Source organism: Rhipicephalus microplus, chromosome 10 (genome assembly GCF_043290135.1).
Source record: "Rhipicephalus microplus isolate Deutch F79 chromosome 10, USDA_Rmic, whole genome shotgun sequence".
Lineage (NCBI taxonomy): Eukaryota > Metazoa > Arthropoda > Arachnida > Ixodida > Ixodidae > Rhipicephalus > Rhipicephalus microplus.
The window spans coordinates 100,150,224-100,222,093 of record NC_134709.1 but is presented as its reverse complement, the minus strand read 5'-3'; the positions used below and the strand labels follow the sequence as shown (position 1 = coordinate 100,222,093).

The 71,870-nt window shown below is 46.3% G+C and overlaps 1 protein-coding gene across 1 annotated transcript; it reads left to right on the top strand.

Annotated features, from left to right (window-relative positions):
- Nucleotides 1-14,142: 14,142 nt before the first annotated feature.
- LOC142774343 (sodium-dependent glucose transporter 1A-like) lies at nt 14,143-43,175 on the top strand. The gene is made up of 6 exons (XM_075874733.1): nt 14,143-14,313; nt 16,483-16,639; nt 22,308-22,483; nt 37,864-37,990; nt 38,474-38,632; nt 42,223-43,175. The coding sequence occupies exons 1-6, from the start codon at nt 14,143-14,145 to the stop codon at nt 43,173-43,175; spliced, it is 1,743 nt and encodes a 580-aa protein (XP_075730848.1).
- Nucleotides 43,176-71,870: the final 28,695 nt, after the last annotated feature.

The following is a 71,870-nucleotide window of genomic DNA, read 5'->3' as shown; positions in this document are numbered from 1 at the left end:
TAATAAGGTTGGTATTCGTGCTTCAAGGTATAACACTGCATTTGCAGTATACTTTGGAAGTCCTAAGCAGAGCCGTAAAGCCTCTCTTTCCAACAGAACGAGCGGCCGAAGTTTGTAGGCTGGCGCACCAGAAAAAAGAATGCAGCCAAAAACTCCAACACAGGTCGGACATACATTTTATATATAATCAAAAGTGCCTTTCTTCTCATACCTGATCTGCAATTGCTCAACCTCCGCAATACCCCCATCGCGCGTACTGCTTTTGTCGCGATGTATTCAATGTGAGGGCGCCAATTTAGATGCTCATTATACATAACTCCAAGATATTTCAATGATTGTACTTGTGGGATATCTTGAAGCTTGTAATTAATAGATATGTGCACGGGATCTTTGATTGGAAAAACAAGAATAGCACATTTACCGGTATTGAGGTTCAACATCAATCCATCCAACCAATGTTCTATTTTATTAAGATATGTTTGCAAGATAGTGTAGAGACAGTGGAAGTCATGTGCCATAGCAAAGAAAGCAATGTCATCGGCATAAACATAGGTTTTCACTTCTGGATGAACGGGGATGGTACTAAGCAATAAGTTGAATAAAACCGGGGAAAGTACTGACCCCTGAGGTACACCTCGGGTTTGCTTGTGCTTACAGGAAGAGAAACCGCCTTGATAACAATAGAATTCTCTTCTACTTAAAAATTCCGTCACCCATGCTACTATATAAGGTGGAAGTCCATGACTCCATAACTGATTAGTCAAGATAGAATACTCTACACTATCATATGCTTTACATATGTCTAACGTTACTAAAGCCGCAAAGTGCTTTTTGTGACGGGCAATATGAATACGACTTTCCAGATCTACATGTGCATGCCATATGGAATATCCAGATCTAAAGCCAATTTGGGAAGAACTCAACAGTTGTTTCTCGTTAATAAACCTAATTATACGACCATGAAGTACCCTTTCAATAAGTTTTACTACATTAGATGTTAAGGCTATCGGTCGTATGTTGTCTAAATTATAGCCTGCCCCCTGTTTCTTAAGCAATGGCATAATTTTCGCAATCTTCCATTCAGAAGGGATCCATGCTCTTCTAAGGGAATAATTGACGAGACCTAACAGATCATTCGGATATTCCCTGTGAAGTATTTTTAGCATTGTATTTGTTATTCCATCGGGGCCTGGTGCTGCATTTGGCAATCTTTCCATAGCCTGATTTAATTCGGAAGTCGATATTTCTGTGTAGTCATAGATGGTTGTTGTGTAAGCCGAATTAGGAAGATGCGTTGAGAACCTGTTTTCTAATTCTTTAGCCAACTGATTCAATGATTCCTGTAGTTCCTGTGAGGTGTAAACTACTGAGTCAACGTTTCCTGGTATAGGGGTCTTCTTCCTACCACGAAGGAAGTTGAATAAAGCACGTTTGTTATTTGATTTAGACAGGTACTCGAAATGTTCTTGGTCATATTGCTCTTTCGCTCGCGATACAGTGCGTTTAAATGTTGCCGCAATGAACTGATAATCCTTCCAATTTTTTGGACTCTGATTACATATAAGTCTTTTCCATGCGGCTTTTCTTCTTCTATAATCTCGTGTGCACTCATCATTCCACCATCTACTAGGTTGGGCACTTTTGGATGACGAAGAAGCAATTACAAATTCTGAAGTGTTCTTGGAGATTTTTAAAGCAGAACAGAGATTTCTGCCGAGGTCTTCATTTTGACCACTGGACACTGCCCTAATGTTGGAACGCAAGCAGTCTTTAAATTTTTTGTAATTGATCAATGTTTTCTTTGTCCTTTCAATAGATTTCACAGCACATGAGATTTCAAAGTATATAGGAAGATGGTCACTGTTTGAAGAGAAATCAATTGTTTTCCAAGACTTTATTGAAACACTTGGGCTGCAAAACGTGAGATCTAATACCGATCGTGTCCGTCCGCGAATAAAAGTAGGCTGTCTATCATTTAGGCAGGTAAGATTTTTATTAATCATCTAATCCCACAGAAGAGTACCAGAATGGTCTGTTCGAAATCCCCATGAAACATGATGTGAGTTGAAATCACCAGTCAGAAGGAAATCATTCTTGCAATTAGATAAGGCAGTATCTAATTGTTGAGTATTATGCAAACCCGTTGGAAAATATGCGTTTATAAGTGAAAAAGGGTGGTGCCCGGGCAGACAGAGGTCTATTGCCAAAATTTCACAGTCTGTGGACATAAGCTGAAAAGCTATGCTCGCTGTGCGGCAAAATTTATTCGAGACTAGTATAATTAGACCACCTCCTAGTGATGGACGGTCTAACCGAAATGCTCTAAAATTGTTTAAATGATAATTCTTAACAGGGTTAAGCCAGGTTTCTTGTAATAAGATTATATCCGGATATAACTGATTAATTAAGCAAAGTAAATCAGTAGAAGCAGCAATCAAAGACCTACAATTCCACTGTACTGCTTTCAAGGTATCTATGTTGACGAGCGAAACACTTCAGCAACGGCGGCTTCTAAAATACTCTCCTTAAAAAGTGCACTGGCATTTTCGCTGCCCTTTTTGGGTTTTGTGTTTGGGCAAGGAGATTTTAATGAAGATCCAGTGCGCTTCTGACGCCTGAAATCTTGGCATACGTCCATTTCATTCTGATCCTCCACGTGGGTCGACGTAGAAGGTACGGGCGAAATTGGGGTTTTCTCCTCGCGGGATTGTCGCTGTGGGGCTAAATTCGGTATAACTTCCACTGCACAAGGTGCCGACTTGGCCATCGGTACTGCTATCGCAGAAGCCAGCTGTGTCATCTGTGAGCAAAACACTTGAGAGATGCACTCACTCACGCTCGTAACTATGTGTTCCAGCGCTTTCGACATCGCCTTTTCTACTGCAGCCTCAATAAGATTAAGAATCTTCGTCTCACTTAGTTGTTCGTGCCTCGACGCGACTCCGGCATATCCAAAGGCTCTATCCTTCACAACTGTTATTGCTTCTCGCCGCGAGCAACGACGTCTGTCCATGATTTCTAGAAGTTGCGTTTCATTAGACCTTGCGGTGGAGTTCAGATAATCGGCCGCGTGATTTCCTGCACAGAGGCAGCACTTTTCGATTTCGGCGATGCACTCCTTCGATGGGTGGGTATCGCCACAGATGCGGCAACGTGAATTTGATTTACAGCCCCCTGCACTGTGACCAAAACGCCAACAGTTTTGACATTGGAGAGGACGAGAAGCGAGACGTTCGACTCTGAAAATGAGCGGCCATATTTTCAACTCGGATGGACAGGAAGTGCCGGCAAAGGTAGCAATAACCGACTCAGTGGGGACTTTCTCACCGTTAACTAATTGGTTGCATCGGTACACAGCTATGACCCCAGCATCAGACAGCTTTTCCAGAGTCTCAGCGGGCGTTAATGTAGAGTCGACTCCTCGTACAATTCCCTTAGTGCACGCTAAATGAGGCGGGATAAATGCACTTACCGGGACCGAAGCAAATGTCTTGCATTTTAGGATGTCAGAAACGCACGAAGGATCTGACGATCTGCATACCAAACCACCTCTTCCGAACTGACGAACATCACTTATCAGCTGAAAGTGCGGCGTCATGGCCTGCAACCCCACCTGGATCACCTTCGGGTTGTTGAGCCTAATAAATCCACCACTCGAGGGCACCAGCGCAACAGGGATGCTTCCAACACCACTGCGGAAAAAATATTCCAATGGCAATTCATCATTAGGCAAGGAGGCTGACCAAGGGCTATGCCCTTGGCCAGGAGATGAATTAGACATTAGCACTAATTCGATTGCTTAAAGAAGTAATATGCCACGTCAGCTAGTTTCAACAGGTCAAATTCACCCAAAACTCAGCCAAACCACCGTCCGAAAGAGTCCGAAGGGACGAGCCCGGTTCAGAACGAAGCCCGGTTCAGCGGAAGATCAGCGGTGATGGCGTCCGAACAGCTTCGTTCTCGTCGCGTGATACCCTCGTGATACCAGTCGCTGCTTCCCTCAGTTGCTTGCCCTCAGACCAGGACGCAAAAACCATCTTCTTTCTTCACTTCCAAGGGATTCCACATACAGTTGATGGCTCATACCCATTACCTGTGACAATATATATATATATATATATATATATATATATATATATATATATATATATATATATATATATATATATATATATATATATATATATATATATATGTGTGTGTGTGTGTGTGTGTGTGTGTGTGTGTGTGTGTGTGTGACGTATGAAGGTAGCGATGGTTGGTAGAAGCCGAGAAGGAAGAAGTGCAGAGTAGAATAAACATAGGGTATGAGCCAGGCCACGTCACCCAGTCATCGTAGCGTCACACAAGTCGACAGGATGAAGACCTCGCAACCACTTCATCACCCGGCCATCATCATCGAAGACCTCAGCGAGACGCAGTGACCGAACGCGGACCACCAAGACCACCAAGCATCATGACAGCAGCATCAGACGACCTTCCCATCCCCAAGTACTCCGGAGCAGCGGACGATGGACCTGTACAGGACTGGTTCGACCTGTTCGAGTTCCACGCTACCGCTGCATCTTGGTCGGAACGGGAGATGGTTACGAACTTCAGCGACTACGTCACCGGTGAGGCATTTAAGTTTTACGTCACCCACATATTCGACAACGACGAGTCTTGGCAAAAGATAAAAGAAGGAATGATCATCTGGTTTCAAGACTATAATGACGATTCGATTAGCACACGCACTCTCAGTGCATTCAAACTCAGTCATCGCAGTCATAAGCAGCCTTCACGCACTCGAGTACAGAGCATGAATTTACAATTCCCGTCAGGTGAAGTTAGCCACATGCTCACGGAAAGACCACGTGGTCGTGTTCCCAACCTTCCACCTGGTTCCTCATCCGCGGATATATCACCAATGCTCAACTCACCGCTGCATAAAAGAATTGAATCCGCTATTAATGACCGAGATGTATTCAATACTTCATGCCGCATGCGTACTTTGCAAACTGACTTGGCATTCAGCTCAGCAGTGCCACAAAGACAGAAGCATTCACAATCAGCATCTTGTGAAGGAAAGTCTTCTGCAGAAGCGTCTAGTGTTAATCAATTACAAGATCGAAGTGACGTGAATCCAGTATACAACCTCGCTGCCAACAATGAAAACAAAAGCAAAGGTGCGACTTCTGATGACACAAGTAATCTTCAGGCAACCACCAACAATGAACGATTTATGAATACAGAAGATTCAAGTGCACGAAATCCCGCACATTGTTTTATGCCAGAAACATCTGCATTGGTTCACGTCGTAGAAGCCTGCGAAGTACTTGCTAAGAATCCTGACACAGCACGATCAATGTCACACCACAAGCAAGTCGACGAAACCAAGAAACTACAACGTCCACGTATACTTCAACATTGTCAACGACGAAAGGAAACCTCATCGAAACCACTTTTAAGGCTCAAAGAACATTGCAAAAAGGCCCATCGTGGTGGATACATTCTCCACCAAAGATCAAGAATGTGCCTTCCATCAAACCATCTGCGACATCGCCATAGAAAAATTTCCAAAAGCCACAAAAGCACCCCTAGTACTCGGCAGAAACACAGGCAGCGCCCAATCAACCTCGATCAACGCACACGCCAGCTGCCTGACCGACCTGTGCCACGACGAAGAATTCCATGCCTACGATATTCGAACTGCCCATTCTGCAAGGTGTTCGAACCTCGTTTGTTCTTCACAAGAATGCCGGCTGCGATTTCCACTATCTCCACGTCCAAAGCATTCTTGTGTTATCCAGGACGCAACCATCAGCCTCGCCCACCAGAACTCCTGCGTTAACCGGACTGCTGCACTCTTTCCTGAAGTTTTGCGAGTTTACGGAACACCACGGGGCCATGAAACCAATTGTGCATTTTGACATTTGTGACTTCTCAACCTCTCCTTGTGTACTTTTCCTTGTTCGTAATCCATGCCTTCTTTCGGGGGGAGGGGGAATCATGTGACGTATGAAGGTAGCGATGGTTGGTAGAAGCCGAGAAGGAAGAAGTGCAGAGTAGAATAAACATGGGGTATGAGCCAGGCCACGTCACCCAGTCATCGTAGCGTCACACACACACACACACACACACACACACACACACACACACACACACACACACACACACACACACACACACACACACACACACACACACACACACACACACACACACACACACACACACACACACACACACACACACACACACACACATATATATATATATATATATATATATATATATATATATATATATATATATATATATATTTATATATATATATATATATATATATATATATATATATATATATATATATATATATATATATGAAGGTATGGGATTTGGCACAACGGGTGCGTTGTCAACAAGGATAAATATATTTATTTCCCAACAGTTTCGGGAGGGGTCCTCCCTTCATCAGGGGATGAGTTATACTGACATGAATTTCCAAACTTCGTTGCTGCCGCGTCCCTCTCGCCTTGAAACATGTTTGCGAGAGTGAGAGGAAACTGAGAAAAAAGGGGGAGAGAAAAAAGAAAAAGAAAGAAAAGAAAGAAAGTAAAAAAGAGGAAGAACCACTGTCAACACTGAGAACGAAACCAACTGTCCGTGTACGTCCACATACGTTTCTTATCACGTGCTGTTCAGTTCTCGACGTGTGTCGGGCCACCCAAGAATGTCGCCGCGGTGCCGGGAGGGTCCGTGAAGGCGTGCGTAAAGAAAGGGTTTCCCCGTAATGGGTCGGTCGGCATGCGGCGTGCGTAAAGGAAGGGTCTCCCGTTAATGGGTCAGTCGGCTCTTTTTACCTTTAATCATCGTCCGTTTCCCATCAATGGTCATCAAGTGGTAGGCGAACGAAAACACTTTGTATATGCATGTGGAAAAAGGAAGAAAAGAAAAAATGAATGAAGAAAAAACGAAAACAAGAATGGACAGTGTACACGTACGAGTCAGTCAGAAAAAAGCATGGTCTCCAGCTATCAATCTTTGTCACCAATTTCCTCCTGGCTTACTTCTCGGAGGCAGTTGAGTTTACCGGGGTCCTCGTTGATGCCGGCTAGTAATGTTAGAAATTTGAAAATAAAATATGCCTCACGCTGTTCGCGCTCGCGTCTGTTTGAGAAACCGGACTGCAAAAGAGTTACGCTGATATTTTCAAAACTGCGGTTTGGCAGGCGCAGATGTCTAGATAAAGGTAGCTTCGGCAGTGAAGTGGCGTGGTACCGGTGATTATTGAACCGCAGCCGAAATGGCGTGTCTGTTTAACCGATATATTTTTGTCCACAGATGTTGCAATGTAGCATGTATATTACGTTACTGGAGTCACAATTAAGGCTTTCAGTTATGCAGACTTTGAAATCCGAGAAGTTCGCTTTGGATTCACGTGTTGTGACCATCTGTGGGCATACCTTGCATCGAGCTTTTCCGCAGGAATGGCACCCTGATTGAAATTTGGGGGTGGTTGTTTTTGCTCTGACAAGAATGTCCTTCAGATTTTTATCCCGGCGGTACACCACGTGAGGTGGCTTCGCGAGGCCACCTCACGTGGTGTACCGTGTACCGTGGTGTACCGCGCCGTATATATATATATATATATATATATATATATATATATATATATATATATATATATATATATATATATATATATATACATAGCAGAAAGAAATGACGCAGACAGTTTAAATTAAGACTAAAGCAAAGAACGTCTTGGCAACATGGTAAAAACATAAATGTTCCCGAGCGACAGAATACAGAGTTGTGCTTAAGGTATAGAATAGAAGGGAAGGACAGTGCAGTGTGAGCTTTAAAAGCGCGAGAACGTTTTTTCGCCTGTGTTCTCGTCGGCCTGTTTTCTTTTTCGCCGCCACTTCGCACTTGCGTGCGCGCAGCCCTTTTATAGGCCAGACATGGCGACTCATTGAAGGGCTCGAGACTTCTCGAAGCTGCCCCGCACTCGTGCGCTGGTGACTGAGAGGCGGTACAAGTGCGAGTTGTCATGGGAGCTGAGTCAGCTCCTCCCAATAAGGTGAAGACAGCCGAAACGCACGGGGATGGTACATGACGCCAGATCCCAAGCGAGGCATGCGGAACTGGCGGCTGCCACCACAGCCTGAGCAGCAACCACTGCACAGCCTGAGCAGCAACCACTGCAAGCTTCATCTCTGGCAATTACCATAGTGTGAATCAATCGCCACCCGCGGGCGCGAAAGATGAGACAGGTGCCTCACCGTCACTTTTGAGGGAACCACTGTACCAGTGGAGGTGTTCCTTCTCAAGCTGTGCAGGCCGGTGCCTCGGTCCCTGGAGTGTGACCGTTGTGGCCGCTTCAGCCATGCCACGAACACCTGTTCGTGAGACGAATGCTGCCTCCGTTGCAGTGGCAGTCACCCGAAAGTTGCGTGCTCTGCGGAGCACCCTCACTATATCAACTAAAGCAGCACCCATTCAGTCAGCGAGCCGCGCTGTCCTTCCTGGCGGATTCAGCGCACGGCCGCCGTCATAATCGCCTCTTTGGATGGCCCCGTGACGCGCCACCCGGTGCTGGAGAAAGCCAGCACCACTGTCAACAACGTCGACAAGCGGTGCAGCGCAGTGGTCGTGAAGGGTCGCTGCTTTCGCGATGCTGTCGCTGGTTGTGACCTATGGACATCGGCAACCACCCCTCGTCCTGCTACGAGTGCGCCTCCTGCATTTTCGAGCACAACCCCATTACCCCCTCCTCTGGATATGCCAGCCGTGGCGATTGCGTGGCGATTGGACGTGGCGATTGCCGCACCTGCGGTGACAGTTCGTGCAGTGATTGTGCTCCCGCCGGTTGACTCTCCGGTGCGTGGATTGTGTGCCGCGGCTCTCGCTGCGCATGAAGCCATCGTCCCGGTGAGTTAGACGGCTGGATTACCACATCTAAAATATCTGGACCCCCTTCCCCCCAATGAGCTCATCTGAACTCACTTTTTTTTTTAGTACCTGAGCCACGCGCCCAGCTGAGTGCTTCACGCACTCCCCTCATAAAATGCACCACTTCAGCTCATCATGCTTCTTCTTAGGCGAAAAAATTTTCCCCGGCCTTCTCGGCGGCTTTTCCTGACGGTTGCGTGTTTTCGCGGTGGTTCGGGCGCGTGCTTGGAGAGGCGGAGCGATTGTGCCCTATTTTTTTATCTTGCAATTTCCTTACCTGTCTCTTTTATTCCCCGCACGCCACTCTCTGTCGACCTGTTGAGGTGACATCGTAAAGATAGACAGTTACGGGTGGCACTTTTATTTTCCATTTTATAATTCCTTATGAAGATAGAGAGAGAGAGAGAGAGAGAGAGAGGACAGCGAAACAACTTGTGCTAACAATAAAAAAATATGATGCTGAAAACTGATTGAATAAAAGGGAAAGAGACGTAGGCCAAGATAGCCTCTGTTATATTAATGTTTGTTCCCTTAGGTTCAGCATCGGCAATAGCGGTGACACGGCGGTTATCTGCAACTGTCAATGCATGTAAGTCAAGCTTGCATTGATGAGGTCGTTGAAATCACTTGTGTGTGAAAGCAACGGCACGCAAAACAATATGATTCTTGCATTCTTTTGGCTCGATTTGATATGTGAGGTTTAACGTCCCAAAACCACCGTACTGGCACGTTCCTTTCCTCAAGTTTTGTTATCACCCCATTACACTACGTTCAGCGCAAACAACCCCTACGACGTTCGAAAAGCTTCGAGGCCATAGCAGATCGTTTTGTTAAGATTACGCCCACTTCGGGAACATTACAGATTATTCTGGAACCTACGGCACACCCCGCCGCGGTGGTCTAGTGGCTAAGGTACTCGGCTGCTGATCCGCAGGTCGCGGGTTCGAATCCCGGCTGCGGCGGCTGCATTTCCGATGGAGGCGAAACTGCTGTAGGCCCGTGTGCTCAGATTTGGGTGCACGTTAAAGAACCCCAGGTGGTCGAAATTTCCGGAGCCCTCCACTACGGCGTCTCTCATAATCATATAGTGGTTTCGGGACGTTAAACCCCACATATCAATCAATCGAACCTACGGCGCCGCTAGCGATAACGCTAGAACATTCGATGGCAAGTGTATAAATGACGACGCGCTTCTCCGCTTGTCAGTTGACCGACGGCTGACGTTCTGCTCGCCACTATCAGTGCCAGAGTCTTGCTGTAATCTGACTTTTGTTTTACGTGGCCACAAGTTAGGCCTGAATAAACGGTTTATTATCCAACCATCCAGGCTCCTGCCTTCAGCCACGTCACGACCCTGTGACAATACGGTTATGAGAGACGTCGTAGTGGAGGGCTTTGGAAATTTCGACCGCCTTGGATTTTTTAACGTGTACCTTAATTTGAGCACATGGCCTACAGCATTTTCGCCTCCATCGGAAATGCAGCCACTGAAGCCGGGACTACATCCCTCGATCTGCGGGTCAGCAGCCGAGTACCTTAGCAACCACACTATGCACCGTGGTGGCTGGTGGGGCACTCTTCAGGCTTCGTAACGAAACACAACGCAACTGAAACTTGGATTACGACACAATGCAACTGAAACTTACGACACCACAGTGACATCCCAACTTGAGCGAAGGACGCCGCACGCAACAGAGTATGCGGCACAGGAGAGTGGCTGAGAGCACTTAACTGAAAAAAAACACACACCAAGAAAACAAAAGTTCGGCTGTGTGCAGGCGCTTGTATGTCGAGACGAACTTACAGTAATGTAACTGCCTTTAGCCTTACGCTGGTGGCTTAGTGGCTGCACCATTGGTTTCAGAAGTGCAGCTCAATCAACGTTTATTGTTTCACAAGGTCCGAGCTGAGTCCGAGTCTTTATTCTGCACATGCATGCAGAAAGACATGGCTAAGCAGAAGAGAGACAGAAAAACGAGCCACTCACTCGTGGCTTCGCAATGCTCCCACCCCCTCCCCTACACATCGGTATTGCGGTATGCACAAAACAAACGCAAGCTTATGGCATTGCAAGAAAAACTCCAAAAAATACTGGAAAAGTACGGTGCATACTAAAATTGGGAAAGCTACAAATACAGCATATTTCAGAATTGTGCAATGCAAGACACACACACACACACACACACACACACACACACACACACACACACACACACACACACACACACACACACACACACACACACACACACACACACACACACACACACACACACACACACACACACACACACACACACACACACACACAATAATGGTAACGCTGGTGCCTTGATAATTCTTCGATATATCAGAAATACGTAGATACTGACACAAGTCTTGCGAGATGTATCGCGATACAAGTACAAGATACTCAAAGAATATCTAACGTATACATACTATCTAAGGTACTCGTATCTGGGATACTGCCCAGCCCTGCCTAGTGTTGGTGGTCGCTGAGGCGAATGGAGGGAATGGTTGGTCAATTATAAACGCTATTTCTGATGCAGTTCGTTCTAGCCTCTATGGTCTGGCAACCTTGACTATCGAGCCGAACGTCGTTAGTGTGGAAATCCCTCTGACCCGCAGCCTACTAAGCAGGACTTAATGTTCGCGAGTTTTGAGAAGACGCCTGTGGTAACACAGCAGATGTGTCTGGCCGGAGAGAAATTTAGGCCGCCTGACGAAACCGCAAAGCAGGGCGGGTATCTCGGAGCCGGTATAGCTGACCAGTGTTGTCATTTCTCACAAATCGTTTGTGGCATTCTCAGATGCATCGGGGATGTAGTTTCTGGCGCTGTGAAAAACTTTCACTTCTGCCATTTAGTGTATGTTTTGAGAAAGCACTCATTGAAGAAATTGTGGCTAAGAGACGGCGTCAAGATTTTTAAGCGATTCACAATATCTTCATGTGATCAATTAGTGCCATACATTGGGAATAAACAGAGATACCTGCAAAATGCTAGACATGGTGACACGCTGTCGCAAGGCAGGAAACAATAATTGTAAAAGATGGCTGCTAGGAACATGAAGTATTGAATCGTCAGTCGATGGTATCATTGAAAAGACAGACATTTGCACCCAAGCTGCTCAACAACTAGTGCTTTATCAGATACACATGTGGTATTCATGATATATACACGTTTACGCAGATGGCTCAAGCATCGCAACCTCTTCAACATCAGCATTTATTCCACAGCTCAACATTCACATATCATTTAAATCATGTCGCGCGATGACATCTACAACAGCTGAGCTCTTCGCTATTCTGTATGCTATCAAGTTTATAAACTCGGCAGCAGACGGGAGAAAATGGATACTTTTCAGCAATTCAGAGGCCACATTATTATCACTCTCCAGTACAAACACGACTTTAATTAGTGATGATATCACATACGAAACACTTAAAAAGCTCACCAAAGCAAGCCAGCCGCAACCTTCTTCTAAATTATCTGGCAAGTTGATTTCTCTCAGACGACTGACTAGTACACCATGTTCGGCACTATTATACGCTTTTGTAATGTCCAGGGCAACTGGAGCTGCATACTGCCATTGACATCGCCCCAGATGAGTGCGACTCTCTGTGTCAATATGCGCTTGCTTTATGGAACATCCCTGCCTGAATACAATTTGACATGGGTGAAAAATCATTTCTCGGTCTACAAATTTATCTTCTATTACCTTACCAAAATTGGAGGTTAGTGTAATCGGCCTGATATTGTCGAAAACGTAGCCTTCACTTGGTTTTTTAAGAACAGGTATGATTTTCGCGATTTTCCATTCAGGTGGAATCCAAGCTTCTCTTTTCGAATAATTTATTACATTACATCCTCTCGTGGCTCATTTAATAAAATTTTCAACATTGCTGAAGTGACTTCATCCGGGCCTACAGCCACCGTCGGAAGTTTCCTTATAACCTCTCATACTTCCTCCATCGATATTTCGCTAAAACTGTCACCTGATCGTGAGATTGCTGAAGGGGGATAAACATTAGCCAATGTTTGTTTGTTTGCTTGTTTGTCTGTCCCTTCTATCCTGGCGCAAACCAACATGGAGGATCGGCCATGAAACGAATGGTGCCTTGCTATTTAAAAGGAAACGTTCATAATTTCGGAATGTTAAGTTTTTAATGAATATGCTTGATTTTGATAATTGTTTTAACGATGAACTTAGCACTCAATTTTTCTCGTCTTCTGAAGGAAATCGCAAACGGCTTCGCAAACTTCCTATGGCTGAAACCCAGCATGGTAGTCCCAAAGAAAAGAAGAACCGGAAGGGATAAATTTAATCACAACCTTCGAAGCGGTTCGTCTAGAAGCCTTTTCCTCTGATCGGTGAATAATCTGCACGTCAGAAAGAAATGCTCAAGAGATTCACACTCATTGCAATGGAGGAATAGAGGTGACTGTACAAGACCAGACCTTTGTAGGTAAAAATTTAGTGGGGGTACTCAGCATTGTATTTTGATAAGTGCGATCTCGGTCCTTCTGGAGGAACACCATCGATTCTTCCAACAACAATTGAGGTGAGGGAACGCATAAACTGACAACGTAGACTTAGACTTCTTTCTTCTCCGCCATCGTACGCAGCTTCAAAGTGACCAATTCCCCTGCTGGGTCTGAGCCTAGTATGAGCCGAAAAGTAAAGATTCTGAGTAGAGGTAGAGATCAGATGCCAAGGAAGCTGCTAGTATCATACCATATCAAGAAGAGATGGCGTACGTGCGTCGGTGACACATCGGCGAGGCTTTTGGAATCAGAAACTGCATATCTAGATAATTTTTTGTGCGAAGTGAAATCGTGTTCGATTATGCATTTACTTGCGCGCGCATGCTTACGTCTTTCAGAACATATTTGCTGGCCAAGCATCAAATTAAGATGAATGTTGCTCCCGTCCTTACTCCTTGCTCTTGCGAATGTCTTGCTCTTGCGCTCGAAATTTTCCCGCCAGCTGTGCATCATGTCGCCCGATTTCACGTTTTGTTAAGCCATGTTCTTCTACGCTATAAAACAAAACAAGTTGTTAGTCGGCAGAATTCCCTCTTGTGTTTGCACGTTTTATCTCTTTGACATCCGGAATCATATAATCATATTTTATAAATAAAAAAAATCACTTGCTAGTAATCGTCCTTGCAGCGATACAGTTGCGCCACCATGAATAGCCATCATGGCAGTGGGTATGAGCCACACTCTGCCACAGTGTGAACACAGCGGGTCTGGTGCAGCGGGGGCCTCCGCCATGGCCGAGCCCCGCGATCAAGAAGCAGATAACGAAGAGCGGCCCAAGATCACCCACGAGCCGGAGGCCGAGGTCAAGGCCACCCAGACCACGCCGCGCGTAAGTCACACGAGCACGAATAGGCAACAACGCTGAAGAAAATGCAGGGCCACACTCTTATGCGAATGTTCGGCATTTCTACCGTTGCACTCTTGAAATGGGAACTTGTCGGCCAGTTGGTTGAACGCATCGTATAGGGGCAACAGAGTGAAATACCGGGGCAGTAAAGGAATGAAATACAACCAAACGGAGCGCATGAGGGCCGTGACTTACAGTGAGGGGGAATGAATGCGTTCTGACATTCGTCGAAATTTCTTAATGCTATAACTTGTCGGGTGATACTAAAGTACTTACACACTTTCACATCGACCACGAGTTGCCGAAGTCTGCCGTTCTAAACTATACAATAGAGACCCCCGAAGAAATTCCCAGTTGTGACCTTGGTAGCGCTGTTCTATGTGTGGTTGGCGGGTGCCGTTATGCACGCCTAGTTTGTCTTAAGGTGGCGTACGCATCGAGTCACACTACACGGTCGTATGTGTGCCTTTACTGTTTACACTGTTTACTGTACGGTTTGTTACATTCTGTTCTTTCACGATATGTTTAGAACATGGCCTCCGGAATGCGTTGGCTAATCTCGGAGGCCATGAACAAAATCAGGGCCACCTTCACAATTCCTGTTGGAGCTATGGGATTTACCTTTATAGCATGGATGATGCACATAAGTTCACGTGAACGATAAAACAATGGTATTGAGGCAGACGACGGCCCTGTGAAGCAAGATCTCATATTTGAACTTGTGCCAGTTGTATTGTGTATCTAACAAATATATATCATTCATAAAACATGGATACAATATTGAGAGCTAACAGATAGGAAATCCAAGGAAAGCATAGCACATGTCGCCCGGAGCAGTCATAATATAAGAGTGAGGAAATCAAGGCAGACGAAAAGACGATTTGCCGCTGGCAGTGATCGAACCCCAGACCTTTGGATGACACGTTCGACGCTCTACCAATCGAGCTTCAACAATGGCTATCCCCCGTCGGAAAATGACTGGCACCATAGATCGATTGGTAAGAGCATTGGACGCGCTAAAGGTGTGCTGACGTGGTTTGAAGACACCGGAAAAGGGACGTTTTTTGTTTCTTTTCTTCGATATGGAATGTTAACGTGCCCGAAATTGTGAAGCCCACTAAAATGTACGAAATATTTGCTTTGATGTTAAGGTTTCCGTCGCTGAGCATCGGCAAGTTAGCCCCATCGCAATAAACATTATCCGGACGAGTCGACACAGTTTCACTTAGTTTGCCTATTTTACGTCCTGCATGCAGTCTATATAACAGAAATCATAGTAGGTTTCACTGACAATGCACTCAGCGTCGTTTACTTGTACCATGAGCAGATGACAGTTCTAGTGCTAGTACGTCGAGAATTTCTGTCTTCCCGTGACGGCACACTGTCATAACACGTCACGGATAAAACGCCCCCTCGATATAGAAACGGAAAAATTCTTTTTAATGTAGCGCTATGCTAAAATATGTGCGTTGCATTTTCACTCCCCACAATACTTTTTTGAGGGTTCTAGAAACTCGTTCACGTGTTTAGAGCCACAATTCCAAATTGTTTAAAATGTGTCAGTACTCCTTTAAGTAGAAACGAGACCGCAAAACTGAGGTTAATAAAGGAATACTGGCACGAACTTTAAACATTTTCGGATTTTCGCTCCGAACAAAACGACGGGTGTCAAGAACACTAAAGAGTGTGTCACTTGAGAATGCATTGAATACACTTTTGATACCACTACCTTAAAACATCAAGTTCAGTGGCGTGAGGATAGCTTCTCAGTGATATCCTTCAACCCCCCGCCTTCTTCTGTTTCCCAGCCACGGCAGAGAAAACACAAACGAAGTCAAGGGGCCACCGACACTAATTTGATGTCACCCGTAAACTTTTTTACGTGCTGCAGGGAACAAGATATACGTACAAATAACAACACGAGACTACACAAGCGCGAATCTTTCTTCGTCGATTGAGTTTCCTCATAGCGCGCAGGCAGTGTGCGCTATGTACAACCATCTGACCCCTATACCTTGGATCTTATCGGTGTTCCTTGCACCGCGCATTAGAGCAAAATGCTGCACTTCAATCAGCTGCTACCTGATTAGGGTGGTCGAATTCTTCCGAATTCTTCGTGGCACATTGTTGCATGGTAGTGCATGTCTACAGGTGAGCACTACATCCAGCGCCGCCGAGGAGGAGTCGCCGCCCGCTGAGCAGAGGGCGTCATTCGCACCGCTGCCCCCGACGGCGGCCGTGGCAGTGGTGCCGCGGCGTTCTCCACCGCGGACGCCGACGTTGACGACGCCCCCTGGCCTGACGAAAGGTGCGTGCGTCTGGTGAATGGAGGCAAGCGGAATATTGTACAGCGTGAACCTCGATGCATTCGCCTATGCTCCGTTTCGTGCATCAGATGAAAGGCTACGGAAGCTAACGCTACTTCTTGCGTTAGATTCACTCGCAGCGTGGCGAAATCTTTTTAAATGCGAAGCGTTTCTTAGCGAACATCTCTGGTTTTGAGCGTATCTATCTATCTATCTATCTATCTATCTATCTATCTATCTATCTATCTATCTATCTATCTATCTATCTATCTATCTATCTATCTATCTATCTATCTATCTATCTATCTATCTATCTATCTATCTATCTATCTATCTATCTATCTATCTATCTGTCTGTCTGTCTGTCTGTCTGTCTGTCTGTCTGTCTGTCTGTCTGTCTGTCTGTCTGTCTGTCTGTCTGTCTGTCTGTCTGTCTGTCTGTCTGTCTGTCTGTCTGTCTGTCTGTCTGTCTGTCTGTCTGTCTGTCTGTCTGTCTGTCTGTCTGTCTGTCTGTCTGTCTGTCTGTCTGTCTGTCTGTCTGTCTGTCTGTCTGTCTGTCTGTCTATCTATCTATCTATCTATCTATCTATCTATCTATCTATCTATCTATCTATCTATCTATCTACCTACCTACCTACCTACCTACCTACCTACCTACCTACCTACCTACCTACCTACCTACCTACCTACCTACCTACCTACCTACCTACCTACCTACCTACCTACCTACCTACCTACCTACCTACCTACCTACCCCCCTACCTACCTACCTACCTACTTACCTATCTATCTATCTATCTATCTATCTATCTATCTATCTATCTATCTATCTATCTATCTATCTATCTATCTATCTATCTATCTATCTATCTGTCTATCTATCTATCTATCTATCTATCTATCTATCTATCTATCTATCTATCTATCTATCTATCTATCTATCTATCTATCTATCTATCTATCTATCTATCTGTCTGTCTGTCTGTCTGTCTGTCTGTCTGTCTGTCTGTCTGTCTGTCTGTCTGTCTGTCTGTCTGTCTGTCTGTCTGTCTGCCTACGACTTTTAGCTCTCCTAGCCATTTTAATAATGGTATCAATACCAAAATTGGTATGGCATAACATGACTACATGACGAGCATAACTGACCAATCACAACATGAAAATCATGATATGTATGTCATGAATGTCTTAATTTACATTTAATGGTGTTGCTGCTCTTGCGATGATGATTTCGTTCCCATGACATATTGCAAATTTGGTATGGTTTGACGTGACTGCATGGCGAACACAAGCTACAGACCCTAACATGAAAATCATGACATGCGTGTCGTGTAACAACATGACTACGTGCCACATTCATGCGCTCGTGGCCGTTTCGCTATCTTCGCATCTACCGAATTTAGTATTACGGGACGTGAATGGATGACGAAGGTTTGTGACTGATGCAAACATGATAATCATGAATCTATGCGTGTGATGTAACAACACGACTACATGCTACGCTCATGATGCGCTCGCGGCTGTTTCGCTAGCTTCACTTATACCAAATTTGGTATTAGGAGACGTGAACGGATGGCGAAGGTATGTGACTAGTGCAAACATGATAATCACCAGGTGTGTGTCACGTAACAACATGGCTGCATGCCACGCTCATGATGCACTCACGGTTGTTTCGCTAGCTTCACATATACCAAGTTTAGTATTACGGGACGTGAATGGATGACGAAGGTATGTGACTGGTTCAAACATGATAATCATGATATGCGTACATGCAACAACATGACATGCTAAGCTCATGATGCGCTCGCGGCCATTTCGCTACCTCTACATATACCAAATTCGGTATAACGTGAACAGACGACAAAGGTAAATGACACGTCCACGTATGACAATCATGGCATGCGGTTCACGTAAAATTTGACTACATGATACGCTCATAGCACGTTCGCGGTCGTTTCGCTAGCTCCACTCATACAAATTTGGTATCAGGTGAAGTGAATAGGAGAAAAAGAAAAAAATGACACGTCCAAACAAGATAATCGTGGCGCGGAAGTCATGTCCGGCATATTTTATCTCCGCCTCGTAACGTTGTACTGATTTTAAAGTGACAGATCAACCTTTCTCATTCGTGTCGCATATAGTCGATTCCTACTGTACGGGGGATCTGGCAATTTTTGATGCTGTATTGTGTTTTTCTTTTTGTTTGCTATGATAATGAATGTGTATTCTTTGTGCCTGCGATATAAGCAAACACCATTATTTGTGCGGTTGTCAATAGGTATTTCCAGGATCGCTGAGCGTATTTGTTTTTCGAAGCATGGCCTGCGGGATTAGATCCGGCAGCTCGCAGCCGGAGGCCCTCACGGAGGCCTCGTTTACAATGACAAAATGCAACCGCGAGACGCGCTGCGTTCTAAATTTCACTGCTACATTTTTTTGCATAACTGCCAGAGTATGGCACGAAACGGAACATAGTGTATTATCGACTTAGTCGGAGCACGATCAGTTACTAGAAAAAATAGCAAGTCATGACGTCATGGAGCTCTTGACCTCTTTGTCGCACCAAAGCCCCCAGCACAGAAAGAAAGTAGACGAAATGTACAATATCAGGACAACTAAACAAGCTTGATAACCCTATCGTGGCGTATGATTGGGCTTAGGTGTGTGACAGCGATGCAGAGAACGCTTACAGGCTTTCCAGGAAAACCTCCTTGCTTTCAGGTGCGTCAGGCGGGCGGCTGCATTTTTATATAATTTAAGGGCTAGCGTGATAAGAGTCTATGAGCGGCCTCCAAGATGTGCATTCAAAAGCGGTTTATTGAGGGAAGCATTTGTTGCATTCAAAGGCATTTTGTCTTTCGCATTTGGGTCGAATTTTGTGAAAGCTTCGTCACGTCAAAATGATGTTGCGGATGAAAGACTGGACACGAGGGGGTTTGTGGCGCTCGCGGAACTTGAGCCAATCAGGGGAGACCGACATGAATGATCCACTAGATGGACGCATTGAGAATCATGCCCTTGTACGTGCATCGACCAAGTTTTGTCGAAGTGTAACTCTCGGGCAGCTATAGGCCTTGTTAGTGCGACATAATTAGAGATGACCGCATTCGACGACACAGTCACTTTGAGTGACGTCTCAATTGCCCAACTACTGAAGCGACTGCTCGTCCGCTTTTCCTCAGCCAGCCAATCAGTGCGTACTGAGAGTGATATCATTGTCGTGCTTCCACTCCACTCACGTTTTCGGAAAATTGCGTCAGTATGCAGCATACGGTAAGGTGGTTCTTCTTCACTACATGCCCGGTTTCAGCTCTCTATAACTGGTAACGAAGGAAGTCTCAGCTTCCCTAACGTCATCGGCCACTTGTTGCCTGTCTCCTTTTTAGTGGATCCGTGGCGTTCTCATGATGGACCGTGGCTACATGACACGCCATGACGACAGGAAATTCCGACCAGCCCCTAAGCTGCTTTGCACCTATAGAATTGCTGCACCGGAAGATCTCTCAGCCATAGAGTTTCCTAAAATTAACTAGAGGGCACTCTGGCGCTGCGATCGTTCAGCGACCATGGGAATGATGGGCAGTACACACATTTGCCTAGTCTTTGTACTTGCGGCTCCATTTATTGCTGGGTTTCGGTTTTGTTTTGAAAGAAAGATTCAACCATTTTGAACATCGTGAGCTGATTTGGAAAGTAAGTCTAAAAAAATAAAATTGTGAAGCGCAACCGCTGAACATTTGCTAATACTTGTTTGTAAGAAAACAGCTCCAAGCCACACGAACACACACGGAGCCAAAAGCAGGCCAGAAGTACGAATATTAGTCAAATGTGTGTACTACCCATCATTCCCATGCTCGCTGAAGCATCGTGCGTTGCAGCTCCCACAGACATTAGTGCCAGAGTTCCCTCTAGTAAGTATTGTAGAAAACTCTATGCTCTCAGCAGAAACTGTGGAGCTAGTCCATACTTTGTATAAAAAAATAGCTTTGTCGCGTAATGCCAGATTGAAGTGCTTTTGACCTGCTGAAGTGCAATGACGAAATAACAGATCGTTGTTAAAAATAATGCATCTGCATGAGAACGCGGTCTCTCGTAAACGAGACTCGAGTTTCAAAGAGGCACGATGTGCAGAGTCTGTCTTCTAGCAGTTCGTATATGTTGGAATAAAGAGATGTGGAGGACATCATAATTGAAATCAAGAAGACGAAATAGAAATGGGCAGGTTACGTGCCGCAGTGACAGCATAACCACTCGTCACTAAGGAAAGCTGAATGAATTCCAAGACACGGCGAATGCGTGAGACGGAGACAGAAAGATAGCTGTGCAAATGAGATCAGAAAGATTGCGGGTACAACAGGGCAGCAGCAAGCACGGGATCTGGTTGATTGGCTGAACATGGGAGATGCCCTTACTCTGCAGTTGGCGTATAGTCAAGCTGATGCTTATGTGAATATATTGTTTTATCGTGCCTGTGGTAAGGTGGATTTGCCATCCACTCTCGGGGCATTAATATTCACTATTAGCTGTTTACAACTCGATAAACAATTACCAGGGTAAATGAGTTTGAACTTGCAGAGCTGGCCTAGCGGTCATGGAGCTCGTCTGCTGACCGGCAGGTCGCGGTATCGAATGCCAGCAGCATTTTAGATAGTGGCGAATGTACTTGAGGCCCATGCGCTTGGATTTAGGCGCACGTGAAAGAAGCGGAGGTGGTGGAAATTTTCGCGAACCTCAAATCACGTCGTCGGTTTGGGACATTAAACTATAACAATTACCAAGCTTGAAACCATGCACAAGCAAGCAATATGGTTGATTTCCCCATGACATGACTACATTTTCCCTCCACCTTCACTAAATGGAAAAAAATCCAGAATTCCAAAACGGACATGGTTGATTTATGCTGACGTAGATGTGAACCCCGCGCATTTACGTTCAAAAACGCCACTATCAACACATGCGCAAGAAGTATTAAGCATCCGACAACGTCCCCTTCCGAAATACGCTCTCGTACTGTCACCTGCCTGCAATGTTTGTAAACATGATCCGACCCCCCCCCCCCCCCCCCCCGGCCAGATCGTGCCACCACGCTATACGGTGTCAGAGTGGTTGGGAGTGCTCCGAGTCAGAGTTTGACGTGCCTAATATGAATTAATGGGCCAGTTGGTAAGCCATGATATTTTAATGAAGCAGCGTACAAAAAGATGCACACACAGAGAAAGGACGCAAACAGTGCTTGTTTTTGCGTCTTTTCTCTGTATTTGCGTATTTTTTGTGCGCTGCTTCATAAAAAGAGTTTGACGCTCCGAAAGAACCAACCGAAGGTAGTCCAAGCGCTCGAATTCTATTGATCGAACACGTGGCCACTTTTCAGAACGCTCCAGAGCGCTTGTAAGCTCCCAAACGAATACGATTGGGGGAATACGATTGGGGATACGTCTGTGTGTTGTCTTCGCGTTCCCGTCTCACTGGTTTCATAATGTCCCTCTAGCCGTTAGCTCAAACCCAGTCTCTGAAATAGCTTGTCTAATGGCCTAAATGAATTTTGTGATGCTTTTGAAATATATTGTACGATTTTTATTTGATCTATATTAACTGATGCTTGTGCTATGTCTCGTCTCTTAAGACAGCAGTGTTTGTAAAAAAAAATAATAATAAAATGTCTAATCGCAGCTATTGCCGCTACGACACAGTCACTGCCTCGGAAGTCGGCCACCATTGCCGACTTCACGATTCCGGCGTCGGAGCTCCACCGCAAGGGGACGCTCGAGTATACGCCGCCGCCCAGGGAGGAAAGGCTGGTCAAGACCGTGCACACATTCTGCATACATCTCAGCTTCTTCGGAATGGCACGCTATCTTGTATCTTTTTGCATTAGCCGTCCAAGTGCTGTCCACGGTGCTTTATAGATCTGTTGGCAAGTAGCTTTCTACAACAGAAAAATTTTTCCCACCCTTCGAGTTATGGCAGCTGCATCGAGAGACATCGCTGCGTGTTCCTGATTGTAAAAGTGGCAGACATCAGCGGACGGCTCTTGTTGTGCCCCTCATCGCTTACACCGCGTTGAGACGACAGACAGCACGAAATCGCTCCCTGGAGCTACTTGAAGGGTTGTTCTCAGCGTAAAAGAATAGTTGAGTGCAATACAAGTGTATATAGATGTATCCAACTGTAGACTGCGCCCACTGCCAGCGACCGCTCTTTCGCCATGGCGTCCGCAGACAACTGAGCCGTCGTCTCCTATACTAAGTCCCAGCCATGGCCAATCTTTGTTTCAGTGCGAAGCTTTGAAAACCTAAAAATATGTTAATTTCACGTGCAGCTGACCAGGCCATACTATCATACGCCTGAATGCAGAATCTTTTACGGCATGCTGCTTGTTGCGTCACGTCTTGCGCGTGCACAGACTTTCAGGCTGCTGGCGTGCTTCTAGGATTGTTACAAAACAAGCGCTCGACCAAATGTGCAAATTATTCACCAGCTTGTTTGTGAATGCGTGCACAAGGATTGATTCACACAACACAGATATATGATCGCGAATTGGGTGCCATGGCCCCTTTATAAACAAGCGTTTCGTAGAGTTACGCAATATGGGATCCAAAACAGTTACTGATAGCCTTAATTCACATAACGTTTAGATTTGTTGCTATCGTATTCGTTGCTTCGCTCCTGCGGTGAAACCAATTTTATTTTGCACGTTTCAGACGTTTGGTGGGCTAACTGACTCAAGATCGACAACTGGTGTAAGATCGACAACATAGTGTTTAAAGAAATATGTATTCGATTCGGTTAAAAATCCTTCAAATGAAATGTGTCAATTATATAGAAAGAAAATGCATCACACTACAGAAAAAAGAAGCAACAACGCTAAGCGTTGAGCGTCGAGTATTCAACTCAATATGCACTTTATCAGAGTGAGAAAGGAACTAGCTAAATCTTGAACATTACACATGAATAACAAGCTTCTTTAATTTCGTTCACGTGGGGTTCTTCAACGAGCACCGAAATCTGAGCACACGTGCCTACAGCATTTCCGCCTCAATTGGAAATGCAGCCACCGCTGCGGGGATTCGATCTCGCGACCTGCGGGTCAGCAGCCGAGTACCTCAGCCACTAGACCACCGCGGCGGGGCAACATCAGGTCAAATCGCCGATAAGAAGTGTACGGGGGTCCCAAATATCACGCATAACGATTTCCAGAAAGAGGAACGCTGTTTCGTGGAGCTCACCTGGCGCATATTGTTCCTAGGATACTGTAGTAGGCACTACTATTTTTTTGCGTGAATGAGCGCAACCCTATTACTCCTAACTTTTTTTCTAGATCGACAAGCAGTCACATAATTATTTAAGTGTCAATGATCCACATGTATGCACCTTAAAATGGCATCTCACTACGCTTTTTTCAGCAACGTGCTCATTGCACGCTCGCATTTGTTTTGGCTAATTAAAAAAATGGCAGCATATCCACGGAGTGAATGATGGAGAGTGGGGCGAAGCATTCGTCGGTCCATTTGTTCTTGCTTCCGTCCGTCCATGCGTCCATCCGCCCGTCCGTGCGTGCGTATGTTCGTGCGTCCGTCCCTACGTTCGTCCATGCATCCGCCCCTGCGTCCGTTCATGCGTCCATCCATGCATCTGTCTGTGTGTCCGTTCGTCCATCTATTCAACCCTCTAAGAACCAACATCTCGCATCTTTTCATCATATATTCCCTATACAGAAGCACCGCCATCCAGCGGAAATTCCAAGGACTAAACGAGAGGTGGCACACGCACAGTTTCTTACGGCTTGCGCTTCGGGTCTACTTCCCACCTTTAACCACCTCGAGTTCATGGTATATACTAGTTCACTGTATTCATGGCACTTCGGCCCAACGCTCGCTAAAACTCTCTAAAACTAAGGAGGCTACACCCAGCGAGTATGACGTAGCAACCCTTTCTTGTCAGATAGTGCTCACTGTACATGCCAATGGCTGCTAATCACCCGCATTCAGGTTCCCCGGGGCTGCGGCCGAGAAGTCGCCGACCCCTGGCGCTCCTGGGAGGATAACGTCGAGGCCAGTATGCACCCCGCCAAAAGAACATTGTTTCGCGTTTGCCGTTCCTGAAGGCGTGGTCTCCGTCGATGAGATCATCGAGTGTCTCGAAGAGTCGACCGGTAGCGAAGGGGTGTTGTTCCTGCAACACCTCGGCGCTTTGAAGTTCTTGGTAGCAAGGCGGACGCACACCCGTCGCGCTCCGCTGCGAATGCCAATTCTGACTGGTCAACGGCCTTGAATCTTCCTGAGCTGCACGGACCCTCTTCCACAAACTTCACCTGAACATTTCGACACCTGGTTCACCAAGGTGGGCTGGTTTTTCATCATTTTAGAGGCCTTTTCTTTGCACCAGCGAGCTAAGCCTAGGCGAGGTTAGGCGAGCCTCCCTGCCTACGGCGCTCGCACGCCAGCTGCGAGATGCCGCAGCAGATTGCCATGGAAGGGGACGACGTCACCCCTGAGGAATTACAAGGAAACGGATGGTTTTCCGTTCTAAAAAGACGGCAAGGATCGCGCGCGAAGTCGCATGCAGCCCGCCAGTCTGGAACGCAACGAAGCGCGACAGCGACGCCTAACGCTACTCTACGACGCGTCGCAGCTGCGAGCCGACTGCCGGCGATGCCACGTAGTCACAATCGAGTCATCGTGCGACCGGGAGGCGGCCTCAACGTGCAAACCTGCAGCCCGCACAGGATTCTCGCCGCACTAACCATGGCAGCTCAGCTAGCGCCGTCGGTAATGGAGGAGGACATTATTTGTCCCAACTCGATGCAAAACATTTTTGTCGTCAGTACGCCTAGTGCTACTAATGCAGCAGCGTACAGTCGAGTAACCGAGATAATTCTCACCGACCAGAGACACTCGGTCACGGCCTACCTCTCACCTGCCGGTATCACGAGCCGAGGAGTGATTCGCGGCGTCTACACTGACTTTGACGACGCCGCACTCAACCGCATGCTAATCCAACCGCGCAACTCAAGCCTACTGGGAGCGCGTCGCATCAAGAACACTGGAACTGTGATTCTGATCTTCAACGGGCTCAAAGTGCCCAACTACGTCTACTGCGGCCAGTTCATCTACCGCTGCACGTTGTACAAGCGCCAAATGGACCCCTGCCATACTTGCGGCCAAGTGGGCCATCGCCAAGACGTGTGCCCCACTCCTTCAACTAAGGTATGCGACCACTGCGGTCACTTACCAACGGACAACCCACACGTGTGCAACCAACCAGTGTGTGCCTTATGCGGCGAAGCACACCGCACGGGCGACCGCGAATGCCGACATCGCTACCAGCTGCCTTACCTGGTGCGCCGTCGTCGTCAGCGCCGTCGCCTACGAAAGCAAGCCCAGCAGCAAACACCCACCCCAGCACCCAGCCCGGTTCCTGCCAAGACCACCGAACCGCAAGGACCTCATCTAGGCCCACGTAATCCTACTCCCACTGACCAGCCTACCTGGGCCGACAAGGTGGCATGCAAAGGTGAGGCCCACGCAGCGCAGCGTCAGGGACACTCGCCACAGCAACCTGACCCAGAACTAGCACAGTTGAAACGCATGTATGCGGAGCAGGCTAAAGAAATCGAATCGCTTAAAGAAGAGCTAGCAAAACAACAGGCGCCCGAATCACGCGAGGGTAGCATTATCAGCGGCCCCGTCTCGATACGCGGCGCTAAGAAACGGGCAGGCCCGACGCTCCAGGCCGAAGAGCAATCTGAATTTGACTGGTTTACAGCCAATATATACGTGATACTAGAGCAGTACCGCGCAGAGACCACGGCCGAGTATAGCGCTTTCAACGCTAAACTAGAGAGCATGCAGAAACAACTTATCGAGTTGGCTGCATGGCCAGCACAAATGGACGCGAGGACTAAGGTGTTGGAGGAGGACCTGGCACGCAGTAAGCGCGCTGGGCTAATACCTAGACCTTAAATTGGCGTCGTCACAATCATTCACAATTTGGCAATGGAACGCGAGTACCCTCCGTACGCGGAGAGGAACGTTACAACAATTCATTGGCTCTATGACCCAACGACCGGCCGTCATTCTCCTGCAGGAAACGCGTATCGACCGATTCGCTCTTCGCGGATACAGAGTCGAGGCCGTCTGTGGGAACAAAGCTCGAGGAATTGCCGCCTGTGTGGCTAAGCCTTATGCTTACACGACACATGCAGTACGCCCAGACCTCAAAATAGAGCATCAGATGATAGAGATCATCCCCAACGCTCACATTAGGCAATCGGCATTCATCCTTAACGTGTACAGTTAACCTTCAGATAGCACAGAAACATTCACCACACTACTAACTAAAGCGACGCAGATAGCACGCAACCATCCCCTCATCATCGCGGGGGACTTCAACGCCCCCCATGTAGAATGGGGTTACAATCGCACAACACAGAAAGGACGCCACTTACAAACACACATCACTTAACACAATCTCATGTTACTTAACGACATCTCTACCCCCACACACATAGGTAACTCAGTGTCACGGGACTCAACCCCTGACCTGACCCTAGTACGCAACGTTTCGAATCCCACATGGGTTAATCTGCAAGCTAACCTCGGTAGCGATCACTTTATCTGTAGCACAACAGTCAATATAGACAGCCTCGAGCCCAGAGACTTTAAAGTAGTAGACTGGAACTTCTTTAGGCAAACATGCAAACAAGACACCAACCATTACTCTTCACTCTTTGAACTCTTTGCGAGACTACAGCGGGACGTAAAACAAGCTACCAAAAAATTTCTACAACACGCAACATAGACCACATGGACAGCCAGCTCGCACATCTCCTGGAGGCTCACAAAAGTCTTCAAGAAAGATGGAGAATGCATAAACTCCATCGTAGGCTACGAAAAAGAATTGCACTGCTCAACCGACAAATCGAAGAGTACAGTCACACACTAGCACGCAATCAGTGGAATGAGGTGTGTAATTCGCTTGACGCACGCATGAGAAAGGGTCTAAAATGGGACCTTCTCAGGCATCTGCTCGGCGACAAGCCCACCAAGTCAGAGCAACGACTAACTCTAGATAGACTGTTACACAAAGCGCGAGGACAGCAACTTACCGACGCGCAGATTTAAGATGCTACAGCAGCCCGGTATCTATGCACAGAACCTACCTCACATGAAGACAATCCACCTTACGCGGGGGCCACAGACGACCCATTTGAGCAGGCTATAACTAGCGCTGAAATACGCGCGGTAATAGCAGAGCTCAATACTAAGTCAGCCCCGGGTCCTGACGGAGTCACCAACAAGCTACTCCGCAACCTGGCTGACCATGACATTGAATCACTAGCCACCGACATGAATGAGCTCTGGGAGCAAGGGAGCGTCCCGCCAGAATGGAGGGCCGCGACCGTCATACTCATTCCCAAGCCGAACAAACCCCTGGAACTCGACTCTCTACGACCCAGCTACCTCACATCTTGTGTGGGTAAGGTCATGGAGCACGTCATTCTCCGTCGAGTCACAAAATATTCAGAGCGAAAGCACCTCTTCCCATTCAATCAAGTAGGGTTCAGGCCGGCTTGGCCACGCAGGACGTACTTCTCATGCTGCAGGAGACGTTACTTAGAGTAAGAAGCAAAGACCTCAGAGCAATTCTAGCTCTTGACTTAGAGAAAGCTTTTGATACCATAAGCCACGCTCATATACTACACGAGATCCAGGAGGCAGGCTTAGGCCGCCGCTTCTACGAATACGTCCGCTCTTTCCTAAGAGCCAGAACGGCCACACTTAAAGTTGGGGATCTCAAGTCACACACCTACAACCTAGGCCCGCGTGGCACCTCGCAAGGGTCGGTGCTCTCACCGTTTCTTTTCAATTTAGCCCTCAGATAACTTTCGCAAAAGCTGAGACACATCGAAGGCGTAGAACACGCGCTCTACGCCGACGATATTACTATTTGGCGTACTGGAGGGAGCGATGGACAAATCGAAGCGAGCCTTCAGGAAGCAGTCACTGCAGTACAAACATTTTTAAAGCCCACGGGCCTCAAAGTATCGGCATCTAAGTCCGAGTTGCTGCTTCTGCAACCACAGTACGGCCGCACCAAAGCCGAACCTACCATACACCTCTCCACAATGGATGGTTCGGTTATCCCGATAGTGTCGTCGGTTTGAATTCTGGGCGTTACCCTACAGGAGAATGGCAAAAACGACTTAACCATCACACATCCCACCAAAAAAGCTGAGGCAGTCATGCACCTCGCCCGACGCGTCGCTAATAGACACGCAGGACTCACAGAAGAAAGCTTACTACGCATCTTTCATGCGTTCTTAATGTGCCACGTTCACTACGTTGCCTGCGCTCACCCGTGGAGCAAAGGCGATGAAACTAAAGTAGACAACCTCATCCGAAAATGCACAAAACGAGTACTTGGTCTACCCATGTCCACAAGCACGCAGCGCCTGCTATCCCTTGGGGTACATAACACGTTCCAAGAAATCATCGGAGCACAAAGAATGTCCCAACTCATACGCCTGTCTTCGACAGCTGCGGGTCAGGAACTCCTCTCACACATAGGTCTTCCTATCCCAACTCAAGTCAACGAACCAGAACCATTACCGCAACACATTCACGCTAAAATCACAGTGCTACCCTTCCCCAGGAACATGCACCCGGTGCACAATCAGGCTCGAAGAGGGGCACGAGCTTAATCCTTACTAAAAGCGGCCAACCTACACGCGACAGACGTGGTTTTCGTAGACGCCGCTAAATACGTGGACAAACCCTACTTTGCAGCTGTGGCGGTCGCCCCAGACGGAAAAGCTCTTAATGCTCTTACCGTAAAAACACAGAAAGCCTGCGAGGCTGAACAAGTGGCCATTGCCCTTGCTCTAGCACTCCCTCAGCGCGACACAGTATTTACCGAATCTAAACCCGCTGCACTGGCATACCGCCGCGGTACACTTTGCCAGGTGGCAATAAGAGTTCTAGCATCTGTTCAGATAACTGTAGACAAGTATATCCACTGGTTCCCTGGTCATGAAGGGATCAACGTTCAACCAGGGGTCCCCAATGGTAATTAGCTGGCCCATAACCTCGCACGTGATCTTACGTGCCGCGGGGGGTCGCGGTCCGGCTCACTGGCCGGGGACACCAACACGCACCGGGAGCCACTCCTATCATATCATGAAATTTGCTCGCACTATAAGTTATTTAGAAAGGAATTCCCCTCACCTCACTCAGCACTAAATAAAGCACAACAATTAACGCTTCGACTGCTACAAACGCACAGTTACCCCAGCCCCTATATCTGCAGCAAATACCTACCAGATATAAGGCCAGAATGCCCCAAATGCCGAAATTCAAGGTGCGATTTAAGTCACATGCTGTGACAGTGTCCCGTGCTGAACGCTAGCTTCGGGTCCCCTGCCACCGAGGACGACTGGTTCAACCACCTCAGGAGCCGCGACAGGGCCCTTCAACACCAGGCCGTCCAGAAGGCCCAAAAGGTGACTGGCGAGCTCCGACTCCCAGTCCCCACATGGGCGGAGCCACCGGGCTGGCCCCCGTAAGGGGTGCCCAGTCCCCTTCAGGACCTTTATTAAAGGTAATTCTCTCTCTCTGTCTCTTGGTAGCAACGAGGACAGCGGAACAAGCCACCAAGCTCATGTTGAATGAAGGTTTTGTCCTTCAGAAGAAAAAAGTTCAAGGGGAAGTCGTCGGCCCACCAAGTGTGCTCGTGAGTGTGTACAGGTTTCCGCCGTACGTACCCGATGACGCGGTCGTCTCTGCTTTGCAGCCTTTCGGCAAAGTACGTAGTATAACATATGTTACTCTGCAACGAGGTCAGTCTACATTTACAGGTACACGAGTGGTGAAAATGGAAATGGCAAAGCCGGCACTAAACTTCATTTCAATCCATGGACACCGCGTTATGTTAGAGTACCGTGGCATGCGTCGCGTCTGTGCGCGTTGCTACAACGAATGCCACAAGGCCATGGTCTGTGCAACACCTTTTTGTCATAGATGCAGCGCGTACGGGCACGCTGTGGAAGAGTGCACTGAAGCCTGCAGAACGTGTGGAGGTGATTACCCGACCAAAGAATGTTTCAAGCGCAGATTATACGCAGACGCAGCTCAGAAGACGCCGTCACCAAGTGTCCAAGACTTCCCAACAATTGAAGAATCCTCTTCAAGCTCCTCAAGTGTGGCCAAGCATTCTAGAACCTATGAAGTACTGCGTCCTGAAAAGAAAACAACACGAGTCAAGCCACCAGACCACTGGGATGAAGAGAGCCTGCCCGATGATTTCGTAGACGCGAAGTTGGAAGTCGCTACTCGCGTCAAGCCGGCCAGTACGCTAGACGGGGCAACTTCAGATGAAGAGCCCGCTCGGACGCAACATGAACACCCAAATGGGAGTTCCACGGAAACGTCCAGTTATTTTTCTTCACTAGTAGGCGGCATCGAAACTCGACATAACTTCAGCGCATCAATGGCGTCCGAGAAGCGCCAAACGCCGGACGACCAGGTACCCGTTACAAGAGGCATCGCAGAAAGCACTACTTTGATTTCGTCTGCCAAGACAGCGACAGACACCAGTGACAGCACACCAAACGCTAACCTTGGAATGTCGACGACCTTGAAGAACATGAACGCTACGCCTTCGACATCGATGAAGCAGCTAAGAAGCCGACCACCAACGTGGAGCAAACCGGCGGACACCGAGGTTTCTACCAAACCCCCACGATCTGCAGACGCATAGAGTCCTTAGAGTTCACAACGCTGATCCAAGCCAGGCAGTGGGAGCAGCGGCAGCGACTTTGCTAAACAGGGAACACTTAAGGAACCCCGCATGGGATCACCACCACGGCAAACGTCACCAACTGTAAGCGACGACGATATGTACATTTAGAATTTGGCTCTCCTCTCTTACCTTTTCTTTCCTTTAAGCAACTTCCCCGCCTTTATTTCAACAATGGCATCACTTTCTTTTACGTCGTTCAATGTTCGCGGTTTACGAAATCGCGGTGAAGCAGCAGGCAGTACTTGACCTCGCGCGGGCGCATCGCATAGACAAGCTATTTTTGCAGGAGACAAACTTTCGTACTAAGCTTGACGTTGCAGAGTTTCAGGAAAGGTTTCATGTAGAGGCCTTCTTCTCAGTCACAGATGCGCGTGCACGTGGCACAGAAGTTGTTTTCATGAACGCAACGCTAAGGAGGGGTACTCACTGTCTTGTTGACACCGAAGGCCGCATCATAACAGTATATGTGGCACTTAACTGCAAACGAGTAAGATTTGTCAACGTATATGCGCCCGTAACGGGGTCAGAAAGGAACTGGTTCTATAAAGGTGTCAGATTTTTTTGATCAAGCCGATATCATATGTGCTTGTTGGAGATTTCAACTGCGTGCTCGTTACTACACGACACGTCAGGGGTCCCGGCCAAGGCGCCAACAATTATTACGCCAGAGAACTACAGCAATCAGTTCAAGATCTCACGCTGTCAGATGAGTGGTTAACTCTACATAGAGTCGGGTTCGTCGCTACCCGCGCTTGTGGCATTCACCAAAGCCGAATCGAAGGAGTCTATGTGCCCGAAGACTTTTTAGCGAACCTATAAGCATGTGAGGTGGTCCAGCTTGCGCCAAGCCAGCAGAAACTCGGCGATCACGCTCCGTTATATACTCTTCACGTTTAACGTTACTCACAACAACGAAAATCCACAAACCATGGAGGATGGACCCAACTATTCTTCATGATGACGAAAGCATTTCCGTACTTTTAACTGAGCTGGTGGCCTCACTGGCAGAAGTTGGTTGCATAGGTCCGACTGCATGGGACCACTTAAAATCTCGCGGGAGCCTCATAGCTCAACAGGCAGGAAAAGCGCGCCACGCTCGCCTCACGGCCAAGATGAATGAGATTCTCCGTCACATTCAAATTATTGAAAGAGGTGGGTCAACTACTTTCACTATGCTCGAATACATTGAAGCACAAATATTAAACATCAAAATCTTCTAAAGCAGAGGTCCCAGGCTACAAGGCTCGCAAGAGAAATGCACTTATCAACAGATGAAATTGAAAACTTGACATATGCACAAAGAAACCGAGATCTTCGATGCCAGCCCCGCTACATCGATGAGGTGCTGAAAGAGGATGGTACCATTGTTAACGACCCAGACGAAGTTCAAAAAGTTTTTTCGAGACTACTTTGCGAAACTGTTTACAGCAGACCATGACGCACAGGACGACGAGTTTACTGCTAAACTCTCAGCCTTTTGCGAAGGTTTGCCATCGCTAGGCTCAGAAGACGGTTTAGTATTATATGCAGAAACTGATAAAGCAGTAGTATGGTACGCCCTAAAATCAATGAATACGTCCACATCACCAGGCCCAGACGGAATACTCACGGGATTTTATCTGTGTTTCTTTGGTATCTTGGGAGATGCGATCATCGATATCGTGAATATTTTGTTGCGCAATGGCCATAAACCACAGTCCTTCAGCGAAAGAAGGGTGATTATATTAGTGATAGAGGGTATGGAGCCGTCAGACCCTAAATCGTGGAGGCCCATTACCCTTCTAAACACAGACTATAAGTTAGTACTGACGCTGCTATCATGTCGTATGCGGCCTTTCTTGAAAGAGATTGTGTCCCCTTTGCAGTCATCTGCAGTACCAGGACGTTCCGTCTTCGTACCTCTTACAATCATCAGAGACCTTTTCTAATATGCTAAAGAAAAACAAATCACAGGAGTATATCTCTTGATCAATCCTTGATCTAAATCTCTTGATCAGACCAAAGCATTTCATAGAGTTGAACATGGGTATCTTTTCGCTATTTTGCGCATATTTGGACTCCCAGAGCAGTATGTGCGACTGGTAGAAATACTTTATCAGGACCTGTCAAGCTGTCTTTATTTCAACAATGAAGTGATTAGGAGCTTTGCAATTCAAAAAGGGGTGAGACAAGGCTGTCCGTTGTCTCCGGTATTATTGATTTTGTCTCCAGAGCCTATGATTAGAAAGGTTGCAAACTGCGAGCGCAGAGTGGGTTTCCCCATGCCAGGCAAGGAAACCTTCTAAATTGTCGCATACGCCAATGATATTTCGGTATTTTTTCGTAACTTGCCCAGCTATAGTACATTCCTTGATATTTTTGCTGAGTATTCCTATCTTTCTGGTGCTCTTTTAAACACCACAAAATGTAAGGCATTGCACTTTGGAGGCCTCAGAGAACTATTGCCAGGAGACTTAGAATACTTCAAGCCGTTAAGGTGTTGGGCGTTTACTTTGAGGAAGGAGATGTATAAAAAAGACCTGGGATGACGTGCTTAGGAGATCAAACGATGTCATCGCAGCAGCCACTCATTTTAACCTGTCACTAATGGCTAAAGCAACAGTCATCATGACACTGGCATGCACTTTTGCGTTTTACATAGCACACACCACCCTTCTACCTCGCCGTGTTACAGGACGCCTCGCCTCTATGGCGGGGACCTTCCTCTGGGGAGGAAAACCAGCAAAGGTACAGAGGAAATTTTTACAGCTTCCCACAAACCGTGGAGGCTTGAGCCTCCCAGATATATCAACGTTCACGAGAGCACTGGCTGCAAAAACAACGCAGAAGCTGTTAAATGACAGCAACTACCCCGGGTACAGGCTCATGATGTACTGGAGCAGTACACTAAAAAGGTACTTTCACGGTCAATCCGTACATCGGACCACGAGCAGAAATTCCGCTTACGTTTTACAGAGCTGCCAGTGGCTTTAAAGGAACAGTGAAATCAATAGGTTCATGCAGTCTGGAAGATGTTTCATCGCAAGAAATAAGCGGAATGGTGACAAATAGCACACTGAGCAAAGAGGAAGAAACAGCATCCTGCACGAGAAAATGGAAACGATGGCGTTGCAATCCCGTACCTAACCAGGTGCCCGAATTTTACTGGTTGAGAAGATGGAGGGCATTGCCTACGCGTGACCGGTGAGCACATTGGGGAGTCGTTCCAAATGACCGCTGCCCAAGCTGCGGCAAAAGAGAGACAGCCCAACATGCTCTGTTTCAGTGTTCGGTGACGAGGGGCATCTGGCACATGGTACAACGCCTCTTTGGCTTTCGCACGGCGCGCATGGGAACAGAACGTGGAACTGTTTGCAAGACTGGTCTTTACAGTAACCTTGTACATACTGTAGCGGCGACGCTGTTTAGCAGAAGTACGGCACAAGCCGCATAGAGGAGCCTGTCCCGCACCACATAAAATTCGGCTCATTGTGTGGAATTACCTAGATCAGCAGCTGGAAACGCACGGTGAAGAGGCCTTCCTTCGGCGATGGCACACACGTTTCTTCAAACAGAGGGACAGCTGAGGTTTCCAGTTGTCCCGGACTAGCCATGCGCCCACTGTAGTACGCATGCATAAGTGTTATCCTGTAAAATGTGATTAACTTGATTCTTTTTAATTTTCCTTTCACTTGTAACATTTGGATACCCAGTGATCAATTATATTTTGGTGCTCATTTGTAAGATGTATACACCGTCTTTACTTGTTTTCGATGTTTAGTTTGTGTACGTACAAGTTAAGTGTACAATAAACTTCCCTTTTTCGCCCTAAAAAACCCATGAACATTCAATAACGACATGTGACTAGACTGCAGCGCGCATCGGCAAGCAGTACCCTCAAATAGGATCACTGGTTAGCAAGTAAAGACGATGCTCCCTCCTTTTGCGAGTAAGAGCGTATATATAGTGACGTGTTATTTTTGATATTTATACTGTTTGCGTGGCTCACAGGAAGCGGCACGGCGAACGTGGTAGTGCGTTCAGCTAAGTGAGTATGTGCCAGTGGCATAGCCAAGGGGTAGGGGGGTGGGGAGTGACTTTAAATTAAAAGAAAAGTGAGCCCCGTAACTGTCTCTCATGGACAGGACACCTCAACAGTAGCTCACGAAGGGGGGGGGGGGTAAGGAGGGATTAAAATGATATGATTAGAAGGTATAGAGATTGAGGGAGCGGAAGGAGAGCAAGGCACAGGAACAGGCACATACGGAAGTAAGGAGAAGATAGGAAAGATGGACATGGTCGCAGGAGTCCGAGGACGGGGCACCACTCGGCGAGAGCTTTTGTCGGCGTCAGGAGGTGGCGTAGGACGAGCCAGTCGGCCAGAGCTGCGCTTTCGTCGGAGATCGCGGCGGCACAACCGGTCGGCACGAAATCCAGCGAGTGAGTTCCACAGGGGTAGGGTAGAAGAGTAACTCTGGGGTTGAAGGGACAACAGTTAAAAGGTTGACAGTATGGTGATGGAAACAAGTAGAAGATGCTCCAGGAATTGGCCTTGAAAAGGTAGGCAAATAGCAAACAAAAAAGCAGAAAAAGTAATGTTAGTATTCTGGAAGGCTCAGAGGATTGGGCTGTGAAGATGTGTTTTTTTTATTGGATGAAAACTTAAATTCATCTGGGCAAGATTATGGCGTGAAGTAATAATAATAATAATAATAATAATAATAATAATAATAATAATAATAATAATAATAATAATAATAATAATAATAATAATAATAATAATAATAATAATAATAATAATAATAATAATAATAATAACAATAACAACAATAATAATAATAATAATAATAATAATAATGTATGCACAGCCAAAATGGAAATACTTCAAAGGAAGCTGGAACCCCTCCCTTCCCTCCCTGAAAACGTTTCAGGCTACGCTCTCGTCATATGCAATAGCACACAGCGAAATGAAGGCATACAAAGAGAAATATAGTTAAGGAGGTTCAATTAATCCAAAGGTATATCTCGCTCAACTTTATCGTCTATTAGATAGAAACAATGAATACAGACGGGGTGTGCACGGGTGTCTACGAAGCATTTCGAAGCAAAACAACCAGATACAATAAAAACTGGTTCGAACTCGAAGGGTACTCTAAAAATGTTCGAATAAAGTGAAGTTCGAATTAGCGGGGAGGCGCTAGAATGAACAGACATCACGTGACACTCTGCGGAAATAATCCCGAGAAGCCTCCGATCTGTACTCGTTCCCTCAAGTTCGGCAATGTTACATGTTTATGGCAGGCAATCGCGTAAATTAAATACATGCTCTAACAGCGAACAAAATTTATCAGTCAGTGATACAGCAGGAAGGCGGTCCCCCTGACAGTTTTATAACTGCGGGAACTTCTTCTGTAATAACGATGAATAAAGAAATTGACGACAAAATCTATACGCAGCCTTAATCACGGCTTATGGACGTTTCCCGATTCAAACATTCCTCGTTTTCTTCAGCCCAACTCATCTATCTAGGCTACCAAAATAAATGTCTACCTTACCATAAAAAACAAGCAGCGAGTAGCTTAGCAAATAGACCGCAGTGGTCTATTTGCTAAGGTACTCGGCTGCTGACCCACATGTCACAGGATTGAATACCGACTGCGATGGCCGCACTTTTAATGGAGGCGAAAACGCTGTGGGCCCGTGTGCTCATATTTGCGTGCACGTTAAATGACCCCAGGTGGTCGAAATTTCCGGAGCCCTCCATTACGGCGTCTCTAATAATCATATTGTGGTTTAGGGACGTTAAACCCCACATATAAAATCAATTTTATTCACGTGAGCACTTTATAAGAACCATATCTGTGCTCCAAAACACGTTCATTGGCATCGCAAAGCTAAAAGAAAAAAACTTAATGTATTTCTTAATTTATTTGAAGCAATATTGAAACTGCTAAACGGGACAAGGCTAAAGGCAAACAGTGACTGACTGGTTTGCGCCACCCATTCAACAAGACGAACAAGAAGAACAAGAACAACAACAGCAGCAGCAGCACAGCAGCAACTACACTTGTTTTGCGTTGTAATGACTAATTTGAGTGAAAATTCTGGGCTGTTAGCTACGAAGAAAGACAAAAGCCACGAGGCTCCAGTTCAAATTAGCTGTTGTAGATACGCGTCCAAATTATTGGGAGTTTTCTTCATAGATGTGCATACGGCTTCAAAAACCAGCGCGTCAATTTAAACTAAGTATGAATGAACCGAGTCTGAAAAAAAAAACGAGCTTTTACTGTATTTCCATCTCGCTGTTCTATAGTTTCCCATATATTTGTTTAAAGAACTTATAGTAGCACAATGTTTAGTTTCATAGTGGAAGCTCTGTACTGCTGCGATTAAAATTTGTTTGACTCAGAAGGACATTATTATTCTCAAACTTTTCCCATCTGCACAGGGCATGTACTACGCGGTGTTTGGTCCCACGGTGCAAGACTTGGCGGTGACCATGGACGTTGATCTGTTCCACGTGCTGTTCGTGCTTGCCGCCAGGGGTGTCGGCTACTTCTTCGGAGCCATTGCTAGTGAGGCGCGGGTCTCTTAATAAAGGTCATTAGTCTGTCTGGTGCACTGCTGTTGACGTATTGCATGCTTGTAAACATCGGTAGGCGTCGTCAACAGACTAAGGTGCTTGTAGCGACGTCGCGGTGCGTAGGCTGCCCCCTGCCCAAAGGTAACCACCACCCTCTACGATCACGTGACAACTAGCACAGCAACTGCAGAGCTGCTTCTCACGTGGACGCGGAACGCTTCCCGACGTGCAGTGCTCGGAGGCGTGCATCCTTGTAGCTGCAGTGTCGGTTATCACGTGATCATACAGATGGGTGGCGAGCTTTGGACAGGGAGCAACCTACACGCCACGACGTCGCTACAAGCGCCTCAGTATGTTGACAACACCTACCGATGTTCACAATCATGGAATAGGTCTACACCGGAATACCGGACAAGCTAGAAACTTGTATGGACGGTGAAGTCGACAGTATTGCATGAGTTGTTTTGACACCCAGGCGGAGTGCTACTGAGACCCGTCAACCCGCAGGTGCTACTCGTGGTGCTCGACCTCTTCCTCGCCATGGCCTGCCTCGGCGTTTCCTACTTCAGCACGCTCTTCCAAAGCGAGCTGCTTTTCGGACTCGGAGGATTCGCCCTCGGCGCAATCAGCATCGGCACGTTTTCATTCGCGCAACATTGTCACTAACACTATTACGTAATACAACATTCGCAATAGTACTGCCAATAATACGGCCGGAATCGCAAGAGCACTTGTAATTCGGGCGGTAAGTTGAGCCAGTTGGTTGGCATTCATCATAAATTTGGTTAAAGTGCGACACTATACAATGCCATAAGCAACAGGGCAACAAAAACAGTGCTGACTCAATTGAGTCGACACTGCGGTTGCGGATTAAAAATTCTGAAAAATATATGTAGCCACAGCAAAGCCCGCAACATGCGAAAAGCATAAACATCGAGGCGTCGTCTTCAAAATTATGTATAATCAAGATTATGTATAATCAAGATAGGACGTGGCCTACATCATATACGGATGAGAGACAAGGCTCATATCAGTGAACCGTCAGTCACCCTTAGTGAGAAGGAATCTAGTTACCTTTGCCAATCTTGGTTATATGTAACTTCGACGTCGACGTCCTGCTGTTCGGTGTCTTGCTGATGACGCGGGTTTCGCACTCGCTACATACACGTTTCACAACTTTTCAACACATTTCAGCTCAGAGTTAGTGCCACGTTGTCCGCTTCCTTGTTCTTTGTGTCGTTCCCTATGTTGCGCCGTAACCAAGTTCAAGATGCACTGTTGGCCGCAAACTTTTGCGGGATCTGCAGCGCGTGGCGGAGTGGCGTAAAACTGAATTGCTGCGCCGCCTACCGCGCCGCGGCAAGGTGTTGAGGCTATCGTATGCGGCGCCGGTGACTAGTAACAGCGCGTTTAGACAATGCGCCGCTGCTAGATATATTCTCGGAAGACGTGATTGATAATCTCAACAACATGCCGCGTAATGCATGGTAGGCGGCTCAGCAATGCAGTTTTCCGCCGCTTCGCCACGCGCTGCAGATCCCGCAAATATTCGCGGTTGATAGTACTTTATTATATTGCTGCTTTTTTCTTGAATTTTGTAATTTCACCATTACTGAGCATCATGCTGATATTCTGTAAATTTTGAGCGTTCGTTTAGCATTAATTGTCTGCTTTATAGCCTCCCTCCCTACCCGAAAAAATTATTGCCTGTTAGATTTACAGAATTATCATTATAAGCTTAGATTGCGTATATTTTTGTTACCATTTATTACTTGACTTATACAGGTGCTGAAAATTATTGCAGATTTTACTTGTTGCAATGTCCTTGGTCCTCTGAGATCCAGTCAAACTACTTTTTACAACTATTAGCTAAGCAGACCATTTATAGTTTAACATGTTATTTATCTCCTTCTTGCACAAATTATGTTGCACTGTCAACGAATGTGTCAAACTCGCATGATACAATGCTATAATATTCATTTCATTGTGCGTGAATTTCAGCGATTAATCATAATCAACGTGTAATTAAATGCATCATAATTCTACGGCCAGTCACGTTTCATTGTCACATAAAAAGAATGGAATCATAGTCCCCGCGGATATGTGCACAATTCGATTTCGGTTGAAACCATTTCGACTAGAGAAAAGTAATATTTTTGAAGTTTGTTCGTGAACGTGGCATGTTGAACAATTAACCCACCCACCCAACATCACATCACATACAGCAAAGCTTTCGATTATAGTCATACTCAGCACACAGAGGTTCAGTCAAGTCATATGGACTGTGATGAAGGTTCAATTAATTTAATGAACAATGTATGTCTTGTTCAATTTTGGTCACAAGTTGACACAAATAGGATAAACAAGCAACGTACGCAAACGTAGCCACTGCCACTGGAAAGGTCCCTAAACCGCACCGAGTTGAAAGGCGAGCACGTTGCAAGAATATTCAGACGTTGACACTATGTGAGCATGAGCGGCCACAGTATGTCCGGTATCCCGGGTGCATGCTCTGCTGCGAGCCGTTAGATGGCGCCGCAGTCAACGGACCCACCGAAGTGGTGCTGGCGATTTGAAATTACTCTTCCTCCCCAACGTTTTCGCTCGTGGTATACTTTCAGTAACGCCACAAAGGCGAAGGAATTTTGTTATTTCAGATTAAAATGAAAAGTGCACCATGCAGGTTTAGGGGTTGTTTTACATCAAAAGGCCCTGTCCAGGGCGTGAAAGGCGTGAAAACGGATCAATAGGGCAGCATTTAAAATCCATCAAGTTCCACTATAGCGCACTTTTAGTTTCGTCTGTTCAAGGTATTAACCCAATAAACATATCAATATTAAAAAAAAACGTTAGCCAGCGTGCTATCCCTCCAAGAAGATATTTCCCGGCCACGGCAGCTGCATTATTTTGCAGGGAGGGGGGGGGGGGGGAGGGAGGGAGGCGCGTTTAAATGCAAAGAACACCCGCGCCTATGTAATACTTATTAGTCAGGAGCCCTTGGTGGCTTTATAGGTTTATCTGGCTTTTTTAAGTACTTGGAACAGTTCACAATTTAGGTAAAAATGGCACTCACGAATAGAACATGCCTCTGTGGCACGTCAGGTATCCTCCTTACATAAACTTGGCGTGATATGCGGTTGAAATCATGTCCTCTGAAAAATGATTAGCAGAGACATGGCCAGCAGGCATAATGAATGCGCTCAGAGTAACACGGTGCCACTGCTTCAAGCAATCACTGTTGGACAACAGTTAGAAGACAGGGCCATGTCCCACACAAATGTGTTGGGCAGAGCGGCAAAACCCGTTGAAATCAATTTAGACAGCTCCCAGCAATTCGATCCCACCTTCGACTTGTGATAGAGAAAGCATAAGAAGAAATATCCTGGCTCCAGAACAGTGGAGCGGCATATTCCAGCAAAAAGATGCAAAATTAGCAGCTCGCGCGTTACTGCCGAGACCACCGAGCCCAGTGACCTTGCTTTTCGTAGCGCCCTCTAAGAAGGCACCAACTAAGCTGCAAGAAAACTGATAACGGCGCGAGCATAATCTGAACGCTCGCAGATTGCGCTTTTCGGCATGTTGAAGGCAGAGTGTCAGCAGCTGTCTATGTTTATTACACCGTGACGGCGACACACAGCTTGCTTTCTCACCTTCACAACCCTTCGTAAAAGCGCTATTTCCTTCTGGCTACTTACTTGTTCATAAAACACGTAAAATGTCAGCACTCCGCGTGGAGCTAGGCCCGGTGTCACGCTTTTTTTACAGCACGTTGTTGTCTCCGCTTACACAGTCACAAACGCAGAGATCGAAGCGAGATCAGTTGATCGCGCCGATAGTCACGCAAGACGAGGAAAGCCGGGCGTGGGACTCCACGACAAAGCATGGTAGACGGCAGTTCACAGCAGATGGCTCTCTTATATATCGTCTAATCGAGAGCTTATTTCATCTGGACATCCGGTGAAGCAGTAACTGGCGGGATGTAATGTGCCACCAAGACAGTAGACGCCGGCAGAGAATAACGTGCTCATTCGCATTCTCAGAAGTTATTTAGGGGCCTTGTAGGGATGGTTCTGAAAATTAGAAATGAGTAGAATAATTAAATGACGAAATAAACATACAAGAAATCACTGACTGAGTGAATGAATGGATGCATGTATTAACGAGGAATGAATGAATGAAGAAGGAATACTTATAACTCCATGCCATACGCACGCTCCACTGCAGTCGGCGTCCTGTGGATATCAGCGATGTGGCGAGAGGCCAGTGGATTCTTGCTGCAGACGCTCAGCTTCATGCACTGCATGGGCTGCGCCCTCGCGCCCATGCTGGCGGAACCGTACCTGACGCAGCGGAGCGTTCTTCAGCCGCCCTCGGACATGCCGCCGGCAGTCGAGCGGGAGCTCGCCTACCTAACCAACCTCGAAGACAAGGATTTCGTGTACGTCGCGTATGCCTACTGGGCCGTCGCCCTGTACATGTTCGTCATCGTATTTCTGGTGCTTCTCGCGTACTTCGTGGACCCCAGGCACCAGGACCTGATGGTGATGGAAACTCAGTGTCCCGTGGCACCATGCGGCGGAATCGTGGTCGTCTTGTTCCTCTACCTGTTCGCTTCAGTAGCAATGGAGATCATCTACAGTCAACTAATTGCCGCGTTCGCGCTCCTCGTCGGCTATAACAAGACCGTGGCGTCGTACCTGACGTCAGCCTTCTGGGCAGCGTTCACAACGGTGCGGGGAGTATCCATTGTGTGGTTACAGCAACTCGGCTCCTTCAAGGTGCTCCTGCTCTGCAACGTCTTCCTGGTGGCCCTGACCATCTTCAACTCAGTCTTGGGCCACCAAACGCGCACCTTGTGGATCGGCACGGCTCTGGCCGGTGCCTGCATGGCTCCCGTGATGCCGTCGACGCTGCTGCTTCTGCACGACTACTCTGGCGTCTCTCGAGGCCGGTTTGCTCTGGCGGTTCTGGTCGTGGGAGCAAGCTCGGCGTTGGCACCGATCGGTCTCGGGGCCCAATTGGAGCACGAACCGATGATCTTCCACTACGTGCTCGCGGCTCTCGCTGCCATCTCGCTAACTCTCGTCCTTGTCGGGAGGACGCTGGTGAGACGCCATGACGGATATATCCCGCTGATGCGTGCCAGTCAAGTACTTTTGCACGACCGAACGAGATGAAACGTCGTCGTTTTCAGCCGAGCGTTTTCGAACAAAGCCGGTTCTTGTACAATATAAAAATTTTATATTATTTTATTCGCGTGCTTTGGTCCTATACATGCGAGGTGGTCACTCATCATTGTTGCAGGCATTCACGTGACCTCATCCGCAAAATTCACTAGCGCGGTAGTTGCCCTTCTTGCGGTCCCGCGCGCAGACGTCATCGTCAGACTACCGCCGAAGTTTTCAGCAGCACGCATAGTGTTTCTCACAAAACTACAAAGAGGGAAATCTATCTATCTATCTATCTATCTATCTATCTATCTATCTATCTATCTATCTATCTATCTATCTATCTATCTATCTATCTATCTATCTATCTATCTATCTATCTATCTATCTATCTATCTATCTATCTATCTATCTATCTATCTATCTATCTATCTATCTATCTATCTATCTATCTATCTATCTATCTATCTATCTATCTATCTATCTATCTATCTATCTATCTATCTATCTATCTATCTATCTATCTATCTATCTATCTATCTATCTATCTATCTATCTATCTATCTATCTATCTATCTATCTATCTACCTATCCATCTATCCATCTATCTATCTATCTATCTATCTATCTATCTATCTATCTATCTATCTATCTATCTATCTATCTATCTATCTATCTATCTATCTATCTATCTATCTATCTATTTTCAAAGTTGTTAGTGTTTCATAACCGCAGCGTTTAGTTGTCTTCTACTCTCAGAGCGGCTTGCTTTGTTGGTGCTTGCAGCTTTCCGAAGCATGCTGTCACGAAAGGCATCCAGGCATAGTGCTTCTTCCCTGACACTAAAAGTGGAGTTCATACACATTTATGCTTAATGTTCGGGCTAAAAGTAGGTTATCGGATGCGTTATTGGGGGTAACAGCGCACAAACTCGCGGGACGAAGAGAAGAGACACAAACAAGCGCTGACTCTCAACTGAAGATTTATTGAAATACCAAATTATTTGAACAGAACATGAGCAGAGGGGCCAGCGAGGAACAGTGTCGACGTCATTAACAATTTTACGCTGGGTCACTGCGCGGACACGACCGAAATCAAACACATGATCTGGGATAAAGGAAGACACAACAAGATAAAAACAATCAGTGTGAGCGCGACAAGCGAATGACTCTTTATTCTCTTTGTAATCATTACCACCTGTACATCTTCTTCATCTAAAAATATCATCACCAGCGTGATTTAGCTCGAGCCTGGCCGAATAAACCGGTTCCTCACAAGTGGTGGAGGTGCTGGGTCACAAGTTCTAGATCAATAAGGTAAAGCTTAGGCAGCTGACTCAACAAATGGTACAATCAAAATACTTTTCTGCAAGTTGGAGGTTATTCACACGAACCTCGAAGAATATTGTAAAAACAATCCAAAGGTTATGGCTCGTAAAAGGATGGTGGCAGCAAAAGCAGAAAAGGGGATACCAACAGCCTGATCTTTTTCTAAACAAAGATGTTTGACAAAAAGCCAGTGTTAGTGAGAGACAGTGAACCAGATCTAGAGAGCCATCAACGCAATAAATAGCAAACCAACAGCGGATTGCGCTCAGGTTTACTGCTCCATGTCATTCAGCAATTAATGGGCTAGTTAAGCAAGCTACTTGAAACATAAATCAACATGCGTTTAGATTTCCTAGAAAGATGAAAGAGCTGCCGTTAAATGATGTAGCTCATCCTGCACAGCCCTAAAAAGCATATCTGGGGTGCACACCACTTATGTATTTTTACATGCTGCAGCGTCAATGAGGCTATTGCGGAGTAGGGAAAAAAACAAGAAATCAACGTTCACGAACAAGCTTTTCGCTGCTCCTGCAAAGCAACATATTTACCAGCCAACGTGACTGTGAGTTGAAATGATGATCAGCTTGACAGAAGAGAGAACTGAAGAGGGTGAAGCTAAGTACAGAAAGAGAGTGAGAAAAAAACTTCGACAAAAACAGAATACAGCTATATCAAGAATTGAGGTTAGGGAATTGGTTCTACTGATAAAAGAAACGCGTAACTCAGCAGTGAGTCACAGAGGGCCATTCTCTTTTGTTAAAATGGCAAGCCAGCAGGGACATATAAGACTGCCCGGTACGTTGGCCTCTACGGCACCTTCGGATGGGCCTCCACAGCCAACATTCTAAAGGAGTACGACATCACTTTTAGAAGACGAGTTTACTCGGCCATGCGAACCTAATGGATACAAAGGGGACTATGAGCAAGTGAGAAGGAAATAAAATCATGATAAGATACATTATTTCATATAATAAAGTCAGATTTGCTGTGGCATATCAGGCTATTCTAGGGACTTCACGCTGCAATCTGGCTTGTGGTGATGACAATATGTACCAAAATAGGCACTCAGCGTCACAAAAACTATCAAAGTAGCTGCTTGTGGGTTGGCAATGGGGCCACAATGCGTAGCATACGAGCGAGTTTCACGATTTCTAGGACAAGCACATGACGAGGAGCTCATACTGCGTCACGATGTCAGAGCATTGTAGAGATGGAAACTAGCTTTTAAACGCATACTGTAATTACGTTTGCAGAGTGTACTCGCCTTTTGCAGTACATTTTCTGGATCATTGATGGCTGGGCCTTTCATTTGACGCAAGAAAATGAAAATTTTGCTGTCAGTACCCCATAATCATCACCAGGAGGTTTGAAAACCAGTGCTGCGGAAGTGAAGAAAGCTTAAGCAGTTGCAAAAGACCAATGATTTCTGGCATAGCGAACTCGGAGGACGTAGGTGTGAAAGTAAAGAAGCTAGAAATGACGACAAGAAAAGTTCTGTGTCTTTGTATTGTGTGCAGTCTCTTTATATATCACCTGTTAGCAACTTGTACGATAGGCCAAGATGAAAGAAAAATGCATTGAACGAAAGGCGTGAACTAACTTTCCCACGATCACCTAAATTTCAGTATGTTTTTGAACAATGCATAAATAATATGTGTCAACAGCATAGCATTGTACCATTTTGTTAGTCACACCTTTGAGTATAATTATAATAATATAGTGAGCATAATTTGCATAAATCACATATTACCTCTCAATCTAAGCGGTCATAATGCTTTTTTTATTTTTTTTGCTTGGGGCCAGAACTAGCAGTGTTGCAAATGGCCCATGTAATTTCTCAGAAAGGTGCAGCAAACATATTATGAACTGTTCATAAACTGATCATTCACAGCCCTACAGTTAGTGTAGCATTCCCTGTCACATGCACTTGGCACACTATCATAATTATTTTGTCTTACGCGAACATGCATTGTCTGTAAAAAGGAATGCTGAGGAGGGTGCATTTTTCAACACAACGCGCAACTTAGATGCAGATTGTTATTCTCATCATTGACAGGACATTTGTCAATTAATTTGCGTGTAAGGAATGCAAGCTCGAACCACTAACAATTCTGGATTGCATTATTGATGCACATGCTGCAGTCTTTGCCACGCAGTGGTTTGCAACATGATGCTTACTCTGGACACTCGATCGTAAAAACTCACACATGTTTTCACCAAAAGACCTAGCAGTATTGCAGTGAAGCCTCAATAAACGCGTGCGTACATTTTTATTTTTTTATAGTTTTCGACAAACACTGAAAGCTGTGGGTATGAGTTCGAATTTTTTGTTCTTGTTTAATTTATTACACTGAAGTTTATGCGCACTAAAGGCACTATGCAACAGCAGTTATAGTCGTGTTCTCGCTGGGTAGCGTAGTAACCGATGCTGCGGCTGCCCGAGCATCGTTTGCGAACTTGACTGCACCGACGGACTCGTAAACAAACATTTTATGGCTCTGTTCGGAACTCCAAAAGAAGAAAAAAGAGCTTATCGAGACCGGCATCTTGACGTCGTCAATCTTCACAGGATACGACTGTCCACTCCTTGGCGTCTCCTCCAGTTGTTGAAAACGGACCAACACGACCGGCGGCAGTGAAGTGCAGCGTCGATAGAAGCGCGCTCACAGCGTTTTTCGGCACACTTGGAGTTTCTACGCGTGCCTAGAAAGGATCGGAAGGAGTTTTTTATGATCAAGATCGCCTCAGCGAACACAACGCGCTTATTTAGTCTTGCATGGCATCTGCCTGCAGCATCATAATGAGCGCAGCCATGTTAGCTGACGACATCACGCACGAACCAATGAGCGCGCAGTTTCCGAGAGCTTTGTAAAGGCGCCTGGCGTTGTGAATTGTGGGGGGGGGGTTCTATCCACTCGCCGTTGTAAAGTCATGGCCGGGCAAGCTCAAAGCTTAAGTACTTACAGCCGTCAGCACGGTTAAAACGGACGGTACGACGCGTGGCCTGTCCTCACTTCAAGTGACGTCGGCGCCGCCAAGCAAATGAACGCGTTATGTTCGGTGCAATTAATGATAGATATAACGCGCGTCACATTCGCCGGTAAATTTCATTCATTTTTGGCTGACCAGCTCGTCGATAACACTCAATTGGATGGTTCGTTTTCGCCACAGCTACACTGTTGTCGCATGCTTATATCCCGGGAATGATGTTTTGCCAGTGATACTCTCCGAACTTTCAAGCTTGAAGTCGAAGCTTCCACTTGAAAGAAATGATGCACCGAAAAAAGTAGAGCAAACTGGCGTTTTTTTGACTTTGTAACGGTTGCACAACAAGTAAATCAGAAGTGTAGTTTATTTTCCTAGTTATTAATTTCAGTCAGTGGGAATCAGAATTTTCTGGCAATTTAGTGTTCACCTTCCCGATTGTCTTCCAACCTCCTGTGTTTCCGAAACCCATTCTGCAGTTCCCCCAGTACCCCCTCATCCAGTATCCACGCCTGCAGTCTTTCCTTTATAATCTGCATCGCCAGCCTGTAGGCCACTGATGTCACTGTTATAGGACGGTAGTTGTTTATGTCGGCTTTGTCCCCCTTTCCTTTATAGATCATGCTCATCCTGCTAAGTTTCCATCCATCGGGAACTTCCCCATCGATTATTATTGTGCTCACTGCCTCTCTCAAAGCCTGCTTAGACTTCGGACCTAATGTCTTTATCAGCCTAATTGGAATGCCATCTGGGCCTGTTGATGTACTACTAGGAACCCTTTTCTCAGCCCTTACCCACTCTTGTTGTGAAAATGGAGCCATTGCACCACTTGATTCGTCCTTGTCTATTGTGGTGTATAAAGTACTTCTTTGTTGAAATTTTTCTGTCACTTTTGTTCTTATATATTCAATAGCTTCGTCCCCTTCTAGCCTAGCACCTTGGGCTGTAGTTATAAATCTCTGCTCTAGGCTCGTCTCATTTCTTAGGGAGTTTAGATGGTTCCAAAATTTCGCAGCTGTCTTTCTATCTTTTTTATGTACTTCTGCCAGCCACTGAGCTCCCTTCCTTCTAATCTTTTCATTGATCAGAAGGGATGCATCCCTTCTACAGCTTAGAAACGTTGCCCATTTTCTTTCAACATCATCTGTCGGTTCACCCCACTGCTTAGCATGTCTGTGTTCCCTAGAGGCTTCCTGACGTTTTGCTATGGCTCTCTTAACTTCCTCATCCCACCAACTTTTGGGTTTGTGTCTTCTTTTCCGGGGTGACTTGTCACGCGTCTTAGCAAGCTCTAGCTCAAAGAGTCTAATTAGATTCGTGTATGTCCATACTGTCTTATTATCCTCCGTGATTACTTTCTCAATTTGTTTAGTGGCTATTTCAATTTGCCTTTCCGGATAAAAATTTTCCTGTAGTTGCTCATCTTGTCTCCTTCCCACTTTCACTGCTTTTCCAAAACTTAGCTTGATACGTTTGTGATCGCTACCCAGACTTCTGGAGCCACCTTCATCTATGTGCATTCCCCTGAGCTTATCATACATCCTATGTGACATCAGTGCATAATCTATCGTCGACTGAACCCTTCCTACCTCCCATGTTATTTGCCCTTCACACTTCTGGGTACTGTTGCAAATGATCAAATCGAGCCTTTCACAAATATCCATGATCATTTTGCCTGTCGGGTCGGTATACCCATCTACATCTTCTATGTGCGCATTCATGTCTCCTAGTATAATTATCTCGCACTCTCTTCCTAACTCTTGAATGTCCTTTGATATACACTCTACCATTGTCTGGTTTTCCTCTCTGGCCTTTGCTCCCGTCCACAAGTACACGAAACCAAGGAGTGTCATTTGACCTGCCACTTTCCCTTTTAGCCATAAATGTTCCTTGCACTCCTGCTTGACCCTTTGCCAGTCTGTACTTTTATGAATGAATGCCCCAATACCACCCCCCTTTCTGCTGCCTTCTGTTCTATTACAATATTCCCACGCGTAGTCCGGATTGTTCGGAGGTTGTTCCATGTCCCTGAGATGTGTTTCTACAAAACCGTATACCATCGGCCTCTCTTCCCTTAGCTGTTATTCTATCTCTTCCCACTTCAGCCTATTCCTACCACCCTGCATGTTAATATACCCTATGTCTGAATTGGCTCGGCGCTCGTGGCTACGTCTATTTATGCCCCGGACTCTACCTATCTTAGATATTGGTGCCACTTTGGAATCGTATCTGTCCATACCACCTGTCGAAGAGTCTCCCTGGTTGTTTTCCTCGTTACTAGCTATCCTGCACCCCGAGGGGCTCGCTTGCCCCCCAAAAAAGCTACGGCGCGTCCTGCAAGTCGCCAACCCACCTCATGACCTAGCCGCCCATCGAAGTGAATTCTGTCTCGTTGAAAACCCCCCCACCTATGCACCTCTCTGTTTATTTCCACCACCTCAAAGCCTTTCTCTCGACTCATCCGCCATATCTCTTGGTTTGCGTTGACCACCGCTCTTTGCAGGTTGCTATCACGCACCGGTACCTCCGGTATCGTGCATATCACTACCTGTACCTTAGGAGAAGTGGCGCGCATGTCATCGACGCCTTTCGCCAGTGTGGCTGCTAGTCCTGCTGCATCTCTTTAGGACATCGTTTAAAACGCCTGAAATTATCATTAGGTTTCGTCTATCAGCTGTCGTTTTGAGCTTTGCGCTCGCTTGCCTCATGACTGCTTCCAGCTTGCGTCCGGGGAACACCCCTACTGCAACCCTCTTGTCACCTCTTACCCTCTCTTTGATGGCTTCTGTGCATCGATTTAAATTCGAGTCCCCGGCGATTATCACATGCTGCAAATTTTCAGCTGGAGCGTTCTGCACCTGGGGGCTACTTGCACCTATGACGCCGGCTGCTTTGTTCCCTCCCTGCCCCACCACTACCTCGCTGAAGCTGGGCCTTGCGACAGTTGAACCGGCTAAACCTGTTTTTTCCAAACTTCCCTGCTTTTCCTTCTCCACCGTTCTGGTTGCCGGTTCCCTACTGTTCTCTCGGTAGGTCGCTTCTTTGTTCAGCTTCACTAGCGCTTCCTCGGCGGACTTCAGTCTTTCTCCCATTGCCCTCGTTTTCTCTTGCTCTGTCGCCAACTCAGTCTCGAGCTTGGCGATTCTCACCAGCAGTTCACTCTGGGCAACCATCATTTTCTCCATTTTTTCCTCGACCTCACATTGCCTACACTTCGCGTCAGCCTCTTCTCCATCCGCTTCTACGCTTGGGTCCACTTTCAAACTCACTCCACATCCTGAACACTTTACAGTCTTTTTAACCATGCCTTTCTGACACCAATTGTCCCTATACTCGATAATTACTAAACTCGAGCCCTGCACTACGAGAAAAAAAAAGTCTAAGCTCTACTACAAAAATGTGTGTGTTCAATGTACGCGCACTTCCCCCACGGGGTGGCAAAAGAAAAAAAAACAACAACAAAAAAATTCAAACACACACACCCGCACTAACTAATAAATACCTGGTGACTGGCCCCCGAAAAAGCCGTACCATAAAATAAGTGCTACGAAGATTTCAACCGCTGCCTTATAATTACAAAGACAAGCTCAAAACATGCAAAAACACTTATCTGCGCAGTCGATCCGGAGCGCTCAAAAAACACGTCCATCCACCTTGACAGCCCGCCGCTACCGCTTCTGGATGGATGGATGGATGCTATGAGCGTCCCCTTTATAACGGGGTGGTGACAAGTATGCCACCAGGCTCGACAAAAAAAAAAAAAAACCTTTTTTCCTTTTTTTTTATGTTGGCCTAATGCCTCTACTTCGATAAATTCTATCTTAATGGAAAAAAGGTAAATTTTCAGCTTAAGTTCTCTGCCATTTACGGCACACTGTCCATATTTTATTTTTCCAATATTTATTTTTGTCCTTTCTCTCTAATTTTATGCCACCAATACTCTAACCGTCTCTTACTTATTTCAATCGCGGGTGTGTTCAGCTTTCCATTGTTGTCCCTAAAACCCAAGGCTTCCTGTAGGCTCGTGCCCAAACGTACACCTGGGTGGATATCTCCACATTCAATTCACGACAAGTACAGCGCTTCTTCACGACAAGTACAGCGCCCATAGCGGCGAGATCCAAAAACAAATTTGGTGCCTTTCCGGTCAGTGTGACAGCGTTGGAGCTTGCACGCTCCTTTGCATCCATCGCGCCCGAGATGGTGCACCGACAGGTTTCGGAGGCCACGAGCCACCAAAAATGTTTCGGGGTGGCACCGTCGAAGCATTTCCGTTGCGCATGCGCAGATGGTGCCTGGGAAAAAGGTCCATTCGGTTCGTCACGCTGGCGTTGCCACGCCAGGCGCCGGTCCTTCCGTATACTCGCAGGCGCGCGCCACACTGCGTTGCTTTGACGCATGCGCGTTTCAGTGCGTGCAGCGTCCCTCCGTCATGAAAAGAGGGAGATACTGTGTTGTCTGGGTAACGCATCGGCACGAAATGCAGCATGTCGCATTTCGCGCCGGTTGCCGTCGGGGCACGCCGACGGACGCTGGTCGCGCCGGTTGCGCCGGGCGTCAGACTATAGAGTGCTTGTGTTTTGCTAACGTAGCGTCGCTGTGCCCAGCGTGTGCGCGCGTCAATGCTACATTGAAGTATACTGGGCCCTTCATCATGCGCTCGCGGCCGTTTTGCTTGCTCCACATATACCAAATTTGGCGTTATGTGACGTCAATGGATGACGATATATATGACTGGTGCAAACATGATAATCCATGTAAGAACATGACAACATGCCATGCTCGTAGCGTGCTCGCGGGCGTTTCGCTAGCTCCACATATACTAAATTTGTATCACGTGACGTGAAGAGATGACAAAGGTAAACGACACATCCAAACATGACAATCATAACGCGGAAGTCATGTACAGCATCATCTATTTCCACCTCGTAACATTGTGCTGATTTTAAAGCTACACATCAACCTTTCCCATTCGTGCTTCTCATATCATCGATCTCCACCGCACGTGGGATCTGCAAATTTTTATCTCCAGTTCAGACATTGTTTTTTATTTATTTTCCGTCAGGGCTAATACTTTTTTCGCCTGGTTTTCTACGCAGTGACCAACAAATAGCGCAGAAAAGAACACGCGAAAAAGTAGTTAGCCACCTATGTGTAACTGCTTTTGATGTCACGGCAACAACGTAAGACAAAAATGAGAGATCGAGTTCTTTTGTTTTTCTACATACACATGAAGTTTCTCCATTCCTTTAAGTGAATTCATGGTGAAGTGTACAAGTCCAGTCTCGTTGTCACATTTTGTGCACTCCTTGTGGAGCTCCTCCGACGGAAGCGATAGATGACAGGCATTTCAGACGCCAGCGCACGCAGCTTTCTGTCTGTTGTTTTTTCACGGCTGCACGTACAATAATATAGTAAATATAGTTAGACACACGTGACAGAAGATGAAAATGCACGCATATCACAAGTGCGTGTAAGTTAATACAAAAACATGCGTGTAAAATATGACACGCAAATAACTTTACCTTCACATCTCGTACAGTCCTTCTGAAGCTGCTCTGACGAAAGAGATGAATAACAGGCATCGCAGACGCCAGCGCACACAGCTTTCAGCTTGGTGCTGTCCACCGCTGCACAACAAGTATGTAAAATAGTGAGTCACACTTGACAGAGGATGAATACGAATGCATGTGAGAAATACGTGCAAGGTGAAAAAATTGGCAGATCCCAATAGTGGGAATTGATTATATGCGAAGCACGAATGAGAAAGGTTGATATGTCCCTTCAAAAGCATACAACGTTACGAGGTGGAAGTAAATTGTGCCTTACTTGACTTCCATGTCAAGATTATCATATTTGCACATGTCATTTACCTCCGTCATCTATTCACGTCACGTGATACCAAATTTAGTATATGTGAAGCTAGCGAGGCGGCCACGAGCGCGCCAAGACCGTAGCATGTAGTCATGTTTTACATTACGCGCACATCTTTATCATCATGTTTCGATCTGTCATTTACATTCATCGTCCATTCGCATCACGCAACACCAAATTTTGTATTTGTGCAGTTAGCAAAACGGCCCCAAGCGCAACATGAAAGGCCCCAAGCGCAACATGCAAATGTAGCGTCGACGCACACGCACGCTGGGCACAGTGACGTTACGTTAGCAAAACGCGAGCACTCATAGACTGACGACAGGCCCGAAACAGCGTCCGTCGGCGTGGCCCGACGGCAACCAGCGTGAAATGCTTTACCCAGACAACACTGCGCCTCCCTCTTTGGGCAATAAAGCGGGCTCTTGATCTTCCGATCTCTACATCCAACAGCCGTCTCAAGGCATTGGGTGTGATTAATTCATACCAAGAGCTGAAGGAAGCCCATCTTTTAAACCAGTACACACGGCTAGCCCAAACCAACTCTGGCCAACGCCTGCTTGCACGTCTGCACATAAGACATGATTTCGAACAACAGGAACGGGTCAAAGTGCCAGAACTGTGGCGCACAGCCCTTCTGGTCCGACCTCTACCCACTAAAATGGACAGAGATGAACACACAGCGCGACGTGACGCACGCGCTCGGGCGCTGGAACGACAATTTGGACAGAAGCCAGGTGTGTACTACGTGGACGTTGCTGGCCCCACCTCCAAGGGGTGGTACACGGCGGCTGCTATTCACGAGGGCACACAGGTGGATGGGCTAACCTTTAGGGCGTATTCTGTAACACAGGCTGAGGAGGTCGCCATTGCCCTTGCGGCCTCTCACAGTAATTCCCGATATATTATCACGGATTCGCGCCGAGCGTGTCGTAATTATACAGCCGGGTACATATCACCGTTAGCCGAGACAATACTGCGCAACTGCATAAGAGACACGGACCCTCATCCGAAACGCATTATATGGACACCGGGCCATCAGGGATTGCGGGGAAATGAGGCTGCAGATGCGGCTGCCCGAGCGCTCATTTCCGGGCTACCTTCGTCAATGCCGATGGAGACCGATGAGGAGGGTTACCCTCTCCTCCGATATAAGGAAATTCTTTATTATTATCGGGAAAGTCATCGCCGCTACCCTCCCCCCGCACGGGGGTTGAAGAAAGCAGAGGAGCGCATTTTGCTTCGCCTCCAGACGAATACATTGCTATGTCCTGCCATAGTCAAACATTTCGACCCTACGGTCACAGGACAGTGCCAGCACTGTGGGGAGGTGGCAGACACCTACCACATGGTGTGGGCCTGCCAAGCTAACGCAGCCATTACTCCTAACCCAAACCCTAGGCGAGAGGACTGGGAGGCGGCCCTGCTCGGCTGCTCAGACCTTCAGGCCCAGCAGGCCTTGGTCCAGAGAGCCAAGACGGCGGCTTTAACCAATGGGGTCCCGGAATAGAGACTCCACCTAGTCTGTAGGGGCCTCTACAGAGGTCCTACACCTCTCTTTTGTAAATAAATGTTTTTCACCACCACCATCCCTCTTTGGGTGACGGAGGGACGCCGGTCGCGCTGAACCGCACATGCGTCAAAGCGATGCAACGCGTGCCTGCGGGTATATGCCAAGACCGCCACCTGGCGTGGCAACGCCGGCGTGACGCAACGAAGTGGACGCCGGCACGATTGCGCAACGCGTCACCTGGAAATGTATTGGCGCCTTGACTGCAATATGTAGTCATGTTCTCGCATGACACGCATCTTATGATTATCATGTTTGCACCAGTCGCATACCGTCGTCATCCATTGACGTCACGTAATACAAAATTTGGCATATTAGAAGCTCGTGAAACAGCTGTGAGCGCATCATGAGTGTGGCATGTAGTCATGTTACATGGCACGCATATCATGGTCATCATGCTTGGGTGTGTCATTTACCTATGTCATCGGTTCGTGTAGACAAAAGACGAGTTTGGTACATATGAAGCTAGCGAAAATGCCACGAGCGCATCATGAGCGTAGCATGTGGTCATGTTTTAAAGCCCGCATCTCAGGTTTATCATTTTTGCACCAGTATCATACCTTCGTCATTCATTCATGTGACGTAATACAAAATTTGGTACATGTGAAACTAGCAAAACGGCCGCGAGCGCATCATGAGCGTAGCATGTAGCCATCTCATTCCACCACACATATAACATGATTATCATGTTTGCACCAGTCACACACCTTCGTCATCAATTGGCATTCCTTAATACCAAATTTGTTATAAGTGAAGACAGCGAAGTGACCGCGAGTGCAGAATGAGTGTGGCATGTAGTTATGTTTTTACATGGCATGCATGTCATACTTATCATGTTGGCACCAGTCATATACCTTCGTCATCCATTTACGTCGCATAGTACCAAATTTGGTATATGTAACGCTAGCGAAACGACCGCGAGCGCATGATCAGTGTGGCATGTCGTCATGCTGTTGCATGGCACGCGTGTCATGATTTTCATGTTAGGGTCTGTCGCTTGTGTTCGTCATGCAATCATGTCATACCATATCAGGTTCGCAGCATATCATGCGAACAAAACCACCGCCAGAGCTGCAGGACCATTAATTTTAAATCATGACATTCATGACATCCATTTCATGATTTTCATATTATCACTCGTCAAATATGTTCTTCATATAGTCCTGTTAGGCCATACCAAGTAAGGTATCGATATCAGTATTGAAACGGCCAGGAGCGCTAAAATTCGTAGCGCTCCTGGCCGTTTCGTGCTTGCATTTCGTGCTTGCGATATACAACACGACCGAGGGCGTTGCCGGCAAGCGCGATCCGTATCGCACACGCGACAAGTAGTGTAGAATAAAGAATGATCACCTACTTGCGAAAGAATCCAGCGCTGATTTCTGCCCTGAGTAGCACTGAAGTAATGTATCCGATAGGCCTGCTGTCTTCTCGGCTGCCATGTTGGCCTTCCAAACTGTGGCTGTCGTGTGTTGGTCGTGACTATCTTGAAGCCAGAGATATAGAGCGCAGCGTGGTGACGTGTCGAGACCTGCTTCAGACTTCATGGGTGCGACGAAACGTAAAAGCAGCAGCGCACGCTCACCCAAGCGTACACACGAGCACCACGTCGTACTTCCTAGATCGTCGAATCCAGGCGGCCGTGGTGGAACACTCCAAACGCGACGCAACGCGAACCGTCGCCAGCAAAATACGGGGAAAGACTGAGCCAGGAGAAGAGGACAGCTAGTGACCCTGGCAACGCTTTTCGCGCTGCCTGCATTTAGGGGGCGGTTCATCCCTTTGGAGCGTGTTTGGAGACTAAGTGGTTTGTACGTGGCACGCTTCCATCTGCAGTTGCTACTCAATGGTCTATCCATTCATCGCGCGCGCATATGGGGCTCCGTTACTCGTTTTCGGGTAATTTTGTCTTTGAGTGTAAGCGTAGTTTTGGAAAATACCGCTCTAAAATGCTTCAGGACACACATCACCTCGCCTCAGATGTTTTTTATGTGTGCTACGGGTGGTTGTAAGCGGTGCACAGTGAACTTTAGAACCAAATCGAAGACGAATCTAATAGAGATACCATCGAATCAAACACAAATGCGAATCGAAAATCATTTAGTAGTTTAGAGGGTCCGATGGAGGAACGATGGGAGGAGGAGGAAGAAACTTTATTCAGAGAGAAAAAAAAATTTGAAATGCAGGCAGTTTGGTCGGGCCCTCAGTCCAGGGCTCCGCTGGCACGAGCGGCTCGCTGGACCTGGTCAAGCAAAGCTATTTGGCTCTGCTTGTCCTCGTCCGCAAGCCATGCCTCCCACTGCCTGTGAAACATGTGTGGTTGCTTCGTGATGTGTGGGCTGTCGATGTGTGTGGGCCTCTGGGTGCACTCCCATGTTATGTGGCTGAGTGTTGGTACTTGTGAACACCACGGACAGGTGTCTTTATATCTTGGGGGATATATTCTACTTAGATGGTACAAATTGGGAAAGCTATTGGTTTGTATGCGTCTCCGATCCCTGCTTTGCTGGCTATCCAAGTCCTTATGTGGAAGCCCATATTCCTTTCGTTGCTTCCTTTGTTGGAGGAGGATGTCACGCGAATTGGAAAGAGGTTCAACGTCGTGGCCTGCCGTCGCTCGGTTGGTGATGCCTCGAGCTATACGGTCTGCCACGACGTTCCCCTCCAAACCTTCGTGAGCAGGACACCATATAATGTGATGGTCTCCTGTTATGGGTTTATTTAAAAATTTATACGCTATTTTAGGTAGCGTTCCTCGGAGAAACATTCGGCATGCCGCCTGTGAATCAGAGAGCACAACCACTGATTCTCCCCTGATGGAACGATGGGAGTGGAAGTGCGTTGCGTCGGCTCTGTGAAATGACAATGTTTTTCACGTGGAGTAGACAACGACCTGTTGATAAAGTGATGTGTGTGTTTGCGGACATGCTCAGGATACTGTGGCTACCATTCTCACGACTGTAAGTGGATTTTGATGGATTTTATTTCACCTTGGGTGTTTGGCCCCGTGAAGCGTCTCGCTAACTCCACCGTCCGGCCTAGCGCCGATGTTGCCAGACGAGGTCTCCAGGCATCGGCTCGTAGAGCGTCTGCGGTGACACCATGACGATGGAAGTGGCTGTTAACGGTACAGATGCCGATCCAGCAGAATCGGAAAGCTATGACTGGGTGACGAAAGTGTCGAAACGTGTAGTGGAACTCCAGGAGCGTCAACAGCGAACGCGATGGTGCCACCAGGGTGGCGTCTACCAGCCGTAGATGTGGAAAAGAAGGCAGGACGGTCCCGGCTGGCTACACTGGCGACAAGCATGGGTTAAGCGGGAGACTCTCATATAGCGGGAGACTCATAGTGATCATAGAATTTTAGAGATTATAGTTGACAATGGCCTGCCGGTGATCAATAATACAAAAGTTGAAACTACAGATTGGGTGGCCTTCAGAAATATCAGGTCTGAACAGGACTCGATAAATGATATTAACGACTGGGGTAAAGGGGTGATCCTGTTGACTCAGGATGCTATACCAAATAGATAGATTGACGCAGACAATGAGTAAGTTGTTGAGAGACATCTTGTAAGAATGTGGAAGAAAAAGAAAGATTTTTAGCAAAAAATCAGTGAGAAAAGAGGAGAAAGGAATCTCTGAAAGCAGGTTGCTGCACTGAACAAAGAGATTGAAGATTATGCATTGGAACTTCCCAAGCAATAGTGGGGTAGTCTTTGCCTTCAAATGGACAAGGAGATTGGCAGTGCTAGAACATGGCAGCGACTACGCTATCTATTTGACCCACAGAAAATCATGTCGGATGAGCGACAGCAACTTCAAGATCACGTGTATAAATATGTAGGTCAGACGACGGAGTCATTAGCCGAGATTAGGGATCACTACCACAGCTGCGCTGAATGTCAAAAGCTCCCTGACTACGCTGGTTCGAAAAACCCGGACATGGACAGCCCCATCATAGTTGGAGAAGTCAACAATAACTGCTGCCGAACCGGACAAAATCAACAACATAATGCTCAGAAATCTTGATGACGACCCCATTACTCAACATGCGGTTTATATGCAAGAATTCTGCGACAGGGAGAGTACGGCAAGCTTGGAAAACAGGCAATGTGGTCTTCATACCTAAGCCAGGGAGGAAAATCAGACCCATTTCTATCACATCTTGTGTAGGAAAATCGATGGAGCACGTCATCCAAACAAGACTGACTAGGTTCATGGAAGATGAAAACCTGGACCCTGATCCTATGACAGGCTTCAGATTCCAGCTGTCTACGTGCGATGTTATGCTACAACTGAAGGATCAAATAATAGACAATAAGGCTGTTCCCACCAAAGTAATTGTGGCTACGGACGTCTCCAAGGGGTTCGACAACGTCAAACATGAAGTCTTATTTAAGTAAACGACAATCATAAGAATACAGTAGTTGTGGGCGATATGAACATCAATATTTTAGGTGACAACTGTGATGACTATCAAAACTTGCTAAATTCTTATGGCTTCCAAAATCTCATTTCATATCCCACTCGCATCACTTCAGACACCTGTGCATGCTTGGATCATGTCCTATGCAACTTCATACCTGTCAGTTCCCTTTCAGGAGCATACGACATTCCTGAAGCTGACCACCTGCCAATAGCATTCCTATATCGCCTCGGCAACAACCACATAACCAGAAATAATTTTCATGGCTATACTACACGAATTGTTTACGACAGGGTTTCGCAGCTGCACTCTGCAGCCAATTTTGAGGACCTTAACGGTATGGATGTTAGCGAACATTGTCGGACCCTACTCGAACGGATCAAGTCGATTATCAAGGACAGCAGTAAAAAATAAAGAAAACGTACCATATGCATTCAATATGTCCATGGATGACAGCTAACGTACTAAATGCTATAAAAACGCGAGATTTCTGGTACACCAAAATGAAACAAAACAGAGGGAACTTTTATTACAATAACCAGTTTAGAATATATAGAAACAAAGCAGTTGCAGCTATGCGTAAACAGAAGCGACTCTACTACAAGAAACAAGTAACTTCAACTTCCAATGACTGTGGCAAACTTTTGAAAGTTATTAACTCTATTATACAGCCAACTCCATCAAAGAGTCCTCCCTGAAATGCCGCAAATGCAGAATCTTGCAAATCAGTTCAACGAGCACTTCTGTTCGGTCGGTTCAAACCTGCATAGTGGCCTAAGTTCACCAAAAGAACCTTCTTTACCTCCTTGGCATGGTCCGTCATTGGGTTACATCGACATAACTGAAACAGAGGTTATAGCAACTGCAAAAAATTTGAATTCTGGGAAGGCTAAAGGCAATGATGGCATACCTATTTCGGTCCTTACAAAAAATATAGAAATCCTAGCTCCAACCTTAGTATTACTTTTTAATAAAGCGTTCCATACGGGTATATATCCTGAAATTCTAAAAATAGCTAATGTAACCCCAATTTATAAAACTGGAAACCAAAATGAACTCAACAATTACAGACCTATATCCGTCTTAATCTGCATTAATACGTTGTTCGAGAAGTTATTAGCGATGCGAGTAAAAATTTCCTGCATAAAAACAGTATTCTATCGCCGGACCAACATGGCTTTCAGAAAACCAAATCAACTCTATCTGCAGTACTTTCCATGACAGATGTAATTAATGAGACCCTCAACAACAACCAATTTGCTATAGGTGTGTTTCTAGACATTAGAAAAGCGTTTGATACAGTTCATCTTGAAATATTAAGCCAAAAGCTTGAGCGATACGGATTCAGAGGCCAGTCCCTCCAGTTTTTTAAAAGTTATCTAAATGGGCGATACCAAAGGGTAGTTATTGACGAGCATGTTTCCAGTTTAAGACCACTAGATGCGGGAGTACCACAAAGCTCAGTTCTCAGACCCATTATTTTTACGTTATATATTAACGATTTAACCAATTGTCTTGCTAGGGTAAGTGCTGTAATGTACGCGGATGACACAGCGCTAGTTTTCACCACCCCGTCACTTCATACTGCGGCACATATTTTCAACGACGAACTTTTAAAAATCAGCGAGTGGTTTACAACAAATAGGCTTATTTTAAACACCGATAAAACCAAATATATAGTTTTTAAATTTCCTTGCAAGCCTGTAGACTTCACTATGGGCAAGCTGAAGGTCAATGATAAAGAAATAGAAAAAGTTGGTAGGATCACATATTTAGGCGTAATGCTGGACGATGCGTTAAACTGGAAGCCCCATTTAGACACACTGGGGAAGAAACTTTCCTCTGTCTGTTTTACCCTGACCAAAGCTCGACAGCATTTTGAAACTGATATCTTGCGCACCATCTACTTCTCTCTGTTCCAATCTCAGTAAACATATTGCATCGAGTGTTGGGGATTCACCTATCACACATACATCAAGCACATAATATGCCTACAAAAGAGAGCCTTGAGAATAATAAACCATGTTCCCCCTCGTACACCCTCTCAGCCTCTATTTTCCAAAACCGCAATAATGCCCGTGCTTACGCTACGAGATTATCATATAACTCTCTTGGTATATAAAATAATTTGTAACAGCTTCCCGTTTCCTCGAACTATTTTCCAAACACCAGGTAAAAGTAGTCGCTCTGCCTCCGAAGGCAAATTTTTAATCCCTCTCTCTCATAACACATACGGACAACGCCGTCTAAAGTACGCCGGGGTTAAAGTTTGGAATGATCTCCCGTCATCCGTTTTAAAATCAACCAGGGTAGATCAGGCTTTAAAAGACTGTTTCTTGCATCACACAACATCCAGTTTATCGAAGAACAAAAAGTAGGAAAAAAATAAAAATTGAAAATAACATCAGCCTATAATACCTTGTACATGTTTTTCCTACTCCTGCTGTTTTGGGGACGACGATAAAATTTGCAGCCTCTACCACTGACGATGTACTGCAGTCCTGACGTGTGGTCTTCTGTATGTGTGTTATTGCAATGAGAACAATACACTGCTGTCTTATTCATAGTTTTTGTATAAACCGAGCGTTTGTTTTAGCACTGTAATTTATCTTGAATGTGTCTTTCCTATTCATACACACGCTTTTTATGGACAATTTTTTGAACTACATTTCCCCCCAAACATGTGGTTGTACATACATAGCCCCTGATTCATTTGTATTATGTTTTTAATGGATCCATTACTAGCCAATAGGCTAAGGATCCAGACATTCATGCATGTCTTTGATGAAAATGAAAAAGAGACAATAAACAATCTTGAATCTTGAAGTAACCAAGTGCGCTAAACGTAGGCGTCAAAACAAACTATACGTGAGGGACATTCTCTCAAATCGCACAGCCACAATCAGCATGGGAGGGCAGTCGCTCGAAAACATTGAATTAGGGGATAAAGGGACGCCACAAGGGTCTCTACTCTCTCCGGCTCTTTTTATTATAGCGATAATTGGACTTCCTGAACCGATGATTGGACCGATGATTGGAACCCACATCACACAATATACGCACACAATGCGACGCTGTGGATGAACATGTGTAGGGACGGCCATATTGAAAGCACACTTCAGGCCGTTGTAGATATCATCGAACAATATCGCGATCTGCTAGGGCTTAAATGCTCGGCAGAAAAATCAGATGCTCTTTCTCTACCATCACAAAAAAGGAAAACAAGCAATTCCTTCGGAAGAGTTGTCACATCGCTTTACAAACGAATGGCAAAGCTATTCCAACCGTAGACAGTATTACAATTCTAGGATGCGCATACAAGCAAGTGAAAAACACACACTGAATCTATCAGCCGACTCGAAGCTAGTGCGAAGCAGACGTACTGCCTGCTTAAGCACATTTCTAGTAAGAATGCGAGGATAAAGGAAGCCAATCTTTCAAGGTTGGTTCAAGCTTTCGCGATAAGCAGTGCACTCACGTTGCCCCTTATCATAATTCGGGTAGAGCAGATAAGTTAAAATTGAAGCCATTATAAAGAAAGGCATCAAAACTGCGCTAGGGCTTCCCCCGAAAGCCTCTACGGTTAAACGTCTTGGGCTAGGCGTCTCTAACGCTTTAGATTAGCTAATAGGAGCCTCCCCGATGTCACAGCACCAAAGGCCTTTGAGAACCTGAAGGAAAATCATGACGCGCTTGGAGTTCGAGCCCACAGAGTGTTCCATACAGACAGCTATCATACCTAAATCAACTATGGCGAGACTAAAAATTACACCGCTGCCTGAAAACATGCATTCGGTGTTCCACGAAGGCAGACGCAGAGCTATAGAGCTGAGCCCTGCAGGCGAAACTTGAAGGCCCATCCAACCTGCTTTACACGGACGCTGAAGAATACGAAAGAATGGGAGTATACATAGCAGTAATGGTTCCGGGATTGGGTACCTGGTCTCGTTTTGCACCTCTAAGAACACAATCGCCACAGAGGCAGAAAAACTTGCGAAACAGCACAAAAGGTACACGAGCGATTGCTGGCAACTCCGATGATATGGGCAGGATTTCCACTGCAGCCGCCAAAGTTTTAAGACCAGGAGCCGTACCCGCAGAGCAAATCTCATTTATATGGTCCCCAACTCATCAAGGTCTTAAGGGGAATGAGAAGGCGCACGCGTTCGCCCGAGGGTGCACTATCCGATCGATCGTCGTTGACTCGCCACCTCCGCTTGACCAACCCCTCTCCACAAGAGACGAACTGCGAACGTTTCAGGAAGTCACTCACCCCATATCATAAATGTCACCATAAAATTTATCCAGAGGCCGCTACACAGCTTAAAAAAGGAGGAAATTTTGTGGCGAAAATTGCAAACAGGGATATTTGCAAATCCTCACCTGTACAGTAAATGGCACCTGGAAGAGTTTAACCGCAGATGTGCGCACTGCAGGTTTATTTCACACGGTCCGGACCTGCCCTTTCTAGAATGATCCAAATAGATACGTAGAATCCTGGGAGGCCTGATTACACATCCACGACGCCGAAGAACAGCGTCCAATCATCGGTCTCACCCTAACCGCTGCCGTGTCCCAAGGGATTTCGGGTGATGGTAAAGCCTTGCGATTGCTTTTTAGCAAAAGAAAGCCATAATTACGCAAACCAAAGTAAGCTTGAACGTAGCAGCAACTGCAGCCTTCCAGACATTTAGTAACTCTAGACTGAACTACAAACGTTACATCAGCATTCAAGGTCATAATTAGCCATTACAGTTTAAGCAAAACTGAGACAAAGAAATGAAGCAGTTTCTCGTATAATCATCATCCTGAGTTTGATGATGAGTATTGCGAATAAGATACATGCCTCGGAGATACTGGAGTATAAAGCATGGGTTGGATACCTCTCAGCAATGCTACGGTCGGGAGAGAGTATTCCTCGCTGCTCTAACGTTTTTCCCTTTTGTATTCTCCCCATCGGCGCCGGTTGTTGGAAACTTATTCGTAATATACTCGGTATTTCCAAAACACGCTATTGGATTCTTGCACCGAATGAAACGCAACGCTGTTCAACTGTCGTCACCGCTTGTTTTCTTGAGGAAAGAGAACGTATAAGAACATAAAAGGAAGAATAGCAAGGAAAAAATAAAGCAAAAAACTGAAATAACTCGAAAAAAAATAAAGATACAGAAAAACTGGGATGGAGAACAATCAGGGTAATAGGAAAGAAATAAACAACCGCGGAGACAAATAAAGCTGCCCAAAGTCGCAATTCCTGCAGTCTTGGATCCACATCCTTGTGTGAAGCTGCCATAATTTGTTTTTTTTAACACGAAAGTGTTTTGTCCAGCAAGATTTGGCTGACGTTGTTCCGTCACAGTAATGACGTCTAAAACATTAGCGCCAACTTCCCGAAGCGAACCCTGATGGGATTCGAAGCAGCAGCGTTGCGCACGGTTGGCGTCATGGGGTGATCGACGCTAACGCGGGTGCGGCGGTGAGCGCTGGAAGATTCGTTTCAAGCGATAGCTAGTGTAGGCCTCATGGTTTCTTCAGAGCGGACACGGACGTTGTGCCGGAGGTGGCGCGCGTTTCGCCTTGACTACCACGGCCTTGTGATCAGTTAAGTTCACGCTGAGAGGTTCGTGCAGACTTTTGACGTCGAAGTTTGCAAAGACCAGACCGATGCACGTTCCCCGTATCGTGGTGGGCAGTTTCCGTTTCGCCGACACGAACTTCAGCGAGTCCCCGTCACGCATGTAATCAACGAGCCATCAGTCAGAGTCTCCTCCAGACAGCGCTGAACCTCTTTCTTCGGCAGGTTGCGAGCGAGGTACAGCGCGAAAATGGCGACGTCACCGTCGCGCACGGCAACGCACTCAGAGCAGGAGCGTCTTCGAGAGGTTCCGGATCGTACTTTCTGGTCGCGTCCGGATCAACCGGCGGAGCACGGCGCTTGCAGGCGGGCGCTTTGGAGGAGGGCGCGCGGCGCTTCCGACACGTTGCCGATGATGGCGACGTCGAGGATTCGCCGGCGGTGGCTTCCGCTGGCGGCGCTTCCGCTCGGCTTCCTTGGCTCACGTCTTGTCGGGTTGCCGACGCACCGTCTCCCTTCTCGAACGCGATCAGCGTGCTTGACTCGCACCTCATCGCTGTCGTTGGTCTTCCACTGCCGACGCTTGCGTTCGGCCTAAATGGCTCACGCCTCGTCGGTGTTGCAGGTGTGACGTCGCCATTCGCGAACGCGATCGGCTCTGCTAACCCTCGCAACGCCGGCGACCATTGCGTTAGGCGAAATCGCTTCGGCGCCTGTTTCGGCGGGCGAAGGAGCCTCGCTTTCCGGCGTCTTCTCCATCACAGATAAACGAGCTGAGAGTCGTCACTCGATGTGCGCTCGAACGTTGCGAGTAGTGGAGAGGCTGAAGCGCGAAAGAGGTGACACCGGGCGAGCGCGCTGCAGGCGAGGGAAGGCATGGCCTACTTGGCACTGCCCCAACACCTGTGACGGAGGAGCGTGATGTGTTGCGGTGGAACAGAGGCACGGATGGACAGCGTTACAAGGGCTAGTCAAAAGCTACTTCACCGTCTAATAACAATTAAGACAAAGAAAGAGAAGCTCTGTCACGTCAGTCAAACCTATCTCAGTCTGCGATAACAGCTGCCAAACATGCTATCCGCTGGGCCTCGATCACATTCTCGGTAGGCTCTGAAGGCACGCCTTTTATATTAACCACTGACCCCTTATTGAAAGTATTCCTGGGTTGCTAGGCAAGATGATCCGAGCTTCTCGGGCAGGCGAGTTTGCTCCGAGCTCGCTTTGCGGCGGCCATGGCATAAAAAAAGTGCGGAGCGCGGAATATTAGCGTTCGTAAAAATGACTACAGGAAAGCGCGTGGCGTAGGAAACGTATGTGGAACATTTGCGGCGGTTATCACAGAAACACCGTGTGCGAACACGTCAGCGCCGCCACTCAGTCAACAGTGCAGCGACGTTAGCTTTGTTGTCGCCCTATTTTTTTGCCAACTCAACGCGCGCCTACTACAGGCACGTTCGTGGTAGTTCTTCTTCTTTCGGACAGGTTATTTCGTTCCACCTGCAGCATGGAAATTTCCACTCTCCAAGGCAGAAGGGGTACACACGCAGCCCTCTTGTGCTGCTCGTTTCACCTATATAAATTTTTGCCGATAAATATAAAGACATGTGGCCACCAGGGGCACTCTCTATATGGTGGCAACACGGCTGTGATTGGATACGTCGCGACAAAAGACATTACAAACACCGATGCAAAACCTTCACTGCAAAACCTATATTTTTTATTGTCGTTGAGCAGAGCATCGTAGCAATTATGTCAACTTGTAGATGGGAAGCACCTTGACCTTTGTCAGTCGTCGTAGCCACGCTAATATTCGGAGCACCCATTAGTTGTCTCCGTGGTAGAGCGCTCGCTCCACTCTGGCGCGTGCTCTGGTATGAGTGGAGGTGCTGCTCTGTATAATAGAATCGCTTACTTCGAAATTGAAATTGAATTGAAATTGAAATTTATTCCGCAACAACAAAATACATGTTACGAGGAGGGCAGGTAAAAGCTGTGAGAACAGCTTGAGAAGCCCTGACCCCCTAGTACACAGGGTAGCACAGAAAGACGTGCGGCTAAGGACAACCAAAATAAAAGTGTTTCACAATGTGCACTAAAAAAAGAAACAATGAAAGATTACAATGAAAGATCACCGAGGTAGTCGCTAGATCACATTATTATATAAACACTAATCGCAATTTTTTTGGTGATATGCTAGATATATCAATGTTATGTTCCCTAATTATGCGGTTTAGAAGTGTAGGCAGTTGAAACTTTAACATTTGATTTCCGTATTTCGTTCTACATTTTGATATGTGCCACACTTCAGGTTGACGTACATTATAAGCAGGAAAATTTTTCTCTAACCTGGCTATTCTAGCAATCGTATCATTATTTTTCAATAAACCGAACTTATATAAACGGCTTAGTTTATAATCATATATTGATGCAACCTGAATGATGTAGTGTTTTTTAAACAATTCTGCTGTGTGGCTGCGATGTGGTAATTTAGAGGCAAGACGCAAAGCTTTCTTTTGCAAGATGGTAAGTTTGCAAACGTTTACAGTTGTCGTTGTGGACCATACAAGAAAGGCATAATTCAATAATGAAGAAAACAACGAGTTATATATGAGCATGTTTACAGAAACAGGAAAATAGTAGCAATGACGGCGCATGACGCCGATTATACGAGATAGTTTAGTAATAATATGGTTCACGTGATCATCCCATGTCATGTTTTGTGAAAAATACACGCCTAATGATTTAAAACTTTTGACGACTTCAATTTCTAAATTATTTAACGAAATGATGGGAAACTGAACTTGTGTGTGGCGGGGGTGAAATAAAACAGCTTTTGTTTTTTTTATGTTTAGTTTTAGAGAGTTTTCTTGGGCCCATGTGTTAATTTTAGACAGTGCGTTATTCGCTCGGCTACCTAGATCGCTGCTACATCTGCTTGAAAAAAACAAACTTGTGTCGTCAGCATATATAATGTAATGGGCAGATTCATCAATACGAACTATCTCATTAACGTAAAGTATAAAGAGAAACGGTCCCAAAATGCTTCCCTGCGGGACGCCTGTTTTAATGGATTTTGTTGCGGAATGTTTGCCTTGAATTACGACGAATTGAGTTCGGTGTTGCAAGTATGAAGTGATTAATTTGTGTGCAACGCCTCTTATACCGTAATGGTCCAACTTTTGTAGGAGAATTTTATGATTAATGAGGTCAAAGGCTTTTGAGAAATCAAGAAAAAGACCGAGTACCATATTTCGGGATTCAAAATTCTCTAGAATGTATTCTTTTTGTGCCAGTAGCGCAAGCTCAGTAGATTTATTTTTCCGGAAGCCATACTGCGCTGAAGTAATCAAGTTGAACTTGTCAGTAAAAGAGTTCAAACGTTTCAAAATTATTTTTTCCAGACCCTTAGAGAATACAGGTAGAATCGATATAGGGCGGTAGTTGGACATGTCATTTCTGGGACCCTTTTTATAGATAACTGTCACTTTTGCTATCTGCATGTTTCGCGGGAAATGTCCTGTGGACAAACATATGTTAAAAATGTAGGCAAGACAGGGTGCTAGTATGTCAATAACATACTTAACAGGTTTCATCTGAATATTGTCCGCGTCAGTGGCTTTGCTATTACTGAGTGTCAAAAATGTCGCTACTAATTCACTCTCTGAAATTGGCTCTAGAAATATTGTTTGGTTATTTCGAATATTCATATATTTTAAAGAAGTACTACTGGTTGTAGGGCCGCCAACTGACAAAAAGAAGTCGTTAAATGCATCAGCTAAATCAGGCCCTTGAATTTCTGTACCATCTTTCACAATTGTGGTTAATTCCTCCGGTGGATTATTAAGCGTACTGTTAATTGCCTTCCAAACGTTTTCTGTACGCCCTTGCGTTGAGTTAAACAGGTTCGAATAATATAGTTTCTTTTCATCACGAAGGCGTTTGGTGACAAAGTTTCGGTGCTTTTTAAATGCTTTGAGGGCTTCAGGGGACTTACTCACAATAAATGCCTTGAACAATTGGTCCCGCTTTCTTATAAGCTTAAGGCATTCTTTATTTACCCAAGGTTTCCGACTTTTTTTAAATGTTTTAAATGACTTTAGGGGAAAACATTGAAGGTATATTTCGGTGAACTTGTTCATAAATAAATCGTATGCCAAATTGGCGGCACTCGCTGCGAACACATTGCTCCAGTCGGTTCTGCCTAAGCGCTCTCTAAAGAGGGTTAGTGTTTCAGGATTTATAAGTCTATAGGAAAATTCTGCACGCACTTGTTTGGGTACGTTATTGAGTTGGTTAACAAACATAAATATAGGCATGTGGTCACTAATATTGTGAATCAAAGTGCCAGCCGTAACAAGGGAAGTATCAAAGTTTGTTATAAAAAGATCTAAGAGTGTTGATGACTGTGAAGTGATTCGCGTAGGAGCCGTTATAACATTTTGACAATAATGCGAGCTTAACATTGATTCAAGTTCTAATTTAACACTGCTCTCAGCTAACATGTTGATGTTGAGGTCACCACCTAAAATCAAGGCATATTTTTTTTCACTCACAAATTCTAACAGTGAGTCTAAAAAAGAAAAAAACAAACGGACATTATTTGATGGAGGGCGGTAACATACACAAAACACTGATGTACCACATCTAACAGTGAGTATTTCATATAGAGGAGAAATGCAGGAGAATTCAGACATCAATTCACAGTCTATTTTACTTGAGATTAGCATAGCTACGCCACCACCCCTTTTGCCTGTGCGGTTCATGTAGTATGATTTATAAGTTGGAAACGTAAATACATCATCTTCCGAAGCAAACCACGTTTCCGAAAACATCACAACGTCAAAATTTACTTGTGCTTCACTAAAAAAATATTCGAGCTCATCCTGTTTATTCCTTCCCGATCTAAGGTTGAAATGAACGCAACTGAGGCTTTTTTCACAACAAGTGTCATACAAGTTTTTAAGATTAATAAGGTCTATAGGTGCGGTTAAGGGAAACATGTTAAGACGAGTATCAAAAGAATATCGGGAAGTAAACAATGCAATGCGGGGTAACAGTATCACAGCTTATCAAGGTCACCCAAACGACGAATGACAACCGCCCTATCACCCTCTCTTTTCCTAACGAGAATCTTGCCGTTGCAGTGCCATGAAAAACGATAGCCATTGTTCTGTGCCCAGTCTTTTGCGTTGCGCAGCAGCTCTCTGTTTTGCTGGGTCATGTTTTCAGTGATCGAAACATTCGAAGCATCTCTTAGGGCTTTCCGCCTTCCTAGCCACTTATCACGAATTGATTGCTGGGCAAATCGAACTATAATTCCGGGTGTTTTGTTTGGCTTTGCCGGAAGTCTGTGGATAGCGGCGATGTCATTCCCAGTCAGCTCTGGCAGGTTAGCAATCTTGGCCACATCATTCAACTTACACAGCAAATTCTCGTCTGGCGTAACCCGGATGCCGTGAACTTCTATGTTTAGTCTCCGACTACGAAACTCGAGATCATTCACCGTAGCTTTCAGTTGTTGAATATCACTTGAGGTGCAGTCCGCCTCTAATTTCCCAACGCGTCTGTTTAAGCTACTAATGTCCTTTTCCTGCTTAGCTTGACAGTTCAAGATGTCATCGTACTTTTGTGACAACAGCTGGATTGAGACCTTAATCTCACCAACCTGAGCCGGCAGCCCTGCTAAAGCATCAAGCCTCCTAGTTATATCTGCCAGGCAAATGGTTAACTCAGAGTCCATGCTAGTTTTCTCCCCACTTTTCGCTTTAGATGAACGGCAAGCAGCACATCGCCATGCCCTGCGACCGCTCTCTCCTTTAGTCTTAAATGTCGTCTCCGACCAGCCAGAACAACTGCCAACATGGTAAGAGGACTCACATTCGTTGCACTTCAGGACACGCCCATCACAGGGGAGGGGCTCATCACAAGACTGGCACGTGCTTGTCATGGTACGTTGTCCAGGCATTCACAGTAGCACTCAGTTCGCACTCAATTCGGGAGCATTCAATTAGGAAAAAGGCACATTATGCACAGAGAACTCAGCAAAGCACTGAAACACGGTGGCAACGGCGGTGGCGGTAAGGCGGTATTGAGAAATAAGCGAATTTACCAACCTGGGTAAGCAAAAAGAGCTGATTAGGCGAACGTCCTTTCACCGCCGCCGCCGCCACCCGTGTGTCCAGGTACGATGTCGACGCCGGAAACACGTAGACACTTCCGCAGGCTCAGTGACGTCAAGATGTGATTCCGTAGCCACGGCAACCGTTTTCAGGTAGTCTAATAAATGGAGGAAATTTGAACGTTGTAAAGGAGCGCCGCTTTGATAAATGGCTCCAGCGCAACGATTCCAACAAGGCAGGAACCCTAAAGCACCGGCCGCCGAAATGCAGGACACCAACCTGGGTAAGCAAAAAGAGCTGATTAGGCGAACGTCCTTTCACCGCCGCCGCCGCCACCCGTGTGTCCAGGTACGATGTCGACGCCGGAAACACGTAGACACTTCCGCAGGCTCAGTGACGTCAAGATGTGATTCCGTAGCCACGGCAACCGTTTTCAGGTAGTCTGGGTAAGCAAAAAGAGCTGATTAGGCGAACGTCCTTTCACCGCCGCCGCCGCCACCCGTGTGTCTCTCTCTCTCTCACACACACACAGGCACACACAAACACAGCCACATCATAGTTGTATGAATGAAGATATGGGGACGTGTGCGACGGAGGCGAGGGCTTGAAAAGGGGCTGTGTGCGAAACCACGTACTTCTACGTGTATGATGTATGAGCACTAGCTCCCTAAAGAAGTTTAAGTCGAACAATGGTGGCTTCACCCACTACTCGCTGTTCCTTTTACGGGTAGTAGTCGATTTGTTTGTCGCTGATAGAGCACAAGCTTCGCAAGATATGCTACAAAATGAGAATGAAATGTAGTCCATTTGCGCGTTTGATGAGG

Excerpts from the sequence above, each read along its gene's own strand:
- LOC142774343 (XM_075874733.1), top strand. The coding sequence starts at position 14,143 with ATGGCAGTGGGTATGAGCCACACTCTGCCACAGTGTGAACACAGCGGG. Across the intron at positions 14,314-16,482 it reads CCACCCAGACCACGCCGCGC|GTGAGCACTACATCCAGCGC; the intron begins GTAAGTCACACG and ends GCATGTCTACAG. Across the intron at positions 22,484-37,863 it reads ATCTCAGCTTCTTCGGAATG|GGCATGTACTACGCGGTGTT; the intron begins GCACGCTATCTT and ends CCATCTGCACAG.